This window comes from Mobula hypostoma, chromosome 11, assembly GCF_963921235.1.
Source record: "Mobula hypostoma chromosome 11, sMobHyp1.1, whole genome shotgun sequence".
Classification (NCBI taxonomy): domain Eukaryota; kingdom Metazoa; phylum Chordata; class Chondrichthyes; order Myliobatiformes; family Myliobatidae; genus Mobula; species Mobula hypostoma.
This window is the reverse complement of record NC_086107.1, coordinates 98,966,623-99,038,130: the sequence shown is the minus strand read 5'-3', so window position 1 is coordinate 99,038,130 and position 71,508 is coordinate 98,966,623. Positions and strand designations below refer to the sequence as shown.

General features: G+C 47.6%; 2 protein-coding genes across 2 annotated transcripts; both read left to right on the top strand.

The window, feature by feature from the left end:
- Window positions 1–26,231: 26,231 nt before the first annotated feature.
- On the top strand, window positions 26,232–60,087 carry poldip3 (polymerase (DNA-directed), delta interacting protein 3). Its single transcript, XM_063062622.1, has 9 exons — window positions 26,232–27,075; window positions 38,001–38,421; window positions 42,244–42,321; window positions 43,585–43,704; window positions 50,167–50,358; window positions 52,045–52,122; window positions 52,858–52,987; window positions 53,750–53,816; window positions 56,637–60,087. Exons 1-9 carry the CDS (start codon window positions 27,017–27,019, stop codon window positions 56,806–56,808), a joined length of 1,317 nt encoding a protein of 438 aa, XP_062918692.1. The 5' UTR covers window positions 26,232–27,016; the 3' UTR covers window positions 56,809–60,087.
- Window positions 60,088–63,155: 3,068 nt separating this feature from the next.
- Window positions 63,156–70,750, top strand: rrp7a (ribosomal RNA processing 7 homolog A). The gene is made up of 7 exons (XM_063063349.1): window positions 63,156–63,233; window positions 63,324–63,463; window positions 65,348–65,473; window positions 67,069–67,186; window positions 67,399–67,496; window positions 68,216–68,414; window positions 69,596–70,750. Exons 1-7 carry the CDS (start codon window positions 63,179–63,181, stop codon window positions 69,679–69,681), a joined length of 822 nt encoding a protein of 273 aa, XP_062919419.1. The 5' UTR covers window positions 63,156–63,178; the 3' UTR covers window positions 69,682–70,750.
- Window positions 70,751–71,508: the final 758 nt, after the last annotated feature.

Below are 71,508 nucleotides of genomic sequence, written 5' to 3'. Positions count from 1 at the left end.
TCTTCACTCTGTTCGGATACCCGTGCTATATCCATAGTGACAGAGGGTCCTCGTTTATGAGTGACCAGCTGCACCAATATCTACTGGCTAGGGGAATTGCGACCAGTAGGACCACGAGCTATAATCCCCGGGGGAATGGACAGGTAGAGAAGCAGAATGGCACAGTGTGGAAAGCCACACTCTTAGCCCTCAGGTCAAAGGGACTGCCGGTCTCCCACTGGCAGGAGGTCCTTCCCGAGGCACTCCACTCCATCCGCTCCCTGTTATGCACAGCCACCAATGCCACCCCCCATGAGCGGCTCTTTTCTTTTCCCAGAAAATCGACCACTGGAACCACCCTACCATCTTGGCTGACGTCCCCGAGGCCAGTGCTGCTTCGGAAACATGCGAGGAGCAATAAATACTCCCCGATGGTCGAGAGGGTTCACTTACTTCATGCAAACCCCCAGTATGCCTACGTGGTTTTACCTGATGGACGGGAGGACACGGTCTCCATCCGCGACCTGGCGCTCGCAGGAGCTCTGGGCCCCTACCCTGAACACTCCGTGGTGACTATTGACCCCGTACCCACTAATGTATGTACCTACGAGGCACCGTGCACCCCAAACCCTATACAGACACCACACGACACTCCCATACCGGGCGCGACGCACACGCACGAGGGACTACCGACGCCTAACGTGCTGGCACCTGAAGTCAGGCCGGAGCCAGCACAACCGCCATCGCCGGTGCAATCACCGCCGGTGCTACGTCGATCACAGCGACGGACTCGACCGCCTGATAGACTTAACCTGTAAATATACTTCTTGTAAATATTGTCAGTCACTTCACCCCGCGGGACTCTTTTTAAAAAAAGGAGGGGTGAATGTGGTAAACCATGTATATATGTTGTAACTCGGTTACCTGTCTGGACACACCCCTCTGCTGACTGCCCCTGTGGCTCCTCCCACAGAGTCCTGTATAAAGGTGTTCGCCTTGCCCCTCCCCCTCAGTCCGGGGGCAGACACTCACTGTGGAGGTCGTATTGTACAGCGAATAAAAGCCTTTCAGTATTTTTACCAAACCTCAGTCTTTTGGAGTAATTGAAGGTGCTTCAGGGCCCAAGGTGAGGGTCGAGCTGGTTCAGATCGCTGCTCCCCGACTTGGTTCTGCGCTCAACTATTGCTGAAATGTGGGACTCACTTGCCTGTGTTCAGTTCAGATTGCTATTTGCTTGTATTTCTTTCCTCTCTGCATATTGGATGGCCAATGGTCTTTTATTTAAATGGGTTCTTTTAGTTTTACCGGTTCCTTTTTTGTGGGCATGATGTTTTTTTTCTATTTGCACATTGGGTGTTTGACGGTCTTTTATTAATGGGCTCTTTTGGGTTTCTTTGTTTCATAGCTGCCTGTTAAGAGACGAATCTCAAGGTTGTATAATGTAAACACACTTCAATAATCAATGTACTTTGAACTTTGAACTTTTGAACTCAGACTTAGGCCTGCAGACACAGGCTTCGACTTTCCGCTCCTTCTTTACTTATTCTCTCAACCCAAAGAATAAAAACTTTGCCTCTTAGAATTTGAATTGAAATGAGTGAAACGTTTAACAAAGAACAGTTCGGTTTGATCCAATGACACATACTGGATTCTGAACAACAGTTAGTTTGGGATGAGGAGGATTTGTGAGGAAATTTTTCGAGATGGGTTTTAAGATCAGCTGCTGGTACATCTTGTTACTCTCCACAAACTTTAACGTTTATTATAAGACCATAAGACATAGGAGCTGAATTAGGCCATTCGGCCCATCAAGTCCGTTCTGCATTCCATCATGGCTGATTTGTTATCCTTCTCAACCCCATCCTCCTGCCTTCTCACCGTAACCTTTGACGTCCTGATTAGTCAGGAACCTATCAACCTCTGCCTTAAATATACCCAATGACTTGGCCTACATAGCCATCCGTGGCCATGAATTCCACAAAAAATATTCCTCACCTGTTCTAAATGGACATCCCTCAGTTCTGAGGCTGTGCCCTCTGGTCCTAGACTTCTCCACTATAGGAAACATCCTCTCCACATCCACTCTAGGCCTTTCAGTAGGCTTCAATGGGATCCCCACGCACACACCCCCTCCCCGTACTTCTAAACTCCAGCGAGTACAGACCCAGAGCTAGCAAATGCTTGTGAACCTCCTCTCGACCCTCTCCAATGCCAGCACATTTCTTAGATAAGTGGCCCAAAACTGCTCACAATACTCCAAATGCAGCTGGCCTAAGCCTCTGAAGCCTCAGCATTGCATCCTTGCTCTTGTATTCTAGCCCTCTCCAAATGAATGCTAACATTGCATTGGCCTTCCTTACCTCTAACTCAACCTGCAAGTTGACCTTTAGGGAATCCTGCACAGGAACTCCCAAGTCCCTCTGCACCTCGGATTTCTGAATTTTCTCCCTTTTGAGAAAATAAACCCAAGCTTTTATTCCCTCTGACAAAGTGCATGACCATGCACTACCCTACATTATATTCCATCTGCCACTTCTTTGCCCATTCCTCCAATCTGTCCAAGTCCATCCACAGGCACCCTGGGTCCTCAGCACTACATGCCCCCCCCCAACCTATCTTTGTAGCATCTGCAAACTTGGCCACAAAGCCATCAATTCCTTCATCCAAATCAGTGACATACAACATGAAAAGAAGTGGTGCCAACATCAACCCCTGCAGAACGCCACTAGTCACAAACAGCCAAAGACAAAAGGGCCCCAAATAAACAACATCCGCTGACTCTCCTTTGTCTATTCTTCCTGTTATTTCCTCAAAAAATTCCAACAGGTTTGTCAGGCAAGATCTCCACTTTAGAAAACCATGGTTGACTCTGATCCATTTTATCGTGTGCCTCCAAGTACCCCAAAACCTCATCCTTAACAATGGACTCCAACACCTTTCCAAACACTGAAGTTAGGCTAACAGGCTTATAATTTCCTGCCTCATTCCCTTCTTAAAGAGTGGAGTGACATTTGCTATTTTACAGTCCTCAGGAAACCTTCCAGAATCTAATGATTCTTGGAAGGGCATTACTAATGCTTCCACAATCTCTTCAACCTCATCTTTCAGAACCCTGGGGTGTAGTCCATCTGATCCAGGTGACTTATCTACCTTCAAACCTTTCGCTTCCCAAGCACCTTCTCTGTAGTCATAGCAACTGCCCCCCACTGTCTCACATTCCTCACATTCCACAGTGAAAACTGATGCAAAATACTTTTAAGCTCATTGACCATTTCTTTGTTCCCCCATTATTACCTCATTTTCCTGCAGTCCAATATCCACTCTCATCTCCTTTTACTCTTTCTACAGTATAGCTGAAAAAAAATTTCATATCCTCTTCGATATTATTAGCTAGCTTCCCTTCATGTTTCCTCTTTTCTCTCTTTAATGGTTTTTTTGTTGCCTTCTGTTCCATATAACCATATAACAATTACAGCATGGAAACAGGCCATCTCGGCCCTTCTAGTCTGTGCCGAACTCTTACTCTCACCTAGTCCCACCGACCTGCACTCAGCCCATAACCCCCCACTCCTTTCCTGTCCATATATCTATCCAATTTAACTTTAAACGACAACATCGAACCTGCCTCAACCACTTCTGCTGGAAGCTCGTTCCACACAGCTACCACTCTCTGAGTAAAGGAGTTCCCCCTCATGTTACCCCTAAACTTTTGCCCTTTAACTCTCAACTCATGTCCTCTTGTTTGAATCTCCCCCACTGTCAATGGAAAAAGCCTATCCACGTTAACTCTATCAATCCCTCTCATAACTTTAAACACCTCTATCAAGTCCCCCCTCAACCTTCTACGTTCCAAAGCATAAAGACCCAACTTGTTCAACCTTTCTCTGTAACCTAGGTGATGAAATCTGTAAAGAAAGCTTCCCAATCCCCCTGCCTTCCCACTAATGTTTGCTGTATTTTATTCTCTCTCTCTCTCTCTCTCTCTTTTGCTTTTGTGCTGTCTTTGATTTCCCTTGTCAGCCATGGTTGCCTCATCCTCCCTATAGAATATTTCTTCATCTTCGGGATGTATCTTTCCTGTGCCTTCCGAATCTCCCCGAAACTCCAGCCATTGCTGTTGTGCCATCATCCCTTCCAATCATCTTTGGCCAGTTCCTCTCTCATCCCTCTGTAATTCCCTGTACACTGTAATGCTGTTACGTTTGATTTTACCTCTCCTTTTCAAACTGCAGGGTGAATTCTAATATATTACCTCAGGAGACCTAAGGAGAGCTAAGGTACCGGTGACCCCTGTTTCCATCCAGGGGGTCAGTATGGACATGGTGGAGGATTACAAACACCTGGGGATACGAATTGACAATAAACTGGACTGGTCAAAGAACACTGAGGCTGTCTACAAGAAGGGTCAGAGCCGTCTCTATTTCCTGAGGAGACTGAGGTCCTTTAACATTTGCCGGACGATGCTGAGGATGTTCTACGAGTCTGTGGTGGCCAGTGCGATCATGTTTGCTGTTGTGTGCTGGGGCAGCAGGCTGAGGGTAGCAGACACCAACAGAATCAACAAACTCATTCGTAAGGCCAGTGATGTTGTGGGGATGGAACTGGACTCTCTGACGGTGGTGTCTGAAAAGAGGATGCTGTCCAAGTTGCATGCCATCTTGGACAATGTCTCCCATCCACTACATTATGTACTGGGTGGGCACAGGAGTGCATTCAGCCAGAGACTCATTCCACCGAGACGCAACAGTAAGTGTCATAGGAAGTCATTCCTGCCTGTGGCCATCAAACTTTACAACTCCTCCCTTGGAGGGTCAGACACCCTGAGCCAACGGGCTGGGCCTGGACTTATTTCCTGGCATAATTTACATATTACTATTTAACTATTTATGGTTTTATTACTATTTAATTATTTACGACAACTGTAATGAAAACCAATTTTCCCCCGGGATCAATAAAGTATGACTATGACTATGACTATGATATTATATCTGCCTCCTAACGGTTCCTTTACCTTAAACTTCCCAGTCAAATCTGGGTCATTACATAACACCCAGTTCCCTAGTGAGCTCAAATCTATCTTGTAAGCAATCTTCAAATTCCCTCTTTTGGGATTCAGCACCAACTGGATTTTCCCAATCTACCTGCATATTGAAATCCCCCATGATTATCGCAACATTGCTGTTATTGCATGCCTTTCGTAATCTGCAGCCCACATCCTGGCTACTGATCAGAGCCTGTATATAACTCCCATCAGGGTCTTTTCACCCTTGCAGTATCTTCACTCTACCCACAATGATTCTACATCTTCAGCGTGACTTCTTTCTAAGGAGGGTCACACGACGACACGTGGGAGTGCTGTCTATGGTGCGAGGAGACGTTGCTCAATTAGCTTGTTTCCACTGGAGTTCAGAAAGATCAGGAGGAGATCTCATTGAAATGAACAACCCAGTTTCACTCCAGGGTCAGGATACGGGAAGGTATTTTTACCCCACTAATGTGATGAACTTGAGATCCAGGCTTGGGCCTACTACTCTGGCTGCTCCAAGGAGCGGATCTAAGGACTGAGTCTGGTTTAGAATGCAGTCGGTTGCATCAACTGTTTCCATGATGCGTGCTGTTCCCCTCTTTCTCTGTGGTTCTGGCCATTTGTTTTCTTAATTGGGTTCTCGACTACAAAGTGCATCAGAGGTCAGTCACTGAGAATATTCTGGAAGGGGGATGGGGGTCCAGCCACGATCTCATTGGCCGGGCCAGGGTCACAAGTCGAATGGCCCGCTCCTGTCCCTGCTTCCGCTGTTTCTCCGAGGGCAGAGTCGGCCCTCTGCGTTAGGCGGGCGGGGAGCTCACGGGTCCGGGGCTCGGCATCTGGTTGTGACCCACTGACCACAGCATCAGACAGGCGGAGAGTTCGCAGGTCTGTGATGCGGCCTCTCGCTGTGACCTACTGACCCTGTTCAAAAGACGTACTCCATTCACAGTACATGGAGAGTCAGACGAACCGAACGTGGCAATGTCTGCATTTCCTGGCGACTATATTCGCTTACAATACCTGCAATATGTCAACATGCTGCTCAAACAATGTATCCTCAACGTGTTCGAATGGCTGTGACACAGGGCCCAGCTCCGCAGTGTCCAGTTACAGCGGGACTTTAGACTGTGGACCTTCCCCACCGAACCTTAGGCTGCACTGAGTTTCCATGTCTCCCTCAGCACACACTCCTGCATCCTGAGATATGCCAGTTGGGGGTATCTCACTGTGCTGGTGATGAGGGAGTGAACAGCTTTAAGCTCCTTGGCATACACATCACCGAGGATCTCACGTGGTCTGTACACACAAGCTGTGCGGTGAAAAAAGCACAACAGCGCCTCTTTCACCTCAGACGGTGGAAGAAGTTTGGTATGGGCCCCCAAATCCTCATCACTTTCTGCAGGGGCACAATTGAGAGCATCCTGACTGGCTGCATCACTGCCTGGTACGGGAACTATACCTCCCTCAATCGCAGGACTCTGCAGAGAGTGGTGCGGACAGCCCAGCATATCTGTAGATGTGAGCTTACCACTATTCAGGACATTTACAGAGGCAGGTGCATAAAAAGGCCCCAAAGAATCACTGGGGATCCAAGTCACCCCCACCACAGACTGTTCCAGCTGCTACCATCTGGGAAACGGTACCGCAGTGTAAAAGCCAGGACCAACAGGCTCCGGGACAGCCTGTTCCACCAGGCCATCAGGCTAATTAATTCATGCTAATACAATTGTATTTCTATGCTATACTGACTTTCCTGTTGTACATACTATTTATTACAAATTACTATAAATTGCACATTGAGATTTAGACGAAGACGTAACGTAAAGATTTTTACTGCTCATGTATGTGAAGGATGTAAGTAACAAAGACAATTCAATCTTTCGGGCCGCCAGCGCATCTTTCCCCGAGTTGATGACCTCAATGTCCGTTTCAGTGTGTGTCCCTGGGAACAGCCAGTAGATCGTCTGCTTGTTCCTCGGTGTTTGGGATGAACCTCAGCAAGGATGACTATGTCCTTTTCCAGTCCATCTCTGCCAACACACAGGCCACAAAGAGGTGGACGATCGTCTCAAAGTTCAAAGTAAATTTATTATCAAAGTGCATGTATGCCACTGTGTATAACCCTGAGCTTCACTAACAAGAGAAAATCTGCAGATGCTGGAAATCTGAGCCACACACACAGAACATTGTGTCACTTACAAGCACTCACAGTAAATACTGAGAAACACGATAGAATCAATGAAAAACCACAAACAGAGATGGACAAACAACCAATGTACAAAAGAAAACAAACTGTGCCAATGCACATAAACAAATAATAAATAAATAAATAAATAAATATTAAAAACAGCATGGCGGCAGAGTGGCTGGTGCAATTACAGTACCAGCGACCTGGGTTCAATCCAGGAGTTCTCCCAGTGACCGTGTGCGTTTCCTCTGGGTGCTCCAGTTTCCTCCTACATTCCAAAGACTGTAAGGTTAACCGGTCATTGTAAATTGTCTTGTAATTAGGCTGGGATTAAACTGGAGGAATCGCTGGGCAGTGCAGCTCAAAGGCAGGAAGGGCCTACTCCACGTTGTTTTGTTTCTATTATTAAGGCATCCGTTAGTCTTGCGAGACCATGGATCTGCGCCTGGTAAGTCTTCACTCTCCGGGGTGCAGGCCTGGGCAAGTTTGTATGGAAGACCAGCAGTTGCCCATGCTGCAAGTCTCCCCTCTCCACGACACCAATGTTGTCCAAGGGAAGGGCATTAGGACCCATACAGCTTGGCACCAGTGTCGTCGCAGAGCAATGTGTGGTTAAGTGCCTTGCTCAGGGACACAACACACTGGCTCGGCTGGGGCTCGAACTCACGACCTTCAGGTCGCTAGTCCAATGCCTTAACCACTTGGCCATGTGCCCACACTTACTCCACGTTGTATATCAATAAATAGATATGAGCTGTAAAGTCCTCGAAAGTGACTCCATAGTTCAGTGTTGGGGTGAACGAAGTTCCCTACGCTGGTTTAGGAGCCTGACGATTGAAGGGTAATACCAGCTGGTGCCGGACCTGGTGCTCTGTTACCCTCCTGGTGACAGCAGTGAGAGGAGAGCATGGTCTGGGTGTGGGGGGGTCCTTCATAATGGATATTGCTGTTTTGTGGCAGTACATCTTGCAAACGTACTCAGTGGACTGGGCTGAATTCACTACTTTTTGTAGGCTTTCTGTTCATGGACTTTGGTGTTTCCACACCAGTGATGCAACCAGTCAGGATACTGTCCGCTGTGTATCTATAGAAGTTTGTCAACATTTTAGATAACAAACTTCTAAGAAAGTAAAGGGGCTGCCATGCCTCCGTTGTGATAGCACTTACTGTGCGTGTTGGCCCTGGGACAGATCCTCTGAAATGATAATCCCACCTCTCCACCGCTGGTCACCTAACGAGGACTGGCTCACGGACCTTCGGTTTCCTCCTCCTGTAGCCAATAATCATCTCCTTGGTTTTGCTGACATCGAGCGAGAGCTTGTTCTGGCACCAGTCGAACAGATTTTCAACCTCCCCCATATGCCAATTCATCACCACCTTTTGATTCAGCCTACAACAGTGGTGTCGCCAGCAAACTTCAATATGGCTTTGGAGCTGTGCTTAGCCGCACAGTCATAGTATGAAGTGAGTAGAGCAGGGGGCTAAGCACACCGCCTCGTGGTGCACCTGGGCTGATGGAGATTGTGGAGGAGCCACCTTGCAGCCAGTGTGAGTTGGGGGGGGCGGAATCCCTTCGAGCTGTGCATCCTTGGCCTTCTCCACTGTCGCGATGAAGGCGAATGCAGACTTGAAGAACGATGCCTTATACCCCACCTGGGTGAATATGGAATGAACGATGAGTTTTGGGTAACCCACTCTCCATGTTGCTCTCCCACCTTTTTTGGCTCACCCCGGGTCTCTCTCCCTTTGTTCCCCCTTTCAACCATCCCATACACCCCCTCCCAAGCACACTGAATGATGAATGGGGGGGGCAGGACAGTGAGGGGTCAGATAGAATCATAGAGTCCTTCAACAGGAAAACAAGTCCTTCAGCCCAATTCATCATTGCCGACCAGTTTGCCTATGCGAGCTAGTCCCACTCACCTGTGTGTAGCCCATATCCCTCTAAACCAGGGCTTTCCAACCCTTTTCATGCCATGGACCCCTCCCATTAACGGAGCGATCAGTGGACCCCAGCTTGGGAACCCCTGATGTAAACCTTTTCTTTCCACGAACCTGTCCAAATATCTGTTAAACATAGTGATCACACCCATCTCACCACTCTTTCCATACACCAAACGCCTTCTATGTGGAAAAACCTGTTCCCTCTGGACCCTTTAAATCATTCCCCCCTCACCTTAAACCTGTGCCCTCTAGGTTTGGACTCCCCTGCCCAGTGAACATCATCTATGCCCCTCATGATTTCATAAACCTCTATAAGGTCTCTCCTCAACCTCCCTTGCCCCAGTGACCCTACCCAGCCTCTCCTCGTAACTTAAATCCCTCCAGTCCTCATGAATCTTCTCCACACCCTTCCCAGCTTAATGACATCCTTTCTATAGGCGGGTGATCAGAACTACACAATACTCCTAGGTATGGTCTCACCAGCACCTGGTCCAGTTGCAACACCATGTCCTATCTCTGGTACTCAGTGCCCTGACTGAGGAAGGAGAACATACCAAATACCTCCTTCACCATCCTGTCTACCTGCATCGCCACTTTTGGGGAACTATGGTGTGTATTTGTATCCCTTGATCTCAGTCCCACAACATCCTCCAGGGCCCTGCCATCTACTGTGCAAGTCCTGCCCTGGTTCAGCTTACCAAAATACAATACCTTCCCCTTATTGGAATTAAATTCCATCTGCCATTCCTTGGCCCACTTTCCCAGTTAATCCCAATCCTGTTGCAATCTTGGATAACCTTTCCCACTGTCCACTTTTTGAAGTCAGCCACAAATTTACTAGCCTTGTTAGCAACATTGTCATTCAAATAGTTAATATAGATAACAAACAACAGAGGACTTAGCACTGATCCCTGCGACATACACCGTTCACAGGTCTCTAATATGAATAACAGCCCTCCCTCCACACCGCCCCCGCCCCCACATACACACTCTCCTTCCACCGAGCCAATTATGTATCTGATCGGCTTGTTCACCATGTGCCCTGTGATTTCAGTCTCTGACGCCGACGGGAGAAGGTGAACCCACTGAAAGCTTCTGACCCAGACAGGGTACCTGGCCAAGTAGTGATCAACTGGCTGGAGTGTTCGCTGATATCTTCAACTTTGGCAGACTGAGGTACCCACCTGCTCCAAGCCGGCTTCAATTATACCGGTGCCCAACAACATGGTAACCTGCCTCGACGACTATGGTTCAGCAGCACGTATATCCAGTGATGAAGTGCTTTGAGAGGTTGGTCATGGAGTATATCAACTGCTGCTTGAGGAGTGACTTGACCAGCAGGCACAGGAAGAGCTTCTTCCCTGAGGCTGTGACCCTGCTGAACCTCACATCACAGCGTGAAGCAGTATTGCATCCATATTGTACTGTCCCAGTACTTTTACATTTGTGGGCTGTAGCACTTACTTTTTATTCACAGTCATTTTGTAAATAACACTATTCTTTGCATTTCTAGTTAGATGCTAACTGCATTTCATTGGCTTTGTATCTGTACTCGGCACAATGACAATAAAGTTGAATCTAGTCTAATCTAATCTGCTCCAACTTGCCTGCCATCACAACAGGTCAACGGCAGACGCCATTTCACCGGCTCTTCACTCATCTCTGGAACACCTGGACAATGAAGATGCATACAACAGGATGCTCTTCATTAACGACAGCTCAGCATTCAACATTATCGTCCCCTCGAAACTAATCAATGATCTCCAACACCTAGGTGACAATACCTCCTTGTGCAACCGGATCCTCGATGTCCTCGCTTGCAGACCCCAGTCAGTTTGCATTGGGAAGAACATCTCCCCCATAATCACCGTCAGCACAAGACTGTGTGCTAACCACCTCTCCCCCTGTTCTACGCACTTTGTACATTACTGTGACGCTTAGTACAGCTCCAATGCCATAGTTGATTGTGGACAGCACCAGTATTGTTGGCTAAATCAAAGGTGCTGATGAATCAGAACGTCAGAGGGAGATTGCAAATCTAGTTGCCACAAAATTGTGCCACAACAATAACCTCTCACTCAATGTAAGCAAAATCAAAGAGCTGATTATTGACTACAGGAGGACGAAATTGGGGGTTCCTGAGCCAGTCCTAAATAGAGAATCAGAGTAGAAAGGATCAGTAACTTTAAGTTCCTGGGTGTTATCGTATCAGAGGGTCTATCCTGGGACCAGCACGCAAGTACCATTTCATAGGAGGCTCAGCAGTGCCTCTATTTTCTGAGAAGTTTGCACAGATTCAGCAGGTCATCTGAAACTTTGACAAACTTCTATAGATGCACTGTAGAGAGCATTCCGATTGGTTGCACCATGACCTGTCGTGGAAGCACCAGTGCCCAGGAATGAAAAAGCCAACAAAAGGTGGTGGATTCAGTCCAGTCCACCACAGGGAAAGTCCGCCCCACCACTGGGAACATCTACAAGGACCACTGACACTAGAAAGCAGCATCCATCATTAAGGACCCCAATCATCCAGGCCATGCTCCCTTCTCTCTGCTGCCATCGGGAAGGAGATACAGCAGCCTTAGGTCCCACATTTCCAGGTTCAGGAACAGTTATTACCCTTCAACCATCACGCCCTGAACCAGCATGGATAACTTCACTCACCTCAACTCTGAACTGACCACTGAGCACTGAGGTCAGAGGGAGGAGGAGAAGATGGTGGCGTGATGCAATGCACGCGGCCTCTCCGGTGATGAATATCTGTAATCTATCAAGTAGGGTGCTGGGCACAATTCTGATTTGATGGAGGCAGACGTGAGAGCATGGAGGAACATCTGGTGAAATTTCTTAAATGCCCGCTTTGCTGCCGCTGCTACTGTGTGATCCGAAACCTCCGGAGGGGAAGGCCCCGAATCCTTGGCTTTGCCCTGTAGCTTGGCGGCCAGGGCCGGGGTCAAAGCGCTCGGCAGAGATGGTGCTTGGTGCTTGGTGTCGGAGGGCTGGTCGGAGGCTCGAAGTTTTCGGACGGACTCAGAGTCGGACTGTGGTCGGGAGCTTCCAGAATGCTGCATCAGCAAGTTTGCGGCGCTGGAAGCTCATGGCAGGGAGAGTTTCTCCCTTTTACCATCTGCATGAGATGTTGGGGCCATCGGGACTTTGAGACTTTTTTTTACCGTACCCATGGTCTGCTCTTTATCAAATTACGGTATTGCTTTGCACTGTTGTAACTATATGTTATAATTATGTGGTTTTTGTCAGTTTTAGTTTTGGTCTGTCTTGTGTTTCCGTGATATCTACTGGAGGAACATTGTATCATTTTTAATGCATGCATTTCTAAATGACAATAAACGAGGACTGAGTGTCCTCATAATCTAATCTAATCTAATCTAACCTATGAACTCATTTTCAAGGACTCAACAACTCATGTTCTCAGTATTATTTACTCATTTATTTATTTGTTAATGTTAGTATTTGCATGGTTTGTCTTCTTTCGCACATTGGTTGCTTGTCAGTCTTTGTTTGTGTGTAGTTTTTCACTGATTCTATTGTGTTTCTTTGGTCTACGGTAGCGCGGTGGTCAGCACGACGTTTTACAGCACCAGCAACCCTGGTTCATTTCCCACTGCTGGCTGCGAGGAGTTAGTACGTTCTCCTCGTGACCGTGTGGGTTTCCTCCGGGCGCTTCAGTTTCCTCCCACTAACCAGCGTTGTACTGGTTGGTAGGTTAATTGGTCATTGTAAATTGTCCAGAGATCAGGCTCGGGTTAAATCAGGGTGGGGGGGGGGTTACTGGGCGGTGTGGCTCAAAGTGCCAGAAAGGCCTATTCTGTGCTGTACCTCAATAAATAAATAAAATGAGTCTCAGTGTGGTTAATGGTGACATATACACTCTTTACTTTGAACTTTGAACTTCCAGACCAGCCTCCCTTTCTGGACCTTGACAAAGGCCTTGTTAAGTCCGTGTTTCAAAGGTTTCAAAGGTACATTTTATGTCAGAGAAATGTGTACAATATACACGCTGAAATTCTTTTTTTTTCTCGCAAACATCCACAAAAATAGAGGAGTGCCCCAAAGAATGAATGACAGTTTAATGTTAGAACCCCAAAGTCCCCCCCAGCTGCCCCCTCCCACTCATAAGCAGCAGCAGAGCAACAAACCCCCCCACCAGCAAAAAAGCATCAGTGCCCCCCCCACCAACCGAGCACTCAAGTGTGCAGCAAAGCATCAATAAAGACACAGACTTGCAGTACCCCAAAGACTACTCGTTCACCCAGTAATTCGACACACCACGGGCTCTCTTTTTCCCCAATAAGGGAAAAGGAGATGTCTCCATTTCACAGCGAGAGGGGAGACATAACAAACAACTCGCTGATTTACGATGTTAAAAGTCCGTTGCGTTGCTTCTTGCGAGCTCTGTGCCCAAAGAACTCGGGTCTCTGGGCACACAGCCAGCTCACTGCTTCCGATTTTCTGCGTACTCCCACGGCATGTGTAGACAACATTGGCTGCCCTGCCATTGTCACAGCCCCGAGCATTATCCCCAGTGAGCAGGACTGCAGGAAGCTGGCTGAGGAGGGGTCTGCGCCCACTTGCACGATGTACAGCTGATGCTCCCGCTGAGGCAGTGCCAGTTTGCCGATGTAATGCTTAGAGGCAAAGAGACTGCATTCAACATGGAACAAGACAGAACTGTACTGGCCCTTCAGCACATGCCTTTGCACCGACCTTTAAACCTACTCTAAGATCAACCTAGTGCTTCCCTCACACATAACCTCCATTTTCCTTTCATCCACGTGCCTATCTAAGATTCTTGTAAATTTCCCAAACGTATCTGCCCCTTCACCACCCCAGGCCCTGCATTCCACACACTTACCACTCTCTGTGTAAAAAACCTACTTCTGACATCATTTCCCCCAATCATCTTATACTTGAGGACTCTGTCGGTCGGAATTGACTGTGGATGTTGTGTCCTTGCTGTCTAGATATGCAAGCCTGGGCAGTACGATATGGAGAGCAAGCTGTTGCCCATGTAGCAACCTCTCCCACTCTCCATGCAACTGATGAACCCAAAGGAACAACAAAGACCGAGTAACACACACAAAATGCTGGTGAACGCAGCAGGCCAGGCAGCATCTATAGGAAGAAGCACAGCCGACGTCAGGACTAACTGAAGGAAGAGTTAGTAAGAGATTTGAAAGTGGGAGGGGGAGGGGGAGATCCAAAATGATAGGAGAAGACAGGAGGGGGAGGGATGGAGCCAAGAGCTGGACAGGTGATTGGCAAAAGGGATATGAGAGGATCACGGGAAAGGATGCCCAGGGAGAAGGAAAAGGGGGAGGGGGGAAGCCCAGAGGAAGATGGAGAGCAGGCAAGGAGTTATTGTGAGAGGGACAGAGAGAGAAAAAAGAGAGAAAAAAAGGAAAAAATAACAAACAAACAAACAAACAAATAAATAAATAACGGATGGGGTACGAGGTGGAGGTGGGGCATTAACGGAAGGTAGAGAAGTCAATGTTCATGTCATCAGGTTGGAGGCTACCCAGACGGAATATAAGGTGTTGTTCCTCCAACCTGAGTGTGGCCTCATCTTGACAGTAGAGAAGGCCGTGGATAGACATATCAGAATGGATTTACTTCTGAAGCCATCCCCATGAGTGGGTGTAACCACAAGGCAAAGGAGATTTGAGATCAGAGTTTTCCTTCTCCTAGATGAGCTGCCAACCACAGCCGATGAGCCCCATCTGCCTGAAGTATCTGGTTTTAAAATCATGCACTGTTGTGTTGGCCATTTCTGCCCTGGGAAAGGGATACCGGCTGTCCACTCTGTATATGCCTCTTATCATCTTATATACCTCTCATCCTCCTTTGCTCCAAAGAGAAAAGCCCTGGCTCACTCAACCTCTCCTCATAAGACATGCTCTCTGATCCTGGCAAATCTCCTCTGCACCCCCTCTAAGGCTTCCACACCCTTCCTGTAAGGAGGCGACCAGAACTGAACACAATACTCCAAGTGGGATCTAACCAGAGTTTTACAGAGCGCGACATTACAATGCGAGTGCTGGAACTTGGAGCAACAGATAAGCGCAGGAAGAACTCTATGAGTCAGGCAGCATCTGTGGAGGGAAATGGACAGTCAGCATAGACCCTTCACCCAGAATGGAAAGAAAGGGGGAGACAGGCTGTGTGAAGAGGTAGATGAAAGGGTGGAGCAAGAACTGACAGAGACTAGGTGAGTCCAGCTGAGGGAGGAGGGTTGACAGGCAGATAAAGGTAGGAATGAGGTCAGAAGGTGGGAGGTGATAGGTGGAAGTGGCAAAGGGCTGAAGACGATGGAATCTGATAGGAGAGGACAAAGGGGCACAGAATAAAGGGAGGATCGGTGGGGAGGAAAACTAGTGGGAAGGGTGGGCGGGTGATGAAGAATGAGAAAGAGAGGGAGGGAAAATATATAGGGTGATTGGGACTAGCTGGATTAGGAGAGGAGAAAAGGAAAAACAGGGGTAAGGAACAGAAGACGAGCATTTACTGGAAATTTGAGAAATTGATATTCATGCCATCAGGTTGAAGGCCACTCAAATAGAATATGAGGTGTCGCTCCTCCAACCTGAGTTTGGCCTCATCACGGCCATGGACAGACATGTCAAAATGGGTGTGGGAAGTTAAATTGAAATGGATAGCCGCCAGGAGACCCTGCCTTTTACGGGGGACAGAGCAAAGGTGATCATCAAAGCAATCTTCCAATCTCTCTCGGGTCTCATCAGTGAAGGGGGGGACACACTGGAGGGAGGTCAACCTGATAGCATGAGCATAAATTTCTCCAGCTTCCGATAATTTCTCCCCCTCTGCCTTCTCTCTGTTCCCATTTTCTGTTCTGGTTAACCTATCACCCCTTTTCTATTCCTCACCTGCCCATCAACAGCCTCTGATTTCCCGCTTCCTTCCATGGTCTACTATCCTCTCCTATTAGATTCCCTCTTCTTCAGCCCTTTACCTTTCCCACCTATCCCCTCCCTGTTTCTTACTTCATCCTCCCCTCCCACCCACCCACCTTTCCCCTCAACTGGGGTTACTCATCACCTACCAGCTTGCCCTCCTTCCCCTACCCTCAAACCTTCTTATCCTGACTTCTGCCCCCTCCCTTTCCAGTCCTGATGAAGAGTCTCAGCCTGAAACATCAATTATTTGTCCCCCTCCATGGATGCTGCCTAGCATGAGAAGTCCCTCCAGCATTTTGCAGACACAAAAGGTACTGCAGATGCTGGAGATCTAGAGAAATACACACAATGTGCTGGAGGAGCTCAGCAGGTCAGGCAGCATCATTGTGTGGAATAAACAGTCAACGCTTCGGGCCAAGAATCTTCACCAGTCCTGATGAAGGATCCCGGCCCAAAACATTGGCTGTTTGTTCCCATCCATAGATGCTGCCTGACCTGCTGAACTCCTCCAGCGCTTTGTGTGTGTTCCTCCATCATTCTGTGTGTGGCGCTCAAGGTTTCCAGCACCTGCAGAGTCTCATGAATCTACGATTCTGATTCTGAATTCTCTTCTTCCCCCTCCCTTTGGGCGGTCGGTACGAATTCCTGAAAGCATGTACCCCCAGGCTCAGGGAGAGCTTCTATCGCACTGCTTTAAGAGAACTGAACGGACCTTGTGTTGGCGTGTGGCCAAGTGGTCAAGGCGTCGGTCTAGTGATCTGAAGGTCGCTAGCTCAAGCCTCAGCTGGGGCAGCGCGTTCTGTCCTTGAGCAAGGCACTTAACCACACATTGCTCTGCGACGACACCAGTGCCAAGCTGTGAGGGTCCTAGTGCCCTTCCCTTGGACAACATCGGTGGCATGGAGAGGGGAGACTTGCAGCATGGGCAACTGCTGGTCTTCCATACAACCTTGCCCAGGCCTGCGCCCTGGAAACTTTCCAAGGCACAAATCCATGGTCTCACGAGACTAACGGATCCCTATAAAAAATATGAACAGACCCCTTGTACAATAAGATGAACTGTTGACCTCACATCCTACCTCGTTATGACCTTGTCTACCTGCACTGCACCTTCTCTGTAACTGTAACACTTCTTTCTGTATTCTGTTATTGTTTGCCGCTCTTGCACTGTCTCAATGCACCTGATGTGATCGAATGATCAGTACGAATGGGATACAAAACAAAGTTTTTCACTGTAACTCGGTACCTGTGACAATAATCTACCAATTTACCAATTTATGGACCAATTTCCACCAGGTAATCTTGCTTCCTCCCACATCCCCTGGAAAGGTCGATCAATTGGCCTTTTGCAACCAAAAGAATCAAGGCGTTTTCTGGACCTGTGTGAGAGGATATAGGAAGTTATTTAATATGAAGAATTGGGAGGGGCTAGGTGTAGAGTTCCTGTGGGTGGGGTGAGGAGATGGTCAGCATCACATCCTGGGGAGGTGTTTGGCCAATATGGAGACTGAGCCACCGGCCAGTAAACCATGGGGTGACCATTAAACACCAGGATTAACACTCTGTCTTCAATACTGAGACATCAGGTCATGCTTGGCCTGGCTCAGATGGTGAAAGCCTGGTCAGAGAGGGGGTGGGCAGGGGGAAATGAACGGGGGGGGGGAACCAGACCCTGACTGCCCACCCACAAGAAGTTGTCGCACACCGAGAGCACGGTGCCAGGGAGGTGTGAGGGTCTGATCATGGGACTGAGGAACTCTTTCAGAGACCCGGGGTGAAATGGCCCCTGTGTAATGGACAGTTTCTTGTGGTGAGCCATCACTGGATGGTTTGGAAAGGACCTGAAATCACTGGGTGACCCACGTCTGGCAGCCTCATGAAACACGGGGTCAGGAGGCTGCTGTGAATGGACTGGGTTAGGTGCCAAGTCACAGGAGATGCTTAAAATCTCACTCTGTGTTGACATACTACTGTACCATCCCATTTTGACAGGCAGTTTTGACAGGCCATTGTCCTCTGAATGTGTTAAGGTCCTGGGAAAGATCTGGAGTTGGATGCTTCACCGAGCCTTGATGATGGGTCTTGGCCCAAACCATCGACTGTTGATTTCCCTCCATAGATGCTGCCCGACTCACTGAGCCCTCCAGCATTCTATGTGTGTGTGGCTCCAAATTCGCAGCATCTGCAGAATCTCGTGTGCCTCTGGGAGACAGGGGGCGCCTTGAAATGAGCTCAAACTGGGGACGGTTGGCAAAAACTGGACCCGGGCGGAGGAATGACAGACTCCCATGTAGAGATGGTGGCAAGAGTTTATACATAGGAATTCCGATGGAAGATCAGTGACTCGACCGAGCAACACTGTGAGATGAATCATTCTCAAAACAAGGACCCCGCGATAAGCACTTATCAGGAGTCCACCTTAATTAATCACAGAACGTGGAAAGCCCGTGCCAGTCAGTAACAAAATTAAACAGAAAGTACAAGGGCTTAATGACACTAGTAAAGACAGGGTTGCCCTAGAAACCTAAAAGCCCAATGCTCTACGGTTCACTGCACTGACCCAGAGGGCTCATAACACCCTGGCCTGTGTGTGTAGCCCTGTGGGGCGAGGACTGTGTTTCACTAATCATGTATCCATACGTGCAGGTCAGGGTAGAGGGGTGAACGCAGTAATGACATCATTGTTGCAGGTAAGTTCCAGCCTACTGGGTCAGAGCTGACAGGAGCCATTAACCAGTCACAGATACACCCTAACACAGCATAATAAAAGGGAAGATCCCTCAAATGGGGGAGACAACACATCCTGGCCAGAGTACCAAAGGCAGAATCCAGGAATTTAACCTGGTCCTGGTCCTCCAGAGTTGAAAGCTGCGCTGGGAAGGTTTGGCTGTACTCAGGGCGAGTCGGGGAAGTCTCCTTGAGGAAAGAAGATTGGGGAGTCCTGGTTCAACAAGAGCAGGAGAGGCTGGATCAATGGAGAATGACAGAACGATTGCCTAAAGAGACAGGACCCCGTCAGTTGCGACGGAGTCCGGCAGCCAATGTCAGCAAGGTCAGGCAGGGTATTCGGAGTGCTTGACCTTTATATGCAAAAGTAATTATATGCTTACCCTTCAAATGCAGAGGTACGGGTGGGTGTGTAGTGAACTTCGGGAGATTGGCGGTGGTCAGGGGCCGAACAGAAATTGCCTTGGCCCGGCGCCTCTGGTTTCATACCTCTCCCCAACACCCTGAACTTTGAATTTTTTTCTATGTCAAACTACGCTTCATTTATATATTTTTAAAAACATAAATGTGCTCAGAGATTAGGGTTGCTGGATATCTAACATAGACTTCAACCCCTCAGTCTGCGATGGTTCCACAGCCCTTCCGTCTTGGGACTGCACCCAGCCTCGAGGCATGGTTCAGTGTGCCGCACGCAGCGGGGTTTGTCCGCAGGTCTCACGGCTGCAGATACCGTGCCCGGACTCCCTCTGGGCTATCACGCAGTCTGCGGAGTAGCTCCGGTCCCGGTGCGGGGCTTCTGGGTTCGGCTGTAACACACTGCCACCTGCCGACCCGCCAGTTACAGGCGGCGGGGGCTCTGGCGCCGTGGCAACTGGTCCCCTGCCGCCGCGTCCGGGTGAAGTCACTGGCTTCAGTGAGGTCACAGACACTCCAGCACGTCAGTCCAGTCTCTCAACTGGGTCTCTGCATATACCCGGGAAGGACCGCAACAGTATCACAGGTTTGTCCAACGTCGCCCCAACCTGACTGGCGCTACCATCTCGACACAGTTCATCTCATCTGCGAAACAGAGGGAACTTTGATCTATGGGCTGTTACCAGGTACACACACACACACACACACACAGGAGTTGATGATGCCATCGTCTACCTGCTGAACCGTGCCTACGCCCACCTGGACAAGCCAGCGAGCACTGTGAGGGTCATGTTTTTTGACTTCTCCAGTGTGTTCAACACCATCCGCCCTGCTCTGCTGGGGGAGAAGCTGACAGCGATGCAGGTGGATGCTTTCCTGGTGTCATGGATTCTTGATTACCTGACTGGCAGACCACAGTACGTGTGCTTGCAACACTGTGTGTCCGACAGAGTGATCAGCAGCACTGGGACTCCACAGGGGACTGTCTTGTCTCCCTTTCTCTTCACTATTTACACCTCGGACTTCAACTACTGCACAGAGTCTTGTCATCTTCAGAAGTTTCCTGATGACTCTGTCATAGTTGGATGCATCAGCAAGGGAGATGAGGCTGAGTACAGGGCTACGGTAGGAAACTTTGTCAGATGGTGTGAGCAGAATTATCTGCAGCTTAATGTGAAAAAGACTAAGGAGCTGGTGGTAGACCTGAGGAGAGCTAAGGTACCAGTGACCCCTGTTTCCATCCAGGGGGTCAGTGTGGACATGGTGGAGGATTACAAATACCTGGGGATACGAATTGACAATAAACTGGACTGGTCAAAGAACACTGAGGCTGTCTATAAGAAGGGTCAGAGCCGTCTCTATTTCCTGAGGAGACTGAGGTCCTTTAACATCTGCCGGACGATGCTGAGGATATTCTATGAGTCTGTGGTGGTCAGTGCTATCATGTTTGCTGTTGTGTGCTGGGGCAGCAGACACCAGCAGAATCAACAAACTCATTCGTAAGGCCAGTGATGTTGTGGGAACGGAACTGGACTCTCTGATGGTGGTGTCTGAAAAGAGGATGCTGTCCAAGTTGCATGCCACCTTGGACAATGTCTCCCATCCACTACATAATGTACTGGTTGGGCACAGGAGTACATTCAGCCAGAGACTCATTCCACCGAGATGCAGCACAGAACGTCATAGGAAGTCATTCCTGCCTGTGGCCATCAAATTTTACAACTTCTCCCTTGGAGGGTCAGACACCCTGAGCCAATAGGCTGGTCCTGGATTTATTTCCTGGCACAATTTGCATATTTACATATTACTATTTAACTATTTATGGTTTTATTACTATTTATTATTTATGATGCAACTGTAACGAAAACCAATTTCCCCCGGGATCAATAAAGTATGACTATGACTATGACATACACACACACACACTCACTCACTCGTGCTGCTGGAAGATCAAGTCAGTGAGAGACGCTGATTGAACGAAGTGAGGCGTGTCGGTGTCCCAGCAGAGCAAGCTGCCTCAGGAGGGTGAAGAAATTCCGGATGACCTTCAACAGTTGCACCGAGGCGCCGTCACCTATCCGGACACATCACAGTTTGGTATGCCAGCTGCTCTGCGCGCTATGGACACCGCTCAGCCCATCACAGCAGCAACCTTCCCGCTACGGACTCTGTTTACGCTTCTCGCTGTCTCGGTAAAACAGCCAGCATAATCAAAGATCCCGCCCTCTCTCTTCTCCCCTCTCCCATCGGGAAGATGATGCAAAAGCACGTACCACCAGACCGATAGACAGCTTCTATCGCGCCGCCATCAGGACGGACTTCTTGTACTAGAGATGGGCTTTTGATCTCACAATCTACCTTGTTATGATCTTGCACCTTATTGCCTGCCTGCACTGCACTTTCTCCGTAGCTGTTACACTTTATTCTGCATTGTTACTGCTTTCCCAGGTTCCACTCTTGTTATTTCGAATGGCAGGTTTTTTTTTTCTCTCTTCACATTTCTAATTGTTTTTTTGTCAAAGTCCAACTCGCGGCCGCTTCGATGGACCGCGGCAAAGCCGCCTTGGATCTTGGTTGAGAGGCCATGTTTGGACTAGGTGGGGGACGTCCCGGCTTTTTTGGGGGCACCACAGGGGCAAGCTGGGGGTTCATATATTGGAAGGTTGGCTTGATTCATGATGAAGTGTGTCCCGGGAGGGGCAGGCGCGAGTCCGTCCGTTCGGGAGCCGGGGTTGGATCGATCTTCGCCTGGCATCTCCTCCACAGCCGTTCCAACGTGGGTGGCCCTGAGCTGGCATCGCCCGGAGGGGTCCTTGAAGCACGCAAGCCTCCACAGGACGTCAACGTGTTGAACCTGGTCGTGGAGGAGGTTCTGCACCAATGCGCCTTGTAACGATCTGATGGGTGTGACTCGTATGCCAGACAAGCTTTTCATAGTATCTTGGTGAAAATGAAAACTTATTATCAAAGTACTCATATATCGACAATGAATCTCGGGGTTGTACATGGTGACGTATACGTACTTTGAACTTGGAACCGCTGGTGAAAATAATCAGCCAACACCATTAGCCGGCGCATTCCAGGCTGCTGAATTAGTCGCTGAAGCTCGTGGGAGTCACCAAGGGCCTGGCGAAGGACCATAGTCCACACTTCTGCTACAGAACACGGGGAGACTGGACCAGATGGGGAGGCCCCTCAAACTGTGAAACGGTGCTTCAGCCCAGGGATCACATCACGGTTAATGGTCCTATTGTTCAAAACAAAAATATCAAGTTAACACCATTAAAAGTATCAACCAAACGACACTGGGAATGTAAAGTGTTTCGTACAGTGATTTTCTTTCTGTATGCTGCACATTCCATTATGAATAAAAGCTTAATTTGAAGTTAAAAGAAGCTCCCGCCCCGTCTGCAACAATGGCTTCTGCGTGGAGGCGTGCGCGGGTAGATCCCGAGTCCTGACGAAGGGTCTCGGCCCGAAACCTCGATTGCACCTCTTCCTAGAGATGTTGCCTGGCCTGCTGCGTTCACCAGCAACTTTGATGTGTGTTGCTTGAATTTCCAGCATCTGCAGATTTCCTCGTGTTTACCCGGAAGGGAATTGGATATTTCAGGTATTGCATTGGTTTGTCAGTCGTGCTCAGCTGTCTCCCTCCCCATCCCGCCTAACCTCTACACAACCCACTCCCCAGAACTATCACCCACCTCTCCAAATGCTCCCCTGCCAATCCCAGCTCACCTCCACCTCCCTTGTAGACAACATCTGCATGATCCTCTTTTCCCCTTTCCAACCGCAGGTGCCGTTACGTCCTGATGAGGTCACTGGTTTCAGTGAGGTCACAGACACCGGATGTCAGTCCACTCTCTCATCCAGGCCTCCACAGATACCCGGGAAGTGGGGCCATTTCCACCGCAACAGCATGGCAACGTCGGCCTAACCTGATTGAGGCCACTATCTTCATCATGGTTCATCTCATCTGCTTAGCAGAAGAACTGTGTTCCCGGGGGGACACACACACACCGAGACAGACCTCAGGTGCTGCTGGGAGGTCATCAACTCAATGAAAGAGGCTTATCGAACGGCCTGAAATTTGGTCTTCCAGCACAGTAAGATGCCTCAGGAGGCTAAAGAAATTCATCATGCCTGCACTGGGTAGTAGCTGTGCAGGAACATGGGCTTCTGGGTCAATACTTTCTGTTCCTCGCATTGGTAACCTCAATGACTCTGCCACCATGGAGCTCTGAGGTAGGGGATTCCAGTTCTGAAGGCTACTCTCCACAGGTGCTGCCTGACCTGCTGAGTATTTCAAGCATCTGCTCTTTTTAAAATTCGATTTCCGTGGAAAATTATCCTTCTTATCCCCATCCTCCATGATTTTGAACTGTGCCCTTTCATTCTATATCAGGGGTTCCCAACATGGGAACCGTGGCTTACTTAATGGTATTGGCCCTTAATGGTTGGGAACCCCTGTTCTAGATAAGCATCACCTCCACACCACCCTACTCCATCAAGAGTTTGAGAAGATCCCATATGTCACCGAACACTCTTACGAGTTTCTACAGATGTACGGTGGAGAGAGTTCTAACTGGCTGAGCCAAGCCCGGTTTGTTTGCTCCTTTGCAGAGGGTTCTACAGTCAGCCAGCAGCGCGAGGGGCCCAACCCTCCCCAGCATTGAAGACATCTTCCAGAGGTGGTGCCTCATCCATCACTAAGGACCCTCACTATCGTTACTACCATCGGGGAGGAAGTACAGGAAGCCTGATTATCCTCACTCAGTAATTCAGGAACAAATTTCTGAACGGTCCATGAACACTACAATGTTATTATCGATTGATTGAGATAGTGTGTGGAATAGGGTCCCTCCGGCCCTTAGATCTGCCCAGCAATCCCCTGATTTAACCCTAGCCTAATCACAGTACGATTGACAATGACCAATTAACCCACCAACCGGTATGTCTTTGGACTGTGGGAGGAAACCCACACGGTCACGGGGAGAACGTACAAACTCCTTACAGGCAGCGGCGGGAATTGAACCCGGGTCTCCGGTACTGTAAAGCGTTGTGCTAACCACTACGCTATCGTGCCGCACCAATTTTGTAATTTATCACAACCATACTGTTGCCACAAAACAACATATTTGACATCACTGATAAAAAGTCAGATTCTGATTACTGCAACCCTCTGCATGTTCACGATATGACATCCTACATTTCCACTTTTTTCCACAACATTTACATTGTATACACCGTGAAATGAATGTTCCTCCAGGTACTCCCCTTGAGCACAGTCTGAGGGCTCGTACCCTGGTTGCAGCCCCTCTGAGTGTGATGGGGGATATAGCCCACACCAGTTGAAATGTTGGTTGCATGCACTGAGGTTCAGTGAAAGACTTTGTCTGGCATAAAATTCATGCAGATCATTACAATAGTGCATTGAGGAAATACGAGGGAAAAAAACAGGAACAGAATATGTAAAAGTGCAGTGATGGTGATAAGCAATAAAATCAAGGCAATAACTAAGAAAGATTGCGGTCAATAATCCATTTTATCATATTCAGGAATCATTCAATAGTCTCGTAACAGGGGGGTAGAAGTTATTCTTCAGCCTGGTGGGTTGTACTTTCAGGTTTTGTTATCTTCTGCCCAATGGTGGGGGGATAAGAGAGAATGTCAGGGGTGGGTGAAGTCGTTGAGGCTGGCTGTTCTGCCAAGGCAGTGAGAAGTGTAGACCGAGTCTGTGTAGGACGGGCCATTCACCACTGCTGAGTACGGAGAAGGAGGATAGCTAGATGGTGATAGGTGCAGTCAGGTAGGAGGAGTGGAGAGAAAAGAATCTAATAGGAAAGGAGTGGACCATAGGAGAAAGGGAAGAATGGGATCCAGGAGAAGGCAAAACTGAGGGCTGACCCTTTAGAACAGAGATGAGGAGGATTTTTTTTTTTAGCCAGAGAGTAGTGAGTCTGTGGAATGCTCTGCCACAGACTGCAGTGGAGGCCAAGTCTGTGGGTATATTTAAGGTGGAAGTTGAGAGTTTCCGAATTGGTCAGGGGATCAAAGGATATGGAGAAAAGGTGAGTGTGTGGGACTGTGTGGTGATGGAATGGTGAAGCATACTCGATGGGCTGAATGGCCTAATTCTGCTCCTGTAGATCCTCTCATCACTATCTGAGTCTATGTCATCCTGTACAAACTTGAGGCTCATTTCAAGACCTTAAGGCATAGGTCTGATGAATTATGAGCAAGATATACCAGCTGGTTGAGTGGTGTCACAGCAACAACATCAGTAAGACCGAAAATCTGATTGTGGATGAGGGAACACACACCAACCCTCACAGAGGGATCAGAAGTGGAGAGAGAGAGCAATTTCAAGTTCCTGGGTGTCAAGATCACTGAAGACAAGGTTGGATAGATTTTTGCACAGTAGGGGAATTAAGGGTTATGGGGAAAGGGCAGGTAGGTGGAGATGAGTCCATGGTCAGATCAGCCATGATCTTATTGAATGGTGGAGCAGGCTCGACAGGCCAGATGGCCACCTCCTGCTCCTATTTCTTATCTTCTTATGAGGATCTAACCTGGACCCAGCTATAAAGAAAGGAAGATCATAGTTTGAGGAGGTTTGGTATGCCACCTAAAACACTGGAAAGTTTCTGCAGATGTACTGAGAACACTCCGACCGGCTGCATCACCAACTGGTATGGGGGGGGGCGGGTGGCTACTGCATAGGATGAAAGTAAGCTGCAGAGAGTTGTTAGTCACCTCTCTCATGAGTACTAACCTCCGTACTATCCAAGACACCTTTCAAGGAGCTGCGCCTCAAGAAGGTGGCATGCATCGTTAAGGAACCCCACCACGCAGGGCATGCCCTTTTCTCACTGTTACCATCAGAAGCCTGAAGGCGCACACTCAACGATCAGGAACAGCTTCTTCCCCTCTGCCATCCATTTCTGAATGGACACTGAACCCACAAACACTACCTCACCACTTTTTATTCCTGTTTTGGCACTACTAAACTATTTAATAGACATATATTTACCGTACTTTACAGTTTTATACCCATATTATCATGTATTGCTGCAGCAAAGTTAACAAACTTATCGACACGTGGATATTAAACCTTATATACTTTGATAATAGATTTACTTTGAACTTATTCATAATATACTGTAGATATCACATATTTCTGTGTTCATCAGACAGTTAATTCAATACATTCTCTAACAGTGCGTCAACACGTTACTCCTGTTTCCTCTTTAAATTATGCGCCCATGAGGAGTCTGAGAGGCTGTTGCCCGAGGCCCGGCCGTTCAGTGTCCGGACCCCAGACGGTGGTCCTTCCCCACCGGGATTTGCATCGGCCGCACCGAAGTTCAGTGCACACCCCTGTAGCCGGCTAGTCAGCATGCTGGGAGACCGAGCGGCGTCCTTCCCCTTCCAGCAGCACCTAATGTCTGTCTCGGTGTGTGTCCACTCTGTCCATCCACCTCACAGGAGCAGACGTGCGGAGCGCAATGAAGGGTCCAGGATAAAGGCCGGGAGTTAGGGGATGGCCGTCCCCGGTGATTCCATTGACGGTGAGCGACATATCGAGGGGGCCTTATCGCCTCTTTAAGTCGCAGCAAGTGCCAGCCGTCGATTGCAGCGTGAGCTCCCGAATCCCACGCCTGCTCTGACGCCGGGCTGCGATTTCGAGATTTCGATCCGGTTGCGCTTTTGCTCCCCGCACCTCCCTGAGCCGCGCCGGCCTCCGTGCCCATCCCCCCTCACCACCCCCATCGCCCGCCCAGCTCGATCCGTACGGCCATGGCGGACTCCTCGCTGGACGACATCATCCGGAGGCGCGGGCTGCGCGTTAAAGGCAGGTGAGAAGAGTGCGCTGGCGGCCGGGGCAGGCCAACGATGATCTCGGTGCCGGGGCTCGTAGCGCCGAGCTCAGCCTCTCCGTCCAGGCCCCTTTGCAAACTCGTTGGAAACGGAAGTTCACCTCGCGTCGCGCACCTAAGTTTGTACCGCCCCCAGGGTTCCCGATTGGCTACCCAGCTGAGAACCGGTGTTGTCATTGGCTATTGTGTTGTCAGTCTTGTCCGTGAGCAAGAATGGTTGTCGTGAGAGGTGCAGGCCCAGGCCACCTCACTTCGTTATTCCCCCCTCTCCCTTCTCCTCTCCCCGGACCCCTCCAGACCCCTTCACCAACCCCGACCCCCGGGCTCTTTCACTCTTTCTTTCCCCGATCCTCTTAAAGCCTTCTTTCCGTGACCCCGATCTCATTCTTTCCTTCCTCCTCTTCCCCAGCAGCCTGCATGAGTTTGTGGCATCCTTTGCCATTTCATGGCGTATCGATTACCTCCGCATTCCAGCTCACTGTTAGAGTTATAGCTCATCCTCTACAATTGAATCTGCTTCTGCTACTACTCTTGGTGATCCATGGCAGATCTTGCTCATTGCTGAATGTTAGTGTGGCTGTATTGCCAACAACACATTCTGTGGTACCTAGTTCCTGATCCTCTGCTAATGGCTATCAACTGCTGCATCTTCAGTCTAGTCACATATCTAAAGCCCCTGGTCACTTATTTCAGTAAATTCCTTCTGCACCCTCCCTAAAGCTTTTACATCTTTTACAACGTGCACATCTTTGGGAGGTAGGAAGAAACTGGAGCACTGCAAGTTCAGAGTTGGACCCAGGTCTCTGGTTTCGGAGGGAAAGGCTCTGCTCTTCTGTTTCCGATCATTGGCAAGGCTGCTTTTGGACAATGTGTACATTTTTGATCACCCTACTTTGGAAAATATGTGGTTAAACAAAGAGTGCAGACATTTACGAGGTGGTTGACAGACTAGTAAGGCCTGAGTTATGAGGAATGGTTGGCCAGGCTATGTCTTTAGTCCTTGGAATGTAAGAACAAGGAGCAACCTTGTAGAAATGCTTATTATTATGAAAGACACAAGTGGTGGATTGTTACAGTTCTTTCCCCAGGATGAGGGGTGGGGTGAAGGCTCCTAAACTAAGGGGCATCAGGTTTCAGGTGAGAGGGGTAAGATATAAGAGGCACGAGGGACAATCTTTTCATACGGGGGTGGTTGAGTATATGGAATGAGCTGCCAGAGGAAGTGGCTGAGGCAGGAACAATAACAACTTTTAAAAGGTACTTGGACAGGTACATTAAGGGGAGGGGATTGGAAGGATATGGGTTGAATGTAGGAAATTGGAACCAGCTGGTGGTTACTGTGGTTGGCATGAACTCACTGGCCTGAAGGGCCTGTGTCTGTATTGGATTGCTCTGTGACTCTAACTGGAGAAGAAGAGCAGCAGTTCCCTAATAATCAGCGATTTTTAACCTCACCTCATTATGCATTGACTAGTGTCTTTTTGTCACTTGTACAAATCTCCATCCTATTCTTAGTAGGTCTTAGATTGTCTAGTATTTTAGGCATGCTGTGCTTTCTTCTCATTACTTTTTTAACCCCACTTTGCACTTGGAGTCAGTTGGTCGTGTGGGACTTCAGTAAAGTGTTAGCTTTGTCCACCTCAAACTAAATCAAATGTTATTCCTCTGTATTACCTCAAAAAATAATTGCCCATGCAATTATTCCTTAACCAATTAATGATTCGTTACACCGTCCCAAATAGAATAATGGAATTTTTATTGACAGTGCACCATAAGAATGTTGTAATCTGACAAGGTTCCTATCAGGCATTAAGAAACAGTTTGAGTTCTTGGAACAAGAAGTCTTATATTTACGTAAATATCTTGGATCTCCTTCCATGTATTAGTGGGTAGGATCCTGTTACTTGGGTTTTGTCTTTCCTGCTATGAGACACACACTTGTCTTACTATCCTGAGTCCAGATTTAAATGGGACATTTCAGAAGGAAGTTATTTTGCAGCAGTCCTGATCCCAATAGATGATGTTGCAAGGTCCATAAGAGCAATTAAAATGTTATGGCAGCTCTAGAAAGAGTAGGCAATGACACTACCTTACAGTAAGGAACAGCAAAAATGGTGTTGGCTCTGGAGATAATGCTGTCCAGAGGGTTCTTCGCAAGTCAAGAATGAGGCTCAAAACTTATGGTTTTATTAGATGTTCATAACAAAGAAACAACAGTAAATTATGGCAGCAGGTAACTAACTCTAACTGTAGCCAAATCACTCTAACAGTAAATCACAGCAGCAGGTAACTAACTCTAGTTGTAACCAACTCACTCTAACAAAGATCCTTCCTTGTGGTTTTTCTTTATACTGCAAACTGTTTCAAGCTGGACAGATAAAGGAATTCTCTAATAAGAATAGCCTGTGAGACAATATTCAACTTTGATTTATACAGCCATGGCATTTCAGGCTTATAATAATAATAACTATTTGTAGAACACTTTTTATACAGATGATACAGTTCAAATGCCTTACAATGGGATGAAGTGCAAACGTGACACTAAAATAAAAGACGAAGAGATATTAGTTAAAAGCAAGAACAACTAAATAGGTTTTGAGCTGGTGTTTAGAAGTGTCAGTTGAGTCTGCATCCCTTATAGTTTTAAGTATGAAATTTCACAGTTTAGAAGCATAGTTCAAAAAAGACGACTTGTCAATTATCCTTTGAGGGAGATAGTTTAAATTTAAAAGACCGGTGGAAGACGACCCGAGAGCTCAAGTAGGATTATAAATGAAAGTGATTCTGTGATGTACTCTTGTGCCAGGGCATTTCTCTTAAAAGTTTTTTAAGAGAACTTTAAAATCAATTCTAAAAGAGACAGGAAGCTAATGATGAGTGACTCGTACAGGAGTGATATGTTCCCTCATCCCGTTTTTGGTTAAAAGTCTAGCAGCAACATACTGAATGAAGTTTGTCAAGAGATTGCTTTGGAAGGCCAGTATAAGATGCATTGCAGTAATCGAGTCTATTTGATATAAAAGCGTGAGTTGTAGTTTTTCAGTGTCATTACATGACAGGAACGGACATGCAGTACCTTTGCAATATTTCTTAAGTGTAGAAATGCTGCTCTGGTCACTCTTTATCTGCAATTTTAAAATTCAAATCTGAATCGAGGATAATAACCCAGGCTAGTTATTTCTGATTTTACAAGGGGAGCAAAGTTCTCAAGTTTATCAAGAAGTTTATCTCTTTTGGCTTTGGGACCAGCAAAGGAATTCTATTGAAAATCCAAAGCAACATGCACAGAGTGCTAGATGAACTCAGCAGGTCAGGCAGCGTCCATGGAAATAAAAAGCGACCCTTCTTTTAGGTTTTGGACTGAAACGTTGACTATCTATTCATTTCCATAGATGCTGCCTGACCTGCTGAGTTCCTCCAGCATTTTGTGTATATTGCAAAAGAATTTCAGTTTTGTCTTCATTTAGTTTTAGGAAAATATTGCTCATGCATTTGTTTATTGCAGCTGTTTCAGAAGTCAGAGAAGATAGGGTGTTATCATCATCAGGCTCAATGGAGATACACAGTTGTGTGTCATCTGAATGACCATGAATCAGGTTTATGCTCTCTAATAATGTCTCTTAAAGGAGAGCATGTATAGGGAGAAGAGGCAGCTTCCCTGAACAACAACAGGAGGTACATTGTAACTCCTAATAGATTGGTCTCCAAGACAGACAAAAAATTTTAACTCTAAGATATATGAACAAAACAATTAAGGGCACTATTAGACAGGCCACACCAATTCTCAACACAATCTAGGAGAATGTTGTGATCAATTGAGTCTAAGGCAGCATGTAGATCTGGAAGAATTAGAACTGAGACTCTGTTGGCATCAGTGCTGAGGCTAAGGTCGCTGACAATTTTAGTACGCACTGTCTCTGAGCTGTGGTTTGCTCTAAAGCCTGACTGAAACTTCTCTAGAACGTTGTTCTCATTCAGAGAGTTGGTTTGAAAATAACTTTCTTAAGAATCTTGTGCAGGAAGGGAAGATTTGAAGCAGCACACACAAAATGCTGGAGGAACTCAACAAGTCGGGCAGTATCTATGTAAATGAATAACCAGTTGATGTTGTGGGCCATGACTCTTCATCAGGACCGAGCAGATTTGATAAAGGCCTGAGAGACAAAGGAACTACATATGTACAGAACCCCCTATACTTCAAACTACTGAAAATCCACCGAACATTTAGAGACAAACAAGTGATTATACAAACATATAAGTAAAAGAAAAATAACTCTTTAGATTCTAATCAACAAAGCTAACTAATGATTAAATTTATACCTCCGTAAATGCTGATATCTGTCCCTAAAATGCATTTACAATTTGTCCACCACTGATGTTAGTTTGGTCAATCTCGCCCCTTCTGACAGCACTTTATCATCGACCACACCTCACCTCACTTCACACCCAGAAACCCAAAATTATTTTGGGGTAAATCAGTGTTTCATTTGCACTTTTCCCACCACTTGGTGCTCATGATAGTGTTTCCTTTACATTGGAGAAACTAGAGGCAGATTGGGTGATTGCTTTGTGACACACCTTCATTCCATCTGCGGGAATGATCCTGAGTTTCCGATTCCCATCTCACTCCCACCCTCACCTATCTGTCTTCAACGTTTGCCACTATTCCATGTAAGCTTAAGGAGCAGCATCAAACTTTTAATTTTACTGAATTAAACAATGTCATATAACGTGGGCTGTATTTGAATTTGCCAGTTCTGCCGTAGATTGTCCACCAATAATATTAGCTGACATTCTCTCTCACTAACACTGTCTGGTCTGTTAGGCATTTCTTGCAGCTCTGACCCGCACTTCGCAGCTTTTGCATGTGTCTTTGTTTTATTTGTTAACAACTGCCATCATTAATCTACCAATCAGATGACTTGATCAACCATAATCCTGTCGTGTATTTCCTTATCCTATTCAAGTACTTGGCTGGATGCTCCCTAAATGTTGGAAGATTATTTGCCATCACTATCTTTTCAGCCATTACGTTCCAGACTCCATCCACACACCGAGGGGGAAAGAAAATCTTCCCTTAGCTTCCCTCCAAACCTCCGACCTCTCTTGGGACAGTCTCGCATGGGAATCTTTTTTTTAACACCTGACCCTATATCCCCCTCATAATTTTCAAGGTCTTTCAGCTCACCCTCCCCTGCACCAAAGCTAAAAACTATCCATTGCCACTTTAGTATGTTTCAGTCGAGGCAACATCCTGGCAAATCTACTCTGCACACTATGCACAATAATGGTATCTTTCCTGTAGTGCAGTAACAAGAACTGCACACAGTATGCCAGATATGACCTAATCAATATTTTATAATTCTTACACGATGTGTCAGCCAATGAAAGCAAGCATTCCATATGTCCTCTTCACCACCTTTTCCATCTGTGATACCACTCTCAGGGATGTGTGCGTTTTTACCACAAACTCCCTCTGTTCAGTAACACTGCTTAGGGCATTAACATTTGTCAGGATTTAATTCCATTTGCCTTAGCTCTGTCCCACATTCTTGCCGATCTTTTCCCAACTCTAGCTTTAAAGGATCTTGTGTGTAGGGTTATTCGCCGACACCAGAGGTTAGGTTGCAAATATTTCGTCACCATTAATGCGCAGTTGAGTGTTGTTTCTGCCGAGTGCTTACGTTTATATTGATCCGGCTCATTGTTCTGATTGGTTGGGTGTCACACTGACTGCTGGTCTCTGTTGGGTCCTGGCCAACCAGCTAGCTGAGTGATTTCTGCCGAACCATATCCCTGGTTATTTCACCATTGTAAGCGTGGTTTCCTTGGCCCCAATCCCACAGATGCATAGGTTTGTAAATTGCATCCAGTTCAGTATGCTTGATAATAGAGTCTTCCATTGAGAACCAAGCTTTTAAGAAGTCGGACCAATTTAAATATGAGCGCTCGGCAGAAACAACACTCAATTGCGCACCTGATGATGTCACTGGAGTGGTGACAAAACGTTTACGACCTAACCTCTAGGCTCAGCAAACAACTCTGCAAACAAGCAAACAACCCCAGCTACCAATCTTCCCTTTTACTTCAGATAATATCACCAATTTTTGTATTACCTGCAGATTCACTTATCTTACCTTATACATTCATATCCAAGTTGTTAATCTACGTCACAAATATCAAAGGTGCCACCACAAATCCTGTGGCTTTGTGCGTAGTAGGTCATGTCTAACCAATCTTAGAGAGTGTCTTGAGGAAGTTACCAGGAAAGTGGATGAAGACAAAGCAGTGGATGTTGTCTACAAGGACTTTGGTAAGGCATCTGGCAAGGTCTCGCACGGGAGTCTGGTCAAGAAGGTTCAGTCGCTCGGCATTCAGGATGAGGTAGTGAATTGGAATTTCTTTTCTCTTTTTATCACCTACTTACAGGAAAGATGTAAACAAGATTGAAATAGTACGGAGAAAATTTACAAGGATGTTGCGGGGTCTGGAGGACCAGAGTTAAAGAGGCAGACTCAGTGCCAGAGAACTGACCACTGTGTAAGGAAAGATTGAATAGGTTAGGACTGTATTCTTTCGAACATAGAAAATTGAGAGGAGATTTGATAGCGGCATTCAAAATTCTGAATGGTATAGATATAGTAAATGCAAGCAGACTTTTTCCACTGAGGTTGGGTTAGACTGCAACCAGAGGTTATGGGTTAAGGGTAAAAGGTGAGAAGTCTAAGGGGAACATGAGGGTCATGAGAATGTGGAATGAGCTGCTAGCACAAGTGGTGCATGTGAGCTCGATTTCAACATTTAAGTGAAGTTTGGATAGTATGGGTATGGAGGACTATGGCCCCAGTGCCGGTCAATGGGAATAGGCAGTCTAAATGGTTTTGGCATGGACTAAAATTAGATTATGAGGACACTCAGTCCTCGTTTATTGTCATTTAGAAATGGGCTGAAGGGCCTGTTTCTGTGCTGTACTTTTCTGTGGCTCCATGACTTTAAAGTCCATCTGGACAACATCTACCATACTCTCCTCATTAGTAACTTAATTATCCCCTCAATAAATTCAAAGTTGTTAGGCAAGCTTTCCCTTGAACTAATCAATCTCTGTCCTTCTAAGTGAGGGTAAATCCTGTTCCTCTGTTATTTTCCAATAATATCTTACCACAGGTATGAACATCACTGGCCTGTAGTTGTGTGATGTATCCCTATCGTCCTTTATGAATAAAGGAACACTTTTTCTGCGCTCAATCATCAGGTACTTCCCTTGTGGCAAATGAAGATGCAAAAATGTCCATAAGGGCCCAGCAGTCACCTTCCTTGCTTCCCATAGCCGTCTGGGCTTCACCTCATCAGGGCACATCCTCCTTCCTGATGCTAGCATGCTTCAGAACATTTCTGTTCCTCTCCCTGAACTCTCTTGTTTTGTTCTCCGTTGGGTAAATGCAGAAAAGAAATATTCATTTAGCACCTCATAAACACAAGCAGATACTGGAAATCTTGAGCAGTACACACAAAATGCTGGATTTGGACCAAGTGACGAATGACTAGCGATACATTTCAAAGTCAGGGACGTGTTCAGTTTGGAGGAGAACAAGTACTTGCTTTCCCTATTCATCTTGATGGTAGAGGCTTGGGTGGCTCTAGGGTAGCCTGGACAAGTAGCTACGGAGGATTTTGTAGCTGGTTCACAGTGCAGCAACTAGTGCCAGTGGTGGAGGGAATGAATGTTCAGGGTGGTGACTGGAGTGTCATTCAAGGGAGTTGTAAAGCTCTTGATGGTGTCAAGCTGCTTGCAAGCTGTCTATGCTGCACTGATCCAGGCAAGTGCAGAGTATTTGGTCACATTCTTGCCTTGCCTTTGGCTACCTGGAGGAATCTCTGGTGTGTTCATAGCCATGAACTTTGTGTTCCAGTTAAGTTTCGAGTCTGAAGTGAATTCCACCCCTCCCTCCTCCCAACATATCTGTGGTGGGGAACTAGTAATGGCAATGCCATTGATGTCAAGGATAAGGAGTTACATGCTCACTTGTTGGAGACAGAGCCAAATATTTTTGTGAAATCTGGGCATCGACGAACAGGGTATGGATGAGTAAGTGCTGCTTAACAGCACTGTTGACAACAGCTTCCATTACTTTGGTAATGGTGGAGATTTGGCAGTTATCAGTTCTGCCTTTTGTGAATGAGACATACCTGGACAATTTCCACATAGAGCAGATGCCACTGTTGTAACTATACTAGAACAGCTCGGCAAGAGGCACAGAAAATCTGGAGTGCAGACATTCTTATACCACAGCCTTTAATGCACCTAGTACTGTCAGCCGTTTCTTGATTTCATGTAATGAATCAAATTTACTTTCACGCACACCCCCTGGGCTTTATCTTGTCCTGTGTGCTTTATAACCCCCTTTTTCTATTATCAGCTACAGGCATTACGGTAGTGTGATGATTAGCATGACATTACTACAGCTCGGGCACCGGACTTAAATTCTGACGTCATCTGTTTGTTTGTCCTCCCCGTGAATGCAGGGGTCCCACATAGTTAGTAGGTTAATTGGTCGTTGTAATTAGGTGAGGGTTAAATTGGTAGATTGCGGGTGGCGCAGCTCAAAGAGCTGGAAGGGCTTATCCACACTGTATCTCTAAATATAATAAAAAATAAAAGTGGATAAGCATACTTCTCTTCTTCCGGTGCTTCCTGTGCTCTAGCGCTACACTGCCTTTGAGTAGCTTTTTAGAGCCCACTTCTAATCATATCTGAGCATGGTAAAATTGACCTTTCCCCAGTTTAAAGTAACTCTGCCCTATATTTGTCCTTTTCCAAAACTCTGATAACTGAATTATGATTGCTGCATCAAATACCGCGGCTTTACCACCCTACCCCCTTGCCCAGCTTTATTCCCTAAAACTAAATCAGGTACTGATCCATCCCTCGTGATCTTACAGAAAAATGTAATCTTTGTACTGTATGTACTTGAAGAGTTCTGCAACTCCAAATCCATATGACTGTTGGACCCTGCACTCTGGTTGCTCACGACGTTCAGGATCGTCTACATTACAGTCACAATACCCTGCCCCCATGCTCATTTGGCCCATCCTGGACCCTGTGTACTGATCCTATTGGTTCTATCTTTATGTATTGCACCGACTCGTCCCTCAGCTTTCTATTCACACTTCCTTGAATGATATACCTTGTCGCTCATGACATTCAGGACTCTCTACATTACAGTCACAGTACTCTGCCCCCATGCTCATTTGGCCCATCCTGATCCTATTGGCTCTATCCTTATATAATGCACAGACTCTTATCTGTGGAATTCTCTGCCACAGGAAACAGTTGAGGCCGGTTCATTGGCTATATTTAAGAGGGAGTTAGATATGGCCCTTGTGGCTAAAGGGATCAGGGGGTATGGAGAGAAGGCAGGTACAGGGTTCTGAGTTGGATGATCAACCATGATCATACTGAATGGCGGTGCAGGCTCGAAAGGCCGAATGGCCTACTCCTGCACCTATTTTCTATGTTTCTTCCCTCAACTTTCTATTCATACTTCCTTGAATGATATACCTTGCCCTGAATTTTGAAAGAGACTTTCAACCTCAGTGTGCACCATACTGTTTGTTTCCAAACCCTGGACCCTGAAAGCCACACTCTCTTCACCATCCTTACTCCAACCTTCCTGTGCCTCCTGCTATACTCGAGTTATCCCAGATGCTGCCTGCATCTTGAGCAGTCCACCTGTATTTGAAAGAAACAGTAGAATCATAGAGCGATACAGCGTAGATACAGGCCCTTTGCCCCAGTCTGTCCATGCAAAGCACCTTGTCCACTCAGCTAGTCAATCCCATTTCCTGCATTCCAAGTGCAAGTGCTTCTTAGACGATACCTTAACCACTTCCTCTGGCAGCTCATTCCATACACTCAGCACCCCCTCTGTAAAATAAAAATAACTAAATAAATATTGCCCTTCTTCTCCTTATCCTACGTCCACTAGTTTTGGACTTCCCTACCCTTGGTGAAAAAGGTGGTAGTGTATCAATTACGCAAACACGAGGAAATCTGCAGATGCTGGAAATTCAAGCAACACACATAAAAGTTGCTGGTGAACACAGCAGGCCAGGCAGCATCTCTAGGAAGAGGTACAGTTGACGTTTCAGGCCTGACTGTTGTCCAGATTCCCAAACCACCGGTGTAGAGATCAGATCCCACTAAAGCAGATGTGGAAGTTAAATTCAGGTAATCAGTTATGTTTGGGATGAAAGGTTAGTAAGAGAAATAACGACCATGTTGATTTTAAAAAATCTGTTTCGCTAATATTCTTCAGAGAAGAAAATCTGCCATTTGTATAACAGTGTGTGCTTCCAGCCCAGCATGGCAGTTACCAGTTCCGCATAACGACCGTTGGGGGTGACCAGTAGCCAGCAGCATCCGCATCCCATGAATGCATAAATGAACATGGAACCCAAGCCCAGATACCCTACCCGTGCCTCTCACCTCACTGGGCTACACATAGCACACTCGTCCTGGGCTGTATGTGGTACTTTTCCTCCCATCCGCACCCAATGCCACCTCTGTCAGACTGGGTTTTAAAACGAAGATCAAGTGCAAACGTTCATCTCTGTGAAATCACAGTGGCTACAACAGAGTGTAGTGCTCACCCTTCCTGGTACCCAGAGCAGTGGCATGTTCGAGCTGGGATAACTGTCCAAAATGAACGTCCCTGGCTGGTGATATGTTCCCAGTCTGATGACTGGCCTGAAATATTAACTGTTACTGTCTCCACATGTGCTGCCTGACCTTGGTGTTTCTAAGTTTATTTCAGGTTTCCAGCCTCTGCAGTATTTTGCTTGCAGCATTGTTCAATTTGTGTTTGACTCTGAACGATTCATTTGTGCTTCTTGTATTGTTTCAGACCGCTATCGAGTCCCAGGCCTATCATTGGTGGTGTTAAGTCACGGATTGGAGATCAGTTTGTAAACTTAAGCACAAGCTGGCCAGCCAGCAGCTTTCAGAGGACTTTTGATGCACGGCAGAAGATTGGCATCACTGACGCTCGGCAGCGGTTAACCATGAGAGACGCTCGCGATCGCTTGGGACAGAAGGACATGCGCTCAAAAATAACAGGGGGCACCCCAAAGGTTCTCGATGCCCGTGAAATGATCAATTCAAGGAAAAACCAGGATGCGAGTGAAAAGGGGCTGGCAGTGAAGAAGATTTTGGATGCTCGGGAGCGGCTGAGTGCCAGGAGAAGTGCTCCAGCTGCGGCCACTGTTCCAGCCACAGGAACCATCAACACAGGAGGAAGGATAACCAAAACAATCCAAGTACCACAGGTTGAAACTTTTAACCTACAGCCTCAGAATATTTGGCACAAAAAAGCTTATGCAGACGTTAACTAAATTGACATTTATTTACAGGGGTGCTGGTGTTCCAGTCACTATGCTGCTGGCATTAGCCTAGTCACCAGTATTAATGTAATGACCAGGTCGAGGTATAAAACAAACAGCATTCATGAGCAGAACTGCTCTGTGCCAACACTGCACGCTGTGCTTTTCCTCTCTGTTTTCTCTGGAATTAATTTTACAAAACATTCATCTGTAAAATGTTTTTAACAGTTAAGCTGACAAATGTGAAGTGAAGTGCTGTCCGGTTTCTTAATGGTGTTAGGTGGTTGGACAACACGCAGAACAAATATGGGCAAGGAAGTGTCCTTCTGGTCCCCACTTGTCTTCTCTCAGATGATGAATCAGTGCTCCTTGTTGAACAAAACTTAGAAGTAGTACTGTGGGTAAAAGCAAGGATGTAATGTTGAGGCTTTGTAAGGCACTGGTGAGCCTTCACTTGGAATATTGTGAGCCGTTTTGGGCGCCTTATCTAAGAAAGAATTTGCTGACATTGGTAAGGTTTCGGAGGAGGTTGACGAAAGTGATTCAGGGATTGAAAGGCTTATCGTACGAGGAGCGTTTGATGGATCTGACCCTCTGGAATTCAGGAGAATTGGGAGGTTCTTATTGAAACCTATCAAATGTTGAAAGGCCTAGATAGATTGGACGTGCAGAGAATGTTTCCTATGGTGGGGAACTCTAAGACCAGAGGACGCAGCCTCAGAATAGGGAGACTTCCGTTTAGAATGGAGATGAGGAGGAATTTCTTTAGCTAGAGAATGGTGAATGTGGGAATTTGTTGCCACAGGCATTTGTGGAGGCCAAGCCATTGGGTATATTTAAGGCAGGGGTTGATAGGTTCTTAATTGGTCAGGGCATGAAGGGATATGGGGAGAAGGCAGGAGATTGGGGCTGAGAGGAAAAATGGATCAGCCATGATGAGACGATCAAGTGGTCTCCATTTGCTAAAGTGAATGCAGCTTCTACAGTCATGAAGCCTGAATCATCAGGGACCAAGCAGCCCACCAGACTGAAACCCCTCTACCACCCTTCTCCATGACTGCACTGTCACTAAAATACATTGCAATTACTTCCCAAGAAACCCCGTTAGCACCTCCCAAAACCGAGATATCTGCTATCAAGAAAGTCGAGGGGCAGTAGATGCATGCAAACAACCTCTGAGACACATTATTACGATTCAGCCAAGTTTTCATTGTTCACTGAGTACCTTCACTAGAGGAGCTGTAGCAAGATATGCTGGCCTTATCTGGAACACCAGCATCCTGAAAAATGCATGAAAGGCATTTCTCTATCTCTTTTAAAAAGCCATATGTCTGGATATGAAAGGAGAAACTGCAGCATTTTCCACTGCTTCTAATTTGGGGTTGATACTAAGAGTAACAACTCAGCTGATGGCATACTGAGTTTGCTGGGACAGTCAGTGTTTTGTAAAAAGATGGATTTATGTGACAATTTGGATATGGAAGCTGATGGGAAACAGTGGTTATAAAGTCATAGAGAATAAGATTTCTTGGTACTTCAACTTCAATCTACTGATACAGGAGGTTGCAAAGTATCATCATTTAGGGTGGAAGGTATTGTGTACTGTTCAGCTAGGTCTTCTAATATACAGCAACAAACCACAGCAAATTCATGTTATTACTTGCAAGAGAAAGTCTACCTCCATACCTTGTCGTTGTTAGGTAATTTCAATCTTACTGCACAAAACAAACCATATTTATACTTTTATGGAGACCAGTGACTCATCAGCTTCAAGTCTTTAAGGTCGTTCCATCTCATAATAGTATTTCTTCTTTATCTGCATCCGTCGATTCATCAGTCCATTTATCAGTCCATTAATCAGTCAATTTATCTTTTGAGTTTCTTCCTCTCATGACAGCTGTGTCCTGTTTTTCTCTGTTGTCAAAACACTACCTGCCATGAACACACACCCTGGCTATAAAACATACAAACTCTCATTATAACCCTCTATCAAAACAACCAACAAATTAGCCAAGCGCTCTGGGATCTCACAGGTTCCATTTTGTTACATTACATTGTACAAAAGTTATAAATTTATAAAGACTTCAGGGTTACAACTATATTTCCATAAAAGAGGAAACAGTAAATGGGTATTGAGTAAACATCCAGTGGAGATTTGATTCAACCTTACTAATGGTGATCGAGTTAAGAGCGGATAATGAACAGATTTGACAGAGTGGATATGACACGGTCTTCCCTGTCCTAAAGAAGTTCAAAACAAGGGTATAGATATTAGAACATGAACTACAACAAAAAAAAAGTGTTCTTTACAGGAGGAAGAGGATGTAGGTGCACTGCTCTTGAAGTTTCAGAGATGCGGGGGATACCATGTGTTTAGAAAGGAAAGAAGAGTGCTGAGAAATAATGCTGGAGTTAACGAGTTAATAACTTGGAGAGGGTACAGAGGAGATTCACCAGGGTGTCGCCAGGATTGCAGGATTTTAGATATAAGGAGAGATTGGGTTGTCTTGGTTTGTCTCCTGGAGTGAAGGAGGCTGTGGGTTGACCTGATAGAAGTGAATGTAATTATGGTGTCAAAAACAAGAGGGCTTTGGTTTAAGGTGAGAGGGAGTGGATTTAAAGGGAATCTCAGGGGAAAGTTTTTTAACACAATGTGGTTGATATCTCGCACGCACAGCCAGAAGAGGTGATGGAATCAGATACAATCTCTACATTTAAGAGGTATTTAGATAGACATTTGAATAGGTATGACTTGAGGGCAAATGGGATTGGTATCAGTAGACACATTATTTACAGTGGACATGATGGGCTGGAGGACCATTTCTCTGCTCCATTACTAAACTGTTTGAAGTTCTGTAATCCATTAATTCACAACCATAGGCTCACAGAGGAGTATAGCACAGAAACAGGCCTTTTGGCCTCTCGAGTCTGCTCCGCCAATGCCGAGACATTTAAGCTGCCTCCTCCCATTGACCTGCACTGAGGCCATAGCCCTCCATACCCCTACCATCCATGTACCTATCCAAGCTTTTCTTAAACATTGAAATCAAGCTCGCATGCACCACTTGCACTGCAGCTCATCCCACACTCTCACAATCCTCTGAATGAAGAAGTCTCCCCTCGTGCCCTAAAGAGTTTTTTTCACACAGAGAGTGGTGAGTGTGTGGAATGGGCTGCCGGTGATGGTGGTGGAGGTGGATACGATAGGGTTTTGGATAGGACTCCTGGATAGGTACATGGAACTTAGAAAAATAGAGGGCTATGGGTAACCCTAGGTAATTTCTAAGGTAAGGACATGTTCGGCACAGTTTTGTGGGCCGAAGGGCCTGTATTGTGCTGTAGGTTTTCTATATCTAAACTTTTCACCTTTCACCCTTAACCCATGACCTCTAGTTGTAGTTCCAACCAACCTCAGTGGAAAAAGTCTGTTTGCATTTACCCTATCTACACCTCTCAGAAGTTTGTATACCTCTATGAAATGTCCTCTGAATCTTCTACGTTCCAAGGAATAAAGCCCTAACCTACTCAACCTTTCCTTATCACCAGTTCATTAAAATATGAGCTGGTAATTTGTCGAAACTTGTCACGTGTAATTTGGTCATCATCTGTGACACTTGAGATTAAAATTCAGAAAGTAATTAGCTGTTAAGTACTTGAAACTGTTGGTTTATAAATCTGTTTAATTTCTCTGTGTTGTCTCAGGTCAGCTACATTCAGCTGCTCTTAAACTTAACCTATTGATGTGGGTGTTTTCATTCCCATTCACAGAAAAAGTCTTCTGCTCCTGTATTGTCACATCCCTTGGGAATGCAGATTAATGTGGTGAATGACCAAAGCCCTGGCCAGGTGAGTATTGTGTGACTATGCAACACACAGATTTTTCGGCAGGAAAGGAAGAGACTATCTTCATTCCCTCCTCTTCGTCCTCTTTACTTACAATGTAGCAAAAATCCTTCTTAAATAACATATTGTGCTTAATCATACATGTCACACTGGAATGCAGTGCTGAGGTGTACAGGGATTGAGAAACAATATGACTGAGTTGGTCTATCGCTGCACTGTGCTGAGATACCCTTCGTCACCACCAGTATTTGCCCAGCAGATACTAAGTTGTCGGGCTGCTTCTGCGGTATTTGGTGTCAGGTGCCCAGAAATTTCTTCCAACTAAATGTTCGCATGAGCAAGGCTATTGTCCTTGTTCCCCATTGGAAAATCAATTCTCTAACTCCATCCATTTCCGTGTCACGGTTGTAAAACTGAGCCAGGCTATTGGCAACCTCAGATTCGTATTTGATTCTAATTGAGCTTGGGATTGCAAACAGCTTTGGCTGTCTCGCTTGCTTCTGTCTCTCCAGGTAATCCCAGGCTGCCTCGATGATGTTGAGATCACGGCTCTGTCGAGGCCATACCATCTGAAACCATATAAAAGATCTAGGATGTCTAAGGCCTTTGCACAGTACTGTATAACATTGGGGAACAGTTGCAATGGTTAAAGTTACATTACTGTCCATACTCAAACAACAGGAATTCTGCAGATGCTGGAAATTCAAGCAGCACACATCAAAGTTGCTGGTGAACGCAGCAGGCCAGGCAGCATCTATAGGAAGAGGCGCAGTCGACGTTTCAGGGTCTCGGCCTGAAACGTCAACTGTGCCTCTTCCTATAGATGCTGCCTGGCCTGCTGCGTTCACCAGCAACTTTGATGTGTGCTGCTTACTGTCCATACTAGTGTTTTGGAACAGCAGTTTCATTTTCATCTGACTTTGAAAATATTAAAGAAAAAAGGAGGATGGTAATGTTGCATTTATACAGCTTCCAGGTTAGACCACACCTAAACTATGAATGGCACCACACCAAGGCAAGGATAAATTAGGCTTGGAGTTATTATAGCAATGAGATTACAAGAGTGATACCCAGACTCCAAAAGGGGGAGAGATGACACAAACTTCCTTGATATGAAGAGATACAGGGTAAAAAAGATATGGAGTTACGATACGGAACAGCAGTGAATTGCAGAACAGGCTTATTGTTTGTATGTGAAGCATTTGGTTGTGGCCTGGATTCAGAAAAAACTCTGTGAAGCAGTCTTAACTGTGCTCTTCATCTCAGGTTATTGATGAAGAGGATATTGAAGAGGAGGAGGAAGACCATATTCTACGTTCAATCCCCATGGCAAACAAAACCATGAAAGTCACCACTACAGTGGCAAACAACTTCACTCAAAAAAGGGTGAGAGTTTATACTTTGTTCTTCGGTGTTTGAAGTTTCCATGAGATTTGTTACAGAAGAATAATGTGACTTTCTGGGTTAGGGTTTTGTGCTTTTAAGGTCATGCAGATTAATGAAGGTGTTCAAAATTAGGAAGAGTTTTGATAGAATTCAAGTTGGCACAGTGAGCCAAATGGCCACCCTCCAGTCCTGTGTGATCTGTGATGAGGGTAAGTTGCCAGAGGACCAGGAAGCATAAGAAGATAAGAAATAGGAGCAGGATTTGGCCATCTGGCCCATTGAGTCTGCTCCACCATTCAATAAGATCATGGCTGATCTGGCCATAGACCCAACTCCCACCTACCTGCTTTTCCCCATAACCCTCAATTCCCCTACTATGCAAAAATCTATTCAACTTTGTCTTAAATATATTTACTGAGGTAGCCTCCATTGCTTCTTGGGCAGAGAATTCCACAGATTCACCCCTCTCTGGGAAAAGCAGTTACTACTTCTGTCCTAAATCTACTCCCCCGAATCTTGAGGCTGTGTCCCCTAGTTCTAGTCTCACCTACCAGTGGAAACAACTTTCCTGCCTCTATCTTATTTATCCCTTTCATAATTTTATGTTTCTCATTCTTCTGAATTCCAGTGAGTACAGTCTCAGGCGACTCAATCTCTCCTCATAGTCTAACCCTCTTATCTTTGGAATCAACCTGGTGAACCTCCTCTGCACCGCCTCCAAAGCCAGTATATCCTTCTTCATGTAAGGAGACCAGAACTGCACGCAGTCCTCCAGATGCAGCCTCACCAGTACCCTGTACAGTTGCAGCATAACCTCCCTGCTCTTAAATTCAATCCCTCTAGCAATGAAGGCCAATATTCCATTTGCCTTCTTGATAGCCTGCTGCACCTGCAAACCAACCTTTTGTGATTCATGCACAAGCCCTCCCAAGTCCTCTGCACAACAGCATGCTGCAATTTTTTTTCCATTTAAATAATAATCTGCTCTTTCCTTTTTCCTTCCAAGTGGATGATTTCGCATTTACCAACACTACTGCATCTCCCAGACCCTTGCCCACTCACTTAACCTATCTATATCTCTCTGCAGACTCTGTATCTTTGCTCAATTTGCTTTTCCACTCAATTTAGTATCATCAGCAAGCTTAGATACACTACACTTGGTCCCCTCTTCCAGATCGTTAATGTATATTGTGAACAGTTGCAGGCCCAGCACCAACCCCTGCGGCACACCATTCACCACTGATTGGGGAGGGGGAACGTCAAACGCCAACCAGAGAAACACCCATGTATCCCAACTCTCTGCTTTCTATTAGTTAACCAATCCTCTATCCATGCTAACACATCACCCCCGACTCTATGCATCCTTATCTTATGGATAAGTCTTTTATGTGGCACCTTATCGAATGCCTTCTGGAAATTAACAGACAAAGGAGTTTCTGTTTGTGTAGGATTAGGATGAAAGAAAAGGATTTTTTTTAATGCATCTGTTCGTGATTTGGAATGCACTAACTAAACATATTCAAAGTTCAAAGTAAATTTTATTATCAAAGTAGATGTATATCACCATAAACAGCCCTGAGATTCATTTTCTTGTGGGATACTCAATAGATCCATAGAGTAACAACCATAACAGAATCAATGTTGGGCATTCAACCGAGTGCAGAAGACAAAGAAAAACTGTGCAAATGCAAAAAGATGAAATATTAATGACAAATAACGAAGCAATAAATTTCAAGAACATGAGATGACGAGTCCTTGAAAGTGAGTCCATTGGTTGTGGGAACATTTCAGTGAGGATAATAACTTAGAAACAAAGAACTAGACAAAGTTGCAGGTCTCTGGTCACAGAGTATGGGATTGGGACTGAACTGGGCAGCTCCTTTGCCTGTGCTGGTTTACTGCAGCAGACAGATGTTCTTCCCTGCATGGAAGAGGGTACCCAGTTAAGTGCAAGGAAGTCAAGGCTGGTGCTGGCGAATGGGACAGGTATGGATTCTTGCAGAAGTTGCAGCATTTCTCGTGAATGCGGGAGAGTGCACTTCTTGGATGTGGGTTTACTGGTGAAGCAGCATGTTAGGTGATGACCGTAGTTTGCTCTCCAGTGGTCCATGATTTGACGTCTATTATCACATGTTTTTTCCACTCCGCTCCAGCTCATCAATCATTCATTGATTTGAAAGATGAAAGACTGTAGAAAATTGGAAAGCCAAAATAAAACTGATAATTCTGGAAGTACTTAGAACAGACCGCATCCTTCTTTTATATCTCACCATGCAAGTTCTACCCTGGTTTGTCCTCCCAAAGTGCCACACTTCACAATTGCCTGCATTAAATTCCATCTGCCATTTTTCAGCTGGTCCAGTTCCTGCTGTAAGCTTTGATAGTCTTTTTCACTGTCCACTACACCCCCAATCTAGGTGTCGTCCACAGATTTGTTGATCCAGTTTACTACATTATCAAACAACAGGAATTCTGCAGATGCTGGAAATTCAAGCAACACACATAAAAGTTGCTGGTGAATGCAGCAGGCCAGGCAGCATCTCTAGGAAGAGGTGCAGTCGACGTCTCAGGCCAAGACCCTTCGTGAGGATCCTGAAGGGTCTCGGCCTGAAACGTCGACTGCACCTCTTCCTAGAGATGCTGCCTGGCCTGCTGCGTTCACCAGCAACTTTTATGTGTGTTACTACATTATCATCCAGATTACTGATACAGGTGACAAACAATAATGGATCTAGCATCAATTCCTGCGCCGCGTCACCAGTGACAGACCTCCAGTCAGAGAGGCAACCATCTACTAATCACTCTCGGCTTGTCCCGTGAAGCATGTCTGAACTAATTTACTAACTCATCCTGAATGTCAAGTGATTGAACCTTTTTGACCAACCTCCCATGCGGGACATTGTCAAAGGCCTTGCTAAAGTCCATACCTCTGCTCGGGCCCCTGCAATTTCTGCACTAGTCTCCCTCAAGGTCCAAGGGAACACCTTGTCAGGCCTTGGGGATTTATCAAGCCTAATTTGCCTCAGGACAGTGAGCACCTCATCCTCTGTAATCTGTATACTGTCCATGACCTCCCTACTGTTTTGCCTCACCTCTGTAGACCCTGTGTCCATCTTCTGAGTAAATACAGATGCAAACAATCCATCTAAGATCTTTTTCAGCTCCCATGCTCAGCACCTCCTGCCTGTTCCCCTCACCATTGAAATCCCTATCACTGTAGTTCGCCTCTTCTCCCCACTTCCCTTCTGAGCCACACATGGATTCATCTGTGGCCTGGGTCTGAGTGGCTCTGGCCAAATTAGAACTTGGTAACAGCAAACAACAGGAATTCTGCAGATGCTGGAAATTCAAGCAACATACATCAAAGTTGCTGGTGAACGCAGCAGGCCAAGCAGCATCTATAGGAAGAGGTGCAGTCGATGTTTCAGGCCGAGACCCTTCGTCAGGACTAACCATTGGTAACAGCAAGCAAGTTATTGCAGAGTAAGTGCAGCTTCATGGCAGTGTAGCTGACACCTTCCATTACTTTGCATTGATAGAGAGCAGACTAATTCGGCATTAATTAGCTGAATTGCATACGTCCTGTTTTTAGTGAAAAGGATGTAATTGGACATTTTTCCAGAGCCTCTTTTTGAACTGTACTGGAATAGCTAAGCTACAGGTACATCAAATTTTGTAGCATGGGTCTTCAATATTACAGCTCGGATGTTGGATGCTATCTGGTCCTGTAAGATCTTGTCCCATATCCAGTGCTCTTGTCAGTTTTTTGACTTCATTTAGACTGAATCAAGTTAACTAAAGACTGCCTTTTGTGGTAGTGGGGAGCTCTCAGATCAGGCTGAGCATAGTTGTGAATGTTTCCACCTTCTCCCCACTATTGCTGAGGATGGGGATTCTTGCACAGGCTTGTAAGCACAGCCAGCTCCATCGCGGGCACTAGTCTCCCCACCATCGAGGACATCTTCAAAAGCCGATGACTCAAGAAGGTGGCATCCTTCATTAAGGACCCTTGCCATCCAGGGCATGCCCTGGCTACATCCCAGTCCATCACAGGCAAAGCCCTCGCCATCGTTGAGCACATTTATAAGGAACGCTGCCACAAGAAAATGGCATCCATCATTAACGATCCCCGCCATCCAGATCATGCTGTCTTCTCACTGCGGCTATCAGGAAGGAGTTTCAGGAGCTGTAGGTCCCACATCACCAGATTCAGAAACAGTTATTACCCTTCACCATCAGGCTCTTCAAGTCTGAACTGATTCCTCAACCTACGGACTCACTTTCACTCTACAACTCATGTTCTCAGTATTATTTATTCATTTATTATCTTGTCTTTACATAGTTTGTTGTCTTTTCCACATAGATTGTTTGTCAGTCTTTGTAGTTTTTAATTGATTCTATTCTATTTGTACTGTAAATGCCTGCAAGAAAATGAATCTCAGGGTTGTATATGGTGACATGTTCGTACTTTGATAATAAATTTACTTTGAACTTCAAACAACTTATGCTAACATCAGAGAGGAGGCACAGTTACCTGAAGATGCACTCTCAACGTGTTAGGAACAGCTTCTCCCTTCTGCCATCAGATTTAAGAACGGACCATAAACACTACCTCACATTTTTCTCTATTTTTGCATTACTTATTTTAAAATATTTCTCACTATGTGTTGCTCTGTACTGCTGCCACCAAACAACAAGTTTTGTGACGTGTGTCACCAATAATAAACCTGAATCTGTTTCTGATTCTGATCTGCCCTCTCCTATTAGTGGTTTAATTGTCTTCCACCACTCACAGCTAGATCTAATGGGACTGCAGAGCTTTGATCTGATCTATTGATTATGAAATTACTGTTTTTCCTTGTTGAGCGTGTGTATAGTCCTGCAGATTCACTAACCTTGCACCTCATTTCTAGGCGTACCTGACATTGTTCTCAGCATGTCTTTCTGTGCTTCCTCCTGCTGTGCCGTCACTCCACGACATGTTTGGGTAGACAGTCTCAGTGTGGGTGCGAGCATTATAAGGGAATGCTAATCAGGAAATACTGCTGCATGTAAACCTTCCAACTCAGCTGGAAGCTATGATCTTCCACTTGTTCCTGCCAGCAGGGCTTTTGGTATCGCTGCACTATACGCTTTAAGGTACCAGTGACCCGAGTTCAATTCCTACCACTGTCTGTAAGGAGCATCTACATTCTCCCCATAACCTCTTGGGTTTCCCCTAGGTGCTTTGGTTTCCTCCCGCAGTCCAAAAATATCCCTGGTTGGTAGGTTAATTGGTCATTGTTAATTGTTCTGTGATTAAATTGGGAGCTGCTGGGCGGTGTGGCTCGAAGGGCCGGAAGGGTCTATTCCCCGCTCTATCTCAATAAATAAATCAATCAATCCCACCGTAGCAGGGAATTCGCCCATTGTGAGCCATTCTAACCTAAATACCTTTGATCTAATGCACTGAGCAGGGATATTCGCCAGCTCTGACCCATCCCACCGAACGGAATGTTTGCACCTCTGCTCAATCCCACAGTGCAGAATCCTTGGATCTCTGCCTCATTGCAGTCCTTGGGAACCCTGGCATCTCTGGTCCTTCCATCTGACCTTTGTGCTTTTAAAGGGCCCATTACACTAGCGCTGCTGTGTTATCAGGAGCAATAAATCAGGGGTCCGAAGTCAGTCCCATGTGATCTGAAAATGTACAGGAGAAATGATTTGAAGTTACAGAACTGTGAAGTGACAATGCAATGGAAGGTGATTGCTAAACACAGGAAATGTGAGTAGAATGGGTTCACTGAACAGGCTCAGCAGGACCCTCATCATTAGAAGCGTTTATTATGTGAGATTTGGGTGGCGGGGTGAGGATATGTCTCTACCAAAGGAGGTGTAAGGTGTTTCTTCCCTCTGCTAACCTGCAGGTCATCCTTGGGCAAAGTGTAGCACCTGCTTAGCCCCCCCCCCCCCCGATCAGGGTCACAAAAAACCATGGGAGCGGGTGGGGGATGGTCATGTGTGGAGCTGGTGTATATCTCAAGTCCACTGATGCCAGGCAGACAATCTCTGAAGAGTATTGATAATGTGATAATGGCTGGGGTCACCTGTCTTGTAAAGACACTACCCAGAAGAAGACAATGGCAAACCACCTCTGTAGAAAAACTTACCAAGAACAATAATGGTCAAGACCATGATTACCCACATCGTACGACACAGCACATAATGAATGAATTATGTAAAATAGGTTCTTAGCTGCTCAGAGGTTTTAGTTGTATTGATATGGGTTGTATTTCAAATCTGAGACATGTTCAGTGTCTGTCCAATATTTTTAAATTCTTAAATGTTCAGCTTTAAAGTGTCATAACTGTCCAAAGAATCATCTAGTCATAGTGATTGACATAAATAACCAATGTGTGATGTGCCTGGGTTAAATTTACCTGCGCAGGATTAACCCTGTTTTGTTTCCTCTGCTCCCTGCAGCCTGGTTTGACTGCCTCGAAGCTGTCTCTTGGAAAGTCTGTTCCGTTGACCAAAGTGGTCCAGAACGACTCGTACACTGCTCCTCCACAACCTCCTCTCACCCTCACTCGCTCGGGACCTTCGACAAATGTGTCAAGAGCACCAGCCCTCGCGGCAGAGCCGGAACCAGCTGAAGATGTGAAGCCTCCAGAGGTACCCACCCCTCCTCAGTGCATCCAAGTCCAAGTACCTTGACGGTTAACACAGGCGTGGATCTCACCCGGCAATGACAGACAGCAAACTGCTGCAGTTCAGTTCCCGATGTGTGAGAATGGGAGTGATAGGGACTGGAAGTCTGGTGTCTGAATGGGGGAGGTGTTTCACAAAGCAGTTACCCAGTCTGTATCTGTGCTGTTTGGCTGCTCTCTTGTTATTACCTTTAGAAACTCTGCTTTCATGTTATTTTTGAATTCGCTCTTATACTGAGCCAATTTGTCTGTAACTCCCGGGTTTACCTCTTTAACATTTGTTAAGTGGCATAGTCGTGTGCTCGAGTTTCCAGCCTGCAGGATCAGCTCTCCAATGGAGAGGAATTCTGGAAAAATATAGCTGAGACAGCCGAAGTGATCTCATCAACTCCTGAGCTGGAAACTATTTGGTCACAAGCCCTTCGGCCAACTTACCCGTGCCAACTGAGTTGTCCACTTGAGCCAGACCCGTTTCCCATGTTGGTTTGCACTTCTGGGTACCATTGTGCCCATTGGAAAATTTATTCCATTTCCTTCCTCCCTGCACTTTCTAATTTGGCACAAGTGATGCCAAAAGGGGGTTGAAGTAAAACACACTCAAAATTTACCTGCGTTGAGAATTTCAACCATACTGGCCTATAAAAAATGGTTCTTCCTCACAGAACAACCAAATGCTACTGGCCCTGTTTCTCCTATCTAGAGGGCCAATACTCAGACTGCATTCTGTGTCTTTCGAGATCCCTGACCACAGTTTGGTGCTCACTGCCGCATTAGGGAATTAAACCACACTCCCCACTGTACCTCCTCCTCGATGGTAGCCATGGGAAGAGGGAATGTCCTGAGTGACGGAGGTCCATCAGATGCTTTGAGGCAACGCCATTTGAAGATTGGGGCAGCAAGGTAGCTTAGTGGTTAGCACAACACTTTACGATACAGGCGACCTGGGTTCGATTCCCGCCACTGTCTGTAAGGAGTTTGTACGTCCTCCCCGTGACCGTGTGGGTTTCTGGGTTTCCTCAGAGTGCTCCACTTTCCTCACACAGTCCAAAGGCATACCAGTTGGTAGGCTAATCGGTCATTGTAAACTGTCCCGTGATCAGGCGAGGGTTAGATTTGGGAATTGCTGGGTGGCTGGGAGGGCCTAGTCAGCACTGCATCTCAGTAAATGAATAAATAAATGTCTAATGCTTTATCTCTGGGCCTTCACTTCTTCTTTCAGCTCTGTGGCCGCTTGTTTTTGTTAAGTAGTGCTCTTGTGGCTTTGACGGGTAAATAGCCTTCCGCTCTCCCCTGCCCCTGATAGTGTTGCAGCAGCATATTTCCAGTCCCACTTCACTGGGGTGGTTGGGTGCACAGTCTCCCGTTCCCGGGTTGGGACCTGGTCTGGCGTTCCTGGGTTGTTGTCTGGTCTCTTCTCACGTCCCCCAGGGAGGTGTCCGATCCAGTCTCGCATCCCCGGAGAAGGGTCCAATCTCACTTTCACCTGGTTGGTTCACGGTCAATGCTACATCCACATCACCCCTGGGCATTGCAGCAGTTCAGTCCATCTCCTGCTCGTGTTTACTGTATGACCAGTAACCAGAGCTGAGGGCTCAAGCTATGCTGTGCACATGTTATTACCAGTGCAGTAAGTCTCTGCTCTCCTTCACAGCTAAATCTGAGCCCATTGGAAGGAACGAAAATGACTGTGAATAATCTCCATCCACGTGTGACTGAGGAGGATATAGTGGTGAGTCTGACTGGGCTCCATATCTAGATTTGATTTCTCCGAATGCAAGTGTGTCAGTCATTTACACTCTCCCCTGCTAACGCCTGGGGAAGGTGGTGGTGAGCTGCCAACGCCTGGGGAAGGTGGTGAGCTGCCAACGCCTGGGGAAGGTGGTGAGCTGCCAACGCGTGGGGAAGGTGGTGCTGAGCTGCCAACGCCTGGGGAAGGTGGTGATAAGCTGTCTCCTTGAGAACCACTGCAACCCTCCTGATGAAGGTGCTCCCACAGATTCATGGAGGAAGAGCTGTCTAACGCTGTTCTTGAAAAGGGTTTCATGGCAGAGACGGTGTGGGGATTTACAAAGGAAAGAGTGTCTGGTGTGTGAGTTAATGGCAATGAGTGCAGTCTGCCTCCACTTCCTGTTCCCTGGGCATGGAGCAGTGCTGGCAGATTGTGGACCTGCTCCATTCCCAGAGGGAGGGAATTATAGACAGCGCAGAATAATTCCTTGCATCTTGTAGTGCAGTTATTGCAGGAGCTGGTGTGTAGTTCGGTTCATGAGATGGAGCTGCCAGAGAGCCGTGAAGTGACTCTGGCCTTCGGTGCTGGTATAAATCACTGATTTTCAGCCCTCACTCTAGTTCCGACCAGGGTCTTTGCTCAAGAACAAAGCCGAGGGGGTGTGGTGGAGTAGCTGGTGCACGGAGGTGAGCACGGGTTCCAGGATTCACTCTTTGCTTTTCCTCCCATTTCTAGGAGTTGTTCTGTGTTTGTGGTGCTCTAAAGCGTGCCCGCCTCGTACACCCAGGAGTTGCAGAAGTCGTCTTCGTCAGAAAGGACGATGCCATCACGGCTTACAAGAAATACAACAACAGATGTTTAGATGGTAAACTGGCCGTTCCAGGCGCTGTTGTAAATCCTGTCCTGATGAAGTTTGGGCTGTAGTAACTGATGTTTGGGGCAGTTGTACTGGAATCCTTCCCTCCCTGTTCCCAGTGCTCCTTTCTTCCATGCCTCATACACCACCTCCTGTAGCATGGAGGCTCTGGACTGTTGTTTTCGGTGTCACAGTGGGCTGGTTGCAGCAAAATTGCACCCCCACCCCAGCACTGGGTCCCGACTATGTGTGTCTGATCTCGGTCCCTCTCCCATGGCAGGGAGGTCTTCACACCAATCGATTCTGTCTCAGTTCCCTTTGGCAATGTCAGTGCAGTTTGAGGATGGGGGAAAGGGTTTACAGGAAATACTGATGTGTTACAGAGACTGAGCAGGTTTCTCGAAGTGTTAGTGTTGCACGGAGATAAGGAAGGGTTGTGAAGGCATCCTAATGCTTTGTGGAGGGTGAGAAGGGTTTACTCCAAGTGGGGGGGGGGGGTGGTTTTGGATGGTAAGCGAAATCATGTTGATGCAGATGGGAGTGAACAGAGTGTTGATCCTCGCTTCTCCTCTCCTGGAGCTCCTGAGGCTTGTGGTGGAAACTTGGATCAGTCTAGGGTGGTGGGTGGGTTAGCCTTGAAACAGTGGGTTGGGGGAGTTTTGAAACTGCGCAGGGTTGTTTGGGAGTGGGGCGGCGGGGAGTTAAAACTTTCCGGGCATGAGTCTATTTGTTCTGGGAATTCTCACTGGACGTGCCCTTTCCCCTCCACAGGTCAGCCAATGAAATGCAACCTTCATGTGAATGGAAACGTCATCACTTCAGAGCAGCCAATCTTGTTGTAAGTTGGTTAGAGAAATACAACGTGTATACTGAGGTGTCTCCCCCATGTTCCAGTCCTCCTCCCCCGCCCACCCCACATTCCAGCTCCTGCCCTCCCCCACAAACCAGCTGAGCTCTGTCTACCAAGAGGACTCCTTCATCGCTGCTTCCTCCCTCCCCCCTCTGTCCTGGTAATGCATCAGCCCTAGCCTGTCTGCCAGTTGATCAGAGGGAATCCTGTAGATTTAATATATTTAGGCTTCCAACAGGCCTTTGACCTCATAGGCAGCCGGTGCATGGATTGAAAACTGGCAGTCATGTGGAAGACAAAAAGTTAGAATAAGGGTCTCAACTATTTATTCCTCTCCATAGATGTTGACTGACCTGCTGAGTTCCTCCAGCAATGTGTGTGTTGCAGCTAGAATAGTTGAGTCTTTTTCAGCCTGGGGGAGTGCCACTAGTGGAATGACCCAGGGATTGGCTCTTCTTCAGTTATTTGCTTCTACATTATTGACCTGGGGGAGGGAATGAAATGCAAGGTTTCCAACTTTGTCATTGATACACGATTGGGTGGAGGAGCGTGTGGTGACGAGGACATTTTGATTCTGAAATGGGATGTATGGATTAATTGAAGTGGAATTTAGTGTGGGGATGAATAACATCAGCACTCCATATCAAAATGGAGACTGGAAATGAGTGAGGTTAAGAGGGGATCCAGTTGTTCCAGTGAATGAATCACAAAAACTAGCAGCCAGGTCCAGCAAGTAGCTAAGGAGACAAATGGCATATTGGCCTTTATGGCAAAGGGATGGGAGTTTATGTTTAGGGAGATTTCATCATAGTTGTACAGGGTGTTGGTGAGGCCACACCTAGAATACTGTGCAGTTTTGGTCCCCTTAACTAAAAACGATAACAATAACACTGGACACAGTTGAGAGGAGGTTCACCAGGCTAATTCTTGAGTTGAGGTGGTTGTCCGAACAGGGGAAGGTACAGTTTGGGTCTGTGTTCCTCGAAGCTTAGAACAATGATAGGGCGATATTCAAACATAAAATTGTGAGAGGGTTTGAAATGGTTTCAGTAGTTGAGGGAAGCATAGGGGTCAGTAATTTAAAACAAAGAACTTGAGAAATTTCTTCCCTCAGACGGCCTTAAATCTGTAGAATTCCATGCCCAGTGTGGTGGAGGACAGCATCATTAGAAGTATTTAAGGTGGAGATGGATTAATATTTGAAAGTGCAAGGAATCGTGAGTTGTGGGAAACTGACACAGAAGATGAGGTCAGTGTAGATCAGCCACAGTCACACTGGATGGTCGGAGTCGCCTATTATTGCTCCTCCTGTCATGTGCACCAGGATTAAGCAAGGGTACCTCTGGAGAACCACCAGCGAGAGATTTAGCTACTGATTTTTACCTGGTGTCTCACCATTTGGAATGGTTCCTAATGATTTACAATTGAACTCCCTGAGTATGTTCACGTGCAGGGCTCTAAGGGTGTTCCTACTTGCTTAAGCCCATCACCGCTACTGGGGCGTATGCTGCCAACAGCAGCTCACTAGAGTCCTCCGTCCTGAGCCAGTGTTACAGCTTGTCCCCAGGTATAAGTAGCCCACCGATAGTCGTTCCTCTCCCAGGGATGAGGTTTTGGAGCGTCTGTTGGCTGTTCTGTAGCTCTGACTCTAGACCCATACCCAACCCTCCTTTCACAGCCCAGCTTGGGACTATCCATGGCAGATTTGAGGGGTATCCAGCAGTGTGGAATCTGTAGTGGGGTCGAGCCAGTGGGTAGGACGGGGGTAGATGACTACATGCTGTACTGAGACGTTTGGCTGGGTTGGGTGTGAGTTTTATCCACCATTCCCACTGCCTACACCAATTTCTGGACCTGGGGCAGTTTCTTTGTTTGCTTACAATAGAACTTGGCCCATAAATCTCACTCCCCAGCTTATTTCTCAGCAACTGATGGTCTCCACTGTCCCATCAACATTCCCCAGATTCTACCCCTTCACCTACACACTTGGGACCAAAAAACCCACACGTGTTTTTAAAGCGGAGCACCCAGAGGAAACCCATGTGGTTATGGAGATTGTGCGGACTGCACTGGAGGTCGAGATTGAACTGTGGTCTTCAGAGCTGTGAGACAGCGCTGCATTCAGACTCCTGGCTGCCCTAGTGCTGACGGGGAGCTGTTTACCTGTCAGGAAAAGGGTTTGCTCAGGAAGCCACCCTGGGGTGGTGCTCTCCCCAAAGCACATCCACAGGCTGCAAGCTGGTACGGTTTAATCATCACGTGTAGCAAGAAACAGTGCGAAGCTTGTCTTGCACACTGTTCATACAGATCAAATCATTCCACAGTGCATTGAGGTAGAACAAGGTAAAACAGTATCAATGCAGAATAAAGTGTAACAGCTGCAGAGGCCAGAGTCCATGTTATCATATAAGAGATCCATTCTAGCGTCTTATAACAGTAGGATAGAAGCCCTCCTTGAGCCTGCTGGTACGATTTTGTTTTACTGTATGTAGAAAGCAGTGGGAGGCTTTTCATCATCTCCTTCTTGGTGTCCGGTGGCTCTCCCTCCACCCATTTACAGCCTCCACGGTTGCCAGAGCTCAGTCCACATCTCCTTGTGATGAGTGATGCCGAGTGCTGCTATTCTACCGTGGGGCTTTCCAGAGGCAGAGTGGTTTCCCACACATTTATTGGGCTGATTTAGTCTTGGCAATATGAGCACCATCATGTGGAGGAGGGGCTGTTGAGGGTGGGGGTGGTGGGTGGAGAGGACAGGGGACTGAAACGCCAGGGTTGCCGATCGCTGATCACCTCCAACCTTTGCTGCAGGAGACTGAGCGACAGTCCAGTGGTGAAGAAGCCCGAGCTCCCCAGGGTCAAGCCCCGTCCATCCAACCAGCCTCCGGCAGAGGTTGACCCAGAGATCATCCTGAAAGCGCTCTTCAAATCCTCAGGACCTTCGACATCGGCCCATCCCACCGCGTTCAAGATCAAACTCTAACTTGCATCAGTGAGACCACCTTCAGACTCGACCACAGCCCAATTCCTCGGCCTTCGGCATCTTAATAGTTTCCTGACCTCCTTTAGGTCCCTTCCACCTGATGCTGTCGGGGCAGGTGGTGTTCAGTGGGCAGTAGCTGAGGTCCCCTCTGCCCCTGTCCGTCAGCACGCTGTCTCTTGACCTGCTCGGCCAGGCCAGTGAACTTGCCTCATTGGCCACCTGGTCTAAGTGCATTCCGGTGCTGGTGATACAGGTTGTTCCACAGACCGATCTGGTCACGATTGCTCATTTCACTCCTCTCTCTGGCAGAAGGTGGCTTGAGTGACGGAGATGAGGTGCTTTAACCTACTGCCCCAAGCCCATTCTCTCAGGAGCTTCGCTTCTCCCCACAGGGAACAGAGCTGAACCACGTTCCCGTGCTCCGAGCAGCCCCTCACCTTGTTATTCTCACACACCTTCCCCAAGGTTGACCAAGGAAAGGCAGCAGACTAGATCAGTGTCCCTGGCAGGAATAAACTGCATTCCCCACTTGTTTTATTGATCACCAATCCCTGTTTATGGTGTGTGTGCTCCGGGTACTAATATAATGAGACTGGCTTCTCACCGACTGCATGTTCATCATGTCCTTTGCTTTCCGCAGTTTAAATCACAAGCCCAGGCCTGGCAGGAGCTGGTTTGCACCCTCTGCCCGGCCCGCGAGGGCTGTGGTTCCAGGTGTTGCTGAGGGCATTCACAAGCAGTGGAATAGAGCCAGTTGGGGCAAAGACTCGGCTGTCACCGCTGCCTCTCCCACTCTCACTGCATCTCTCCATGCAGCTGCCAGCAGCTTTGCCGACTCAGAATTACATTTGAGATTCTACATGACCCACCCTGGAGAATTTCTCCAGATTAGTCGAGGTGTATGTCTCCTGTGTTTGTTTGGGCTGCTGTCTCCCTGCACCATGAGGAACCTGGACTGCTACAGAGGTGAACTGCCAGGTACACTGATACCTGGCACTCAAACAACAGGCCTCAGCAGGAGAGCTGGCTTGCCCAGAACCTCCTGCATTTAATAAATGTGGTTAAAGTATTTGATCATCTCAGTTAATAAGTTCTTCGGCCTCTCGTTCAAGAAGTGGAAGAATTTCACAGCCTAATGAGTGACCTTGTGAGCGATAAAGGATCTAGATCAGAAATATTTTGCAGATACAAGGTCACATTGTGTTTAAAAGGAAAATGTGTTCAGTTGCTTGTGGTTTGCAGACAGATGTCACTGATGGGTTGTCCATCTAGGGCAGGGGTTCTCTACCTTTTTTATGCCATGAACCAAAGCCATTAAGCAAGCAATCCATGGACATCAGGTTGCGAACCCCTGGTCTAGAGTGAATCAGCCCATGTCTGCAAGGATGAGTAGATCGTGTTAAAGAATTATAACAAAGTGAGTAAGTCCTCCCCTATTTGATTAGAATAATTCTATCATTCTGTCTTTTTAAAATATTCTTGAAGTTTTTGCCCCTTTCTCTTTGCTGTGGGGAGTTTTACTCCCAGGGACTGGCAACAGGAGCAGAGGGACGTGGACCTCTAGCTCTGTGCATTTGGCAGGTTCCTCAATTTCCAGACCTTTCCTAGATCGTTTCTGTAGAGTAAATTCCTGTTTGTGTTGTTTTTAGCTGTAAGTCGACGTGACTGGGTGATCATTTAGGGATTATATAGAGGAGGAGGGTGTAATTTTTATTTACGGTTGAAGTGTGTGAGCGTCAGTGAACCTCAGTGTGATTTTGTGTGCCAGTGCAAGGGACGCAGCTGGGCTTTGAGGCAATGCTGCTGAACAGGTTGGTGCCGAGCATCACTCAGTTTGTGTGGAAAGAGCATGGGATCTATTGTGATAATAACCTGAATACTGACTGAACCATAGTCAGAATGAGATGCAGGCCCCTACTTGTGTTGGTTGATTCATTGTTGAGGAAGAATCAATGGGAAGACTCAAATTCTAAATGCTTCTGATGTATTGCTGACTGGTTAAAATGTGCCTATTATCTGCACATTCACTGTGATCAGAAAGGGGAAGATAAGGGGGATGTGTGGAAGAGAGCTTTTTTTCCTAATAAATCAGTGGTAACTGTATGGTTCCCTTTGGGAATGGATTAGGCCAAAAGAACAGACCTGTAACCCTGTCCCAACAACTACACATTGTTTTTGCTCCAGCTGTAGCCAGGGTCTGCCCCCCCACCCCTCACTCTGTTTTTCTGGGCGGTTCTGGCTGCCTGCTGTGTTATCCGTGCTGGAGAGCAGCTGCTCAGAGACTAATGGAGCTTAGATTGGTGCTGAGAAGTCCTCTTTTCCAGTACCAAGACGGGCCACGGTCTCACTCAAACCATAAAAGGAGATACGTCATCCACTGAAGTCCAACCACTCGCCATGTGTGGAGTCAGCCTTGGCACAGGGATATCTTGATGTGCTGGATGATTAATGTGAATGTTTTGCAGCCATGGTGTCCTATCCACCTAGACCATCTTGTTGCACCCCCGATAGTTTTCCAATAAAACCTGGAGCTGCCTACCAACCGTAACCATGGATATGTTCCACTTGGGGCGGGTGAAGTTGGTTGAAATGTACTTTTGATTTTTTTTTAAGAAGTAAAGCCTCCAGGAACACTTGGTTTAGCTGGAGATGTGCATTAAACCCACAGATTTTGTTGTCAGTGCCCAGTCGGGTTGAGCTGTGCCTCACCTTTCTAAGTGTGCTCCTGTCCTCTGCTCTACGTGAGGTGCATGTATGTGGATTACCTGAGACTCACAGTCTGCTCACAGGTGCTCCAGATGCTGTGGTGCTGAACTTGTGTGTCGACTCAGGAAAGGTACTGTAACTCGAGATCGGGTCAAGGGATATAATTTGGGCTTGGTTATGGTCTGAGGCGGGCTCCCATGTTCTGGATGCAGAATAAAGGCAGCTGCGGGTGAACACAGGCAGATCCGCACCCCTTGTAACACCAGGGACGGTGCTGTCACCATTTTGACATGCGCACAATCTCGTGTCGTTATTGCCTGGACAGTGGCCTTTGTAAGCAGGTTTGGCGTTTGACCATTTTAAACTGTGCTTTGTGCACCTGTCAAAGACCATGTCTGATACAGACCAGCACTGGGCGTCAGACAGGTTGTGTAAATACGTTTACCTTAAACAGTGTGTTCTGTTCCTCATTTACAATACAACTAAATAGATATTGTACAGAAAATACTTGTCCGTTGTCTTTCTTTCATACAGCATTAAACGTTAAAGGTACACAACGTATTGTTTGTAAAGTTGTGCAGCACACACAGCCCGCCTGCTGAGCAACGTTAACCAGCTACCTGGTAACTTGATCTGATCCAGATCTGCTCAGCATTCCCTCTGCCTTTACCTGCCTCTACAGAATAGAGCTAATCTCAGTAAAACACGCACACACACACACATACATTCACCCCTACCTCAATCCCCAATCAAAACAAAAATCAAATTCAAATCACATGTTATTTGGTTTTCTATTCCCTGGAAGTTTTGTGGGAGCTGTGTGCAAATTGGCTGACTGGTTCTCCACAACACTTTACTGGCTGTAGACCAGTTCAGGACATTTTGCAAGGAAATGAAAGATAAAATCAGTACAAATCTTCACATTATTTCTTGTTGCTGTTCCTTGTACACAGGCCTCAGTATCTCAGCCCAATGATTATGCCTGGTTCATTAAAAGAATTACTCAGTGACACCCTAATGTTCCTTTCCCAGCAGCCCAGCCAAATACTCCATTTTCAGAACGTATCCAGTTCCATTTTCAGCTTGGCCGTTGATCGTCTTCACTGACCCTTCATGAAGACCGGATCACGGCATCAAAAAACTCCGACCATCTGCCCATGGCTAAAGACAGCAAACCTGCCCCCTCCTGTGGTGGAGATGCTTATAAATTCTCACCAGTCTTCCAGCAGCGGTCAGCATAATGCTTTACAGCACCAACAATCAGCGTTCAATTTCTGCCGCTGTCTATAAGGAGTTTGTGTGTTCTCCTTGTGACCATGTGGGACTTTTCCAGGTGCTCCAGTTTCATCCTGCATTCCTGAAACATGGATAAGGCCCATAAGTTGTGGGCCTGCTATGTTGGCACCAGAGGTGGGGTAACGTGAGCTGTCCCTCAGCATATCATTGGCCTGTTGGTCATCGATGTAAACGACACAGTTCACACTATGTTTTCATGTATACATGACAAATAAAGCTAAACTTCCAATATTTTGAATATTTTTATTGAAATAATGGATCAGTGACTCCTTCAAACTGAGCATGAAAGTTCCTGAAATCCACATTCTGGATGCAATATCTGCAATGCACTAATAATCTCGTGCACTATCTATGCTTTCCCTAGGGCGTCGGTCAGTGTGTTGGTCAGTGACTCCTATTATACACTGGTAATACTGTCAAATTCCTCTGCTCACTAAAGGGCCAAGGTATAACCTCGATTTCCCATCGGGACAATCCTTCTGATCTCATAATGGAAAGCAGAGACATGGCTGATATTTAGTAATTACTGAATATTGTGATTGGAGTTTGACCAGTTGATCCAAGGGCACCATGGTAGCGTAGCATGATGCTATTCCAGCACCGTCCATAAGAAGTTGTTACATTCTCTCCATAACCGCATGGGTTTCCTTCCACGGTCCAAAGACGTACTGGTTGATAGGTTAATTGGTTATTGTAAATTGTCCTGTGATTAAACGGGTGGGTTCCTGGGCATTGCAGCTCTTTGGGCTGGGAGTGCTTGTTATGCACTGTATCTCTAAATAACTGAGTTCCCCACATTGGGTTATGAGGATTTTACATCTGCCGCCAGCATTTCAAAAGTTGCTGAGCTGTGGGCTGGGGTTTAGCTAAGAGAGGGCTCCTGTCCAGAATGGGGATGCCATGCTCCGTTAAAGCAGCTTTGCACCTTGTCTGCTGGTGTGGCTTGATTCTGGGATGACGGATGAATGCTATCCGTCAGCCAAATTACCCTTCGAGACAGCAGTCTTGGTTTGACTCATCAGGTGCAGATCCAAGTACCTTTCTGGCTCTATCACCCTCCTGCATAAATTCCTGTGTAGAACATGGGCCAAATTCGAGCCACGCACTGGTCAGAATTCCATCCCCTTGGTCTGCTCCACCTTGCCGGTGATCTTACACAGAACTTCATGCGTGCAATTGATGTCCAGTAAAGGAGTGTTGTGGTGTAAGGGGTGAAATAAGAGGATAGATCTTTGTTTAGTATGAGGGGTCTTTGCCCAGGGCTTGAACCTCTTGGGGACTGAAAGCAGGAATTCACCACCTCTGAGAAATGGTCTTGGTGTCAGTGTCAGTTCTCGCACAGGACTAGATAGGTTTGTCCTGTGTGATCCAACGCTGCAGGGGAATAGGTAGGTCTGTTGGTGGCAGAAGAAGCTGAAGATGCTGGAATCTGGAGCAATACACAAGATGCTGGAAGAACTCGGCAGGTCAGCAGTGTTGGGACATCTTCAAACGGTAGTATCAATCATTAAGGACCCTCACCATCCAGGACATGCCATCTTGTTCCTGCCATCAGGTAGGAAGTAAAGGAATCTGAGCACCGGCACCCGAAGTTTCAGGAACAACTTCTCCCCCCACCATCAGATTTCTGAATGGTTCACGAGCATTACCTCAATTCTTTTTTTTTTGCACTATTTATTTATTATAACTTAGTTTTCTTTCCGTGTCTTGCTGCCACAAAACAAGAACTTTAATGACATATATCAGTGATAATAAACCCGATTCTGATATGTTTGGGGGGGGGCGGGGGGTAATATATAGTCGATGTTTCAGATCGAGACCCTGCAACTGGACAGGTGAAAATTAGGGTGGTGCGGAACCAGGCAGCTGAAAGTTGGGAGAGCTTGTAGCTGGGACTGGGTGGGGACTGGATGGAGATGAGCAGTCCAGATGAAGGGTTTTGACTTTCCCATTTCCCTCCACGGATGCTGCCTGACGCAGCACGTTCCTCCAGCATCTTGTAGATAGGTCGGGTTCTGATATCGATGTGAGTTCGGAGCTGTGAAGAGATGCTTCGGGTGGTCTGGCACAGGATCATAGATACTGGACGTGTCCAACTGCCTGTGGCTGGCAGAGAACAGCGACCAGCCTGATCCCATTTCCAGCAGCCTTGCTTTGACACATCCAGGTACCTGCCTTTTCCCACCCTGTTCCACACGCCCGGGAACTGGACAGAAGTGTTCCGACCCTCGGGACTCCGGCAGTGGTCCTGCAAAGTGGAGGGAGGGACGGTGGGAGACAGAATTCCCTCCTCGTCCCTTCCCATCCCCTCCCTCCCTCCCTCGTTACCACTGCGCAGGCGCGGTGCCGCGCGTTGCATCCTGGTCGTATGATGGCGCCGCGCCGTGAGGGAGTCGGCGGAGCGGAGTCGGCGGGTTTCTCAGGTACCGAGGGGTCGGTGTCGGGGGAGACCCAGGGAACCGGGAGGGGCAGGGGGTGATGCGGCCCGGACTGACTTCCATCTTCCCCGCCAGAGATCCCCGTGAGGTTCGCGGACAAGAGCCCGGTCTCCCGCCGCCTCCTGGTGAAGCCGCACCGGGCCCGTGAACCTGCTGCCGCCCGGCCTCAGAACCGGACACTCTTCGTGCTCAACGTGCCGCCCTACTGCACCCAGGTACCGGGGGAGTGGGTGGAATGGAGGGACGGGAGGCGGGGGCGAGGTGGATGGTGGTGTGGGGTAAGGGGAGACGTGGGGTGGGATGGAGGGACGGGAGGGCGAGGTGGATGGTGGTGAGGGGTAAGGGGAGACGTGGGGTGGGATGGAGGGACGGGAGGCGAGGGTGTGGGGATGGGAGACGTGGGGTGGGATGGAGGGACGGGAGGGTGAGGTGGATGGTGGTGAGGGGTAAGGGGAGACGTGGGGTGGGATGGAGGAACGGGAGGGCGAGGTGGATGGTGGTGTGGGGTGGGGTAAGGGGAGACGTGGGGTGGGATGGAGGGTCGGGAGGTAGGGGCGAGGTGGACGAGGGTGTGGGGTAAGGGGAGACGAGGGGTGGGATGGAGGGACGGGAGGGCGAGGTGGATGGTGGTGAGGGGTAAGGGGAGACGTGGGGTGGGATGGAGGAACGGGAGGGCAAGGTGGATGGTGGTGACGGGTAAGGGGAGACGAGGGGTGGGATGGAGGGATGGGAGGGCGAGGTGGATGGTGGTGAGGGATAAGGGGAGACGTGGGGTGGGATGGAGGGACGGGAGGGCGAGGTGGATGGTGGTGAGGGGTAAGGGGAGACGAGGGGTGGGATGGAGGGATGGGAGGGCGAGGTGGGTGGTGGTGAGGGATAAGGGGAGACGTGGGGTGGGATGGAGGGACGGGCGGGCGAGGTGGATGGTGGTGAGGGGTAAGGGGAGACGTGGGGTGGGATGGAGGAATGGGAGGGCAAGGTGGATGGTTGTGTGGGGTAAGGGGAGACGAGGGGTGGGATGGAGGGATGGGAGGGCGAGGTGGATGGTGGTGAGGGGTAAGGGGAGACCTGGGGTGGGATGAGGGTCAGGAGGCGGGGGTGAGGGGTAAGGGGAGACGTGGGGTGGGATGGAGGGACGGGAGGTGGGGGTACGGTCGACAGTGGTGGGGGTAAGGGGGGACGAGGGGTGGAATCCCGTGAGAGGAGAGGAGGGTGCAGGGGAAAGCGGAGGAGATCGAACCGCGCATAACGGTTCGGGAGGAGCGGGAACGGCCTCTCAGCCTCTTGTAGCTGCTCCACCATGTGACAGTCCAATCCAGCTGAATCCCCGCCCTCCCTCTGGGAAACTTTTAGCCCTTCACTTACAAGAATCAGTCCTCTTACAAATGTATGTATTCAGCGGTTTTATTAATGGTACTACTTGCAGAAGAGAACCCTGAAAGCTCTCAGTAAGAGAGAAGTTCACCTCATCTCTGTCCAAAGCAGCTGACCTCTTGATTCTTCCACCAGATACCTCAACAGTATCTTGTGTTTCAATCAAGTCCCCTCTCACCTGCTCTGTACTCCAGTGATGTAATCTGCTCTGTCCAATCTTTGTATATGAGATTATGCATCCCACTACTGATCATGTAAATCTTCCCTCACTTTGGTTTTTTTTTGGTTTGTGTTTTTTTTTCATTTTTCCTTTTATCATGGTTAACTATATAGTTTGGGAGATCTATTATACTTGTATTATCTGTAGTTTTTACTTGTCAATTACCAATAATGTAATCCCAATCTTTTTGTATTAGTACTGTTATTATGTTTATGAACTTGAAAATTAATAGAATGATTATAAAAGGAAATCTTCCCTCACTGGTAATGAGCCCTGGACACTGAGGTGAGGGTGCCAGCTGGTTGCAGGCCTTGAGCCCTCGAAATAGGGATGAAAGTGAGGGTCAGCATTCTAGGCGTTGGAGTCTTGGAGGGAGGTTGGGCAGACAAAAGGGATTTGCTGTCCTCTTACTACCACAAAAATCTGTTCCTTGGAGTATTTTTAAATATTAGTTTAGCAATGCTGAATCTGCCTGAAGTTTTTGTCCCTTTCTGTTGGGTACTAGGAGAGCCTGCACAGGCTCTTTTCACAATGCGGTGCCATCGCGTCAGTGGAACTGCAAGACAGACCAGGCCCAGGAACCAAACCTGAGGCAAAGAAATCAAAGTTCTTCTCCAGGAAACCTGCGGAGGTAATGCTTCAGTGTCTGGTGTGATTATCATTACAAGCCAGAGTTCTTTGGAACGTGGTGAACTAAAAGACCGTAAGGGGGAGCTGGGAATCATTGCTTGGGTGGCCTGAAAGGAGTTGACTTCAGATCAGAGAGTCGTGAGTGAGTTTCTCTTTACACAATGACCACTGACTGTCTTTGGCATTAATAAAAGATGTGTGTGAGCATGGGAGTGGTGTCGTTGGGTAACTCGTGGGATCTCAACTGTCAGTGAACATTCTGTATAACCATCATAGGTCAAGTGAAGTTTTGGTTTGCTGTTTGCCTTGGGAGCAGCCTGCCCTGTGACAGTGCAGTAATGATAACATGTTCCAGAGTTTCACTATCCTCCCCCTTCCGCTGTGCACCCTGAATTCTCCATCTACAATAGCCTTCTCCTTAGTGAATACAGGTGAAAAGTGTTTGTTTAGAGCTGATCTGTGTCCTGTATACACACAGGTCGTTGTGTTGGTTCCTTATGGGACCTCATTCCCCTTAATATACAGAAAAATGCTTTTGAATTTTTCCATAGTGTTGTCTGCCAGAAATATTACGTGCCCCCTCCCCCCCGCCCGTGCTCTCCTAATCTTTCTTTTCCCTACTGTTCTGCTCCACCCCGACACTTGAGGTGCATCCCCTGTTTCCAAATCTAGATCCCTGACATCAGATTTGCCGTGCTTGTGTTCCAGTGTCCGGGAACACGTTGTCCCTGAACTCTCGTTCACTTCAAAATGATTCACTACTCCGATGTTGACCTGTCTTCAAAGTAACTCCTCCCTGTCTACTTTTGCCAAGTTCTGTCTGGTTTAGAAACTGGTCTTCCTCCAATTCAGGACCTTAGTCTCTGGACCACCATCTTCTCTTTCCATAACAACCTTGAAACATGCAAAGTTATGGTTATTGTCTCCAAAATGTTCTCCCACTGATACTTTAGCCACTAATAATACCATAAGACATGGGAGCAAAATTCAGCCAATCAGCCCATCTAGTCTGCTCTGCCATTTCATTATGTCTGATCCATTTCCCTCTCAACCCCAATCTCCTGTCTTCTCCCTGTACCGTTCCATGCCCTGACTTACCAAGACCCTATCAACCTCTGGTTAAATACACCCAATGACTCGGCCTCCACAGCTGCCTGTGGCAATGAGATTCACCGCCTCATTTCTGCAATTCTCTGAGTCTGGGTCCAAAACTGCCCCTCTACATACAGTCACATAAGGCTCCCTGGGTGCATTTTTAATTTTTTTTCCCTCCAATATTAAATGGAATCACTTTTAGACACCTTGCACACTAATACTGGGGGAGAAAGTTTCCTGCTGCAACCCTTGTGTGAAGAGAGCGTGTCCCAGGTGGTGAGGGTCCTCAATGATGAGCGCTGTTGTCTTCACCACCACCTACTGACGAAGGGGAGAGGAGTACATAGAGTCAAGTACTTGGTACAGTCAGTTATGGTGATGGGACCGACAGGACTACCTGGCTTCCGATTGCGTCTCTATGAGCCAGAGTGGCCGTGTTCTGCAACCCGTGTGCTGGACGCTGCCCCTCGCGGTGGTGCCTAACCTCCGTCTTTGCTGCAGGGCTTCCAGGTGGCCTACGTCGTGTTTCAGAAACCAGCCGGGATGATGTCTGCCCTGAAAGTCCAAGAGCCTTGGGTCCTGTCTCCGAAGGAGCACCCCATCAGATCAGGCCTTCAGAGTGAGTACCCCGGGTGGGGTCGCTAACCGTGACGGCAGAGTGATGCTGGGGCGAGGTAGGAAGCAGCCCCTGCGGGGGTGGGGGAGTACGTAATCCTGGGGTGGTGGGCAAAGGAGGGGGTTTTGGAACCACTGTGCCAGTGTAACCCCTGTTGATTGGGAACCCAGGCTGGCTGCGTCTGCTCCTGAATTCCAGTCCCGTTTCTTCCCCAGAGTGGATCCAGGAATACTCATCCGGCATCGTCGACCCTGAGGCACTACAGAGCGACATTGATGAGTTCATGAAGCAACACGACAAGCGGGTGGCAGAGGTAAGTGCGGCAGGGGGGGGGACGCTGTCTGTCACAGGCGGGAGAGCTGGGTGCCGAGGGTGGGTCTCGGGGTGGGGGACGCTGTCTGTCACAGGCGGGAGAGCTGGGTGCCGAGGGTGGGTCTCGGGGTGGGGGACGCTGTCTGTCACAGGCGGGAGAGCTGGGTGCCGAGGGTGGGTCTCGGGGTGGGGGACGCTGTCTGTCACTGGCGGGAGAGCTGGGTGCCGAGGGTGGGTCTCGGGGTGGGGGACGCTGCCTGTCACAGGCGGGAGAGCTGGGTGCCGGGGGTGGGGGACGCTGTCTGTCACTGGCGGGAGAGCTGGGTGCCGGGGGTGGGGGACGCTGTCTGTCACTGGCGGGAGAGCTGGGTGCCGGGGGTGTGGGTTGGCTAGTCTTGCGTGTGGCAGATGAGCAGATCTGCCTCGGGTTGTGGGGAGGGGTGGCCATGTGGTTTATTGGGGAGAAGATGGTCTGGGGAGGGTCAGTGGGCAGGGTGGGTATGAGCATGGGCACGCAGTGGAGTAGGTGGGTGGCTGCAACATGGTTCATGGGATTGGGTGGAGTGTGGTTCCTGATGGTTAGATGTGGGGGAGCCTGGCGGGTGCGATTGGACAGTGGGGTAGATGCTGTGGTTGGATGGTGAGTCACTGAGTGGGTGGGTGTGGTGGGGATGGTGGGTTACAAGCCAGGGCCTCTCACGCCCCTCGTTCCACTCGCAGCTGGAGGCCGTCGCCGAGGCCGAGGACGGGGTCCCGGACGAGGAGGGCTGGGTGAAGGTGACCAGGAAGGGCCGTCGGCCTGGTGTTCCCCGGACCGAGGCACACAGCCTGCAGGCGATCCAGCGGGAGAAACGCAAGCGAGCTCAGAAAGAGCTGCTCAACTTCTACAGCTGGCAGCGAAAGGACGCCAAGCGAGAGCGTGAGTCTGACAGTGGGCTCTGTGTGCGGGGGGGGGTGCAATTGCTGACCTAGGCGTGGCCCATAGAGGCTCCTGCTGTGGGGAGGGGGGTTACTTCTGTTTCGACTCCGGGATGGGGTGGTGGGCAAGTGTAACGGGGGAGGAGTGCTCTCCAGTGAGAGTTCTCACTCCATCACAACCAGGACCTACAGACGAGTGTCTCTGATTTCCCCCACCGAGGTCTCTTGTCTTATTGAATCACAGAGTACTACAACACAGAAACAAGCGCTTTGACCCATCTAACTTGTGTCAGCCTGATCTGCCTAGACCCATCCATCTGCACCCCGACCAAGTCCCTCCATGCCCCTCTCATCCTTGTGTCCATCCAAACTTCTCATAAATGTTACAAATGAACTCGCGTCTAGTTCTGTTGGTGGCTTATTCCACACTCGCTTCCTCCTGAGTGAAGAAGCTCCCTCTCAGATTCTCTTTAAACATTTCACCTTTCATTAAACCTGTGGCTTCCAGTTCGAGTCTCAGCCTGCCTGTACTTAACTTTGTATTATGGCCCTTCGTTGGTCTGGATGTTACGTCCCAGCTGTCTACATGATACACAAGCCAGGGCAGTGTGATACGGAGAGCAAGCTGTTGCCTATACAGCAGGCCCACCCCCTCCATGCAGCTGATGAGTCCAAATGAAAGGCAGAGACCGATGCAGTTTGGCACCCGTGTCTGCAGAAATTACCGGTCAGCTCCGGACTTTTCCCTTGGTGTTTACTCCTGAAGCCTTCCCCCATGAGCAAGGCAGCGGAGGTTTGAGATCGGAGTTTTCTTTCTCCTAGATGAGCTGCCAACCCTGCTTGACGAGCCCCATCTGCCCGAAACGACTGGTTTTAAGGTGCCAGTAACCCACCTTTGCCCCTTCTCCTGTCAGTGGAAATGGTTCCGCTGGGCTTAGTAGCTAAATCACGTGAAGCCCAGGAGCTGGACTCGGTTGTCAGAAGCTATTTGGGACACACTGTATTGGGAGCATTTAATAGGCAGCGGGAGCTAATTTAGTGCACCTCCATGAGATATCCGCTCATCTCCTGCCCCCTGGGGAGTTTTCCCTTCCTCCCTGACATCACTGTCTTCCCCTCCCCTCTCCATCTTCGGGCATCTCTGATCCTCCCCCAGCTCAGCCTCTGCCGTTCTCTTTGCAGATATCGCCCAGCTTCGGAAGAAGTTTGAAGAGGATAAGCAGAGGATTGCTGTGATGAGGGCCGAGCGGAAGTTCAAGCCTTACTGAAATCCGGTCGGGGCGGGGGCCGGCGGGGGAGGGAGTGGGATTCGGGTCGACAGCGAGGCTGCAGCAATGAGGAAGGGCTTCAGAGAGGGTTCTTCCCTCGTGCTCGGTCCTGGGTCCACAACAGCTCGGGACTATAACTGGGCGTAGCTATTTGCGACTGGCCAGGACCTTGGGGTGGGTGACAGGGGCCGGGGCTTTATCACGTTACTCTGGTAACTGGACCCGTGGTGAGTGAACCAGAGATGATATTTTCAGCTGGCAGAACAGTGAATGAGCTCATCCAGTCACAAGTCAGTGGGCACCTTGTGCCCTGGGGGTGCCGTCCGCTGGGTATGGCAGAGGAACAGAAAAGGCTGGATGCACACCTGGTCAGGTGGCACCTGTGGAAAGAGATCCAGAGTTTAAGGCCGCCGTTCTTTGTAACTGGAACTTGCACATTGACTGCACACATCGCTGATCTGAATGTGTATGTTCCCTACAGAACCCCGCTATATAAAAGTCTATTACTAACTGCGAAATCTAAGATTTTATTAAATGATGACATTGTCAAGTTTTGACAGGAAGTCCTGAGGTGCCATGATTTAAAATTAAAAAGTAATAGGAACGAGAGATAAATTTCCTGCAGCTCAGTTTTTGCGTAAGCTTGGATCTTGTCCATGTTATCGAACCACTTCAACATCTTGTCCTCGCCAAAGCTCCCAGTCCAGGGGTTAAGTCTCACTGCCCAAGCGTTCCTCAGTATGCAGGTGGTTGAGCTGCTGGATCAAATTCTCCGGGACCAATCTGTCGTTCCCCGAAACAACCTTGCTGCGGTCAAATGTAGGTGAATGGTACAGATATTCGCAGGGTTCTTTGAGCGAATAATGAGAAAAGCTGAGGCCTCTCACAGTAATTCACCTGTTTGTCACTGCGGCCGTGAATCAGTTCACTTCACTGACTTCTCCCGTTGCAGTCCGTTCAGGTGGTGCAGAGGAGGAGGCTGATTTTCACACTATTTATTGAACCTGGAGCGTTTTAACTTCATACCTGGAAACGTGTTTCAGATTTTCTAAGATATTTGTAAATAAACAGCCAGTATCATAAACACCGTGTCCTGTGTTGGTCATTTGGAAACAAGAAAGATAATTGAGAGGTAAAGGCACAAGAAGTGGAGAAGGTGGAATCCAGAGCAAAAAAAACAAACTGCTGGGGTGGTGGGGTCAGTGGGTCAAGCAGGGTGGTGTTGGTGGGAGAGTGGGTGACATTTCAGGTGGAGACCGTGCATCAGGGCAGGGAATTCAGAGGGGAAAGGGAGGGTGTGAGATGATGGGCAGGTGGAGCCCAGGTTTGGGAGGGTAGGAAGGAAAGGGATAACCTTGGGCAAATGGGGAAGGGATAAGGGATGTTAAGAGTAAAGAGAAGGTGGTTGGGAATGTGGATAATATGCAGATGGACTAGGGTCATGAATCTGGTAACGGGGAAATGGTGAACAGAGAAACAGAGGCTCCGGGTGAACTGATGGGAGTGGGTAACCTGAAATCAGAGAATTCATTCTGTATACCATTTGGTTGCCTCCACCTGCTGATCTTCTCCCACCCCACCTCACCTGGTTCTGTCTCTTTCTATCACCTGTCTTCCCTCTGCACTGCTAATGCAGGGACTCCACAGAAAAATATTGACCATCACAGCTGTTGCCTGACTCAGTGAGTTTTTGACTGAGGGGTGAAGGCAGTGTGGACAGCCACGCTCCAGCCTCTGAGGGTAATGGTGAAACGTCTTAGACCTCTTAAAATGAAGTGGAATGGTCTAAGAAAGGGAGAATGTCTCAGTCACTGACTTAACCCAGTG

What these genes read in the sequence shown, in the direction of transcription:
- poldip3 (XM_063062622.1), top strand. Translation starts at nt 27,017, where the DNA reads ATGGCGGACTCCTCGCTGGACGACATCATCCGGAGGCGCGGGCTGCGC. An exon ending in GGGCTGCGCGTTAAAGGCAG is followed by an intron (nt 27,076 to 38,000) that starts GTGAGAAGAGTG and finishes GTATTGTTTCAG; the next exon opens with ACCGCTATCGAGTCCCAGGC. An exon ending in AAACAATCCAAGTACCACAG is followed by an intron (nt 38,422 to 42,243) that starts GTTGAAACTTTT and finishes TCCCATTCACAG; the next exon opens with AAAAAGTCTTCTGCTCCTGT.
- rrp7a (XM_063063349.1), top strand. Translation starts at nt 63,179, where the DNA reads ATGATGGCGCCGCGCCGTGAGGGAGTCGGCGGAGCGGAGTCGGCGGGT. An exon ending in TGCCGCCCTACTGCACCCAG is followed by an intron (nt 63,464 to 65,347) that starts GTACCGGGGGAG and finishes GTTGGGTACTAG; the next exon opens with GAGAGCCTGCACAGGCTCTT. An exon ending in CATCAGATCAGGCCTTCAGA is followed by an intron (nt 67,187 to 67,398) that starts GTGAGTACCCCG and finishes TTTCTTCCCCAG; the next exon opens with AGTGGATCCAGGAATACTCA.